This window comes from Mobula birostris, chromosome 7, assembly GCF_030028105.1.
Source record: "Mobula birostris isolate sMobBir1 chromosome 7, sMobBir1.hap1, whole genome shotgun sequence".
NCBI classification, from domain to species: Eukaryota; Metazoa; Chordata; class Chondrichthyes; order Myliobatiformes; family Myliobatidae; genus Mobula; species Mobula birostris.
This window is the reverse complement of record NC_092376.1, coordinates 7221077-7280691: the sequence shown is the minus strand read 5'-3', so window position 1 is coordinate 7280691 and position 59615 is coordinate 7221077. Positions and strand designations below refer to the sequence as shown.

At 45.0% G+C, this 59615-nt stretch overlaps 1 protein-coding gene across 1 annotated transcript; it reads right to left on the bottom strand.

Annotated features, from left to right (window-relative positions):
• Window positions 1–1403: 1403 nt before the first annotated feature.
• map6a (microtubule-associated protein 6a) lies at window positions 1404–49766 on the bottom strand. The gene is made up of 6 exons (XM_072264223.1): window positions 49557–49766; window positions 38680–38693; window positions 23119–23128; window positions 11188–11528; window positions 3039–3273; window positions 1404–1601 (listed from the first exon to the last, which is right to left on the bottom strand). Exons 1-6 carry the CDS (start codon window positions 49764–49766, stop codon window positions 1404–1406), a joined length of 1008 nt encoding a protein of 335 aa, XP_072120324.1.
• Window positions 49767–59615: the final 9849 nt, after the last annotated feature.

The following is a 59615-nucleotide window of genomic DNA, read 5'->3' as shown; positions in this document are numbered from 1 at the left end:
AAGGTAGGTGACCAGAACTGCACTCCATACTCCAAATTAGGCCTCACTGACATGTTATAGGACTCTCCTGTCCACTGTGTATTCGTCGTTATTGACTGTTCTTGTCCTCGGTGTTGATCAGTGCCAATTCCCCCCATGACACTGTTCAGTGTGTGGGCAGTCTGTTAATTCACTAATGCAGGATTCAGACATACTACTGGGCTGGAAGGGATGGGCGGGTTGAGGGAAGGAGGGCAGTTGAGCAGGGGAGAGCTGAGAGACTACCGTCCTAAAGGCTAACTCGCAGGCTGGGTTGGTGGCGAGGAAGGCAGATGCAATGTTAGTATTTATTTTGAGAGGACTAGAATATAAAAGCAAGGATGTAATGCTGAGGCTTTATAAGGCATTGGCCAGACCGAGTATTGTAAGCAGCTTTGGACCCCTATCTAAGAAAAGATATACTGGTGTCGGACAGAATCCAGAGGAGATTTATGAGAATGACCCTGGAAATGAAAGGGTTAATGTATGAGGAGCATTTGATAGCTCTGGTCCTCTGCTTGCTGCAGTTAAGAAGAATGGGGGGGGGATCTCATTGAAACTTATCGACTGTTGAAAAACCTAGATAAAGTGAATGCGCAGAGGAAGTTTCCCTAAGGGGGGGATTCTCGGACTACAGGGTACAGCCTCAGAATAGAGGAGCAATCATTTAGATCAGAGATGAGGAGGAATTTCTTTAGCTAGAGGGTGGGGAGTCTGTGGAATTTATTGCCACAGATGGCAATGGAGGCAAAGTCATTGAGTATATTTAAAGCAGAGGTTGATAGGTTCGTTATTAGTCAGGGCATCAAAGTTTACCGAGAGAAGGCAGGAGAATGGGTCTTAAAAGGATAATAAATCAGCTATGATTGAATGGCTGAACAGTTTTGATGGGCCAAAAGGCCTAATTCTGTTCCCATGTCTTCCAATCTTATCTTATACATAAAGAGAATTATAGTTTTGAATCAGGCTCTCCTGGTCTGTGTTTATCTAGGCTATATTTATTGACAATCTTACGGTCGGCCAGGGTGGAAATGATTGGGTAATTCCCTTGTCAATCAAGTTTGGCATCCACCCTGCTCTAAGTGTACAAGATTGACTTTATGGATATAACTTATATCTAACTATCTTCCATAGATTGCTTCCTTCTGGAGAAATTATCCAGCTGTTATTGGGAGAAGTTGCTGTAGTTTCCCCTATTCTTTAAGTAAACTCTGCTTTCAGAGTGTCATACACCGGGCCAACTCCCAAATCCTTGGCTGATGCATAGTCATCAATAAATACTCTGGCTGAACTATTGATCTGTGTGTGACAGAGGGCTGCCTTCGTCTGGCGGGAAAAGGTCTGATCATTCTCCAGTTGCCCCAGTCACAGACATGTTGGCGACATCACTCTTTCGCCTCGGCTAACTTGTTGTTGATCTCCTGGTTTTTCTCGCCCTCCTCCGGTTTGGTGGCTGGTGCGTTCTCGGCCGCCTTTTTCTTCACTGCCCGACTAGACGTGCCGTGTTTCTCTTTGGCTTTTCGGGGGGTTTTATGGCTGGACGGCTTTTTTGGTTTCGATGTCTGGGCGCTAGGCTTCTCCGGCTTGAAGGAAGAGGCAGAAGTGTGGGGTGGGGAAGGGGGGCGAAAAATAATTGTTAGAATCACAATATTATACAGCATACACTCAGTGGCCATTTTATTAGATACACTTGCTCATTAATGACAATATAAAATCAGCCAATCATGTGGCAGCATCACAATGTATAAAAGCACGCAGACACGGTCAAGAGGTTCAGCAAGCGTTTTAATGGAGAAGAAGTGTTATCTAAATGACTTTGACCCTGGAATGATTGTTGGTGCCAGTCGGTAGGAAAGGTAAAGGGCTGGTGAGGAAGGAGTCTGATAGGAGAGGAGAGTGGACTGTAGGAGAAAGGGAAGGAGGAGAGGTACCAGGGTGAGGTGATAGGCACCACTTGGCTTCACCTATCACCTTCTGGCTGTCCTCCTTCCCGTGCCCCCAACCTTTTTATTCTGGCATCTTCCCCCTTCCTTTCCAGTCCTGATGAAGGCTCTCGACCCAAAATGTCAACTGTTTATTCATTTCCATAGATGCTGCCTGACCTGCTGAGTTCCTCCAGCATTTTTTTTGCGTGTGTTGCTTTGGATTTCCAGCATCTGCAGACCCTCTTAATTTCATGAGATTCTGCAGATGCTGTAAATTTTGAGCAACACACACAAAAATGCTGGAGGAACTCAGCAGGTCAGGCAGAAACAATGGACGGGAATAAACAGTTATTGTTTCCACCAACCCTTCCACCCTGATTTCTTAGAAGTTTCTACAGATGTACCGTGGAGAGCATTCCGACTGGCTGTGGAGGGGCCACTACAGAGGATCAGTAAAAGCTTCTGCAAGTTGTAAACCCAGCCAGTTCTGTCATGGGCACCAGCCTCCCCAGCATCGAGCATATCTTCGAAAGACGGTGACTCAAAAAGCTGGCATCTGTCATTAAGGACCCTCATCAAGTAGGAGATGCCCTCTTCTTATTGCTACCATTAGGAAGGAGGTACAGAAACCAGAAGACTCACACTCACTACTTTCGGAACAACTTCGTCCCCTCTGCCATCAGATTTCTGAACAGTCCATGAGCACATGAACACTAGCTCACTATTCCTCTTTTTTTTGATGCATCATTTGCATCAAATCAAATTATCAAGTGTCGCCACGCTTCAGCGCCAACATAGCATGCCCACACAACTTACTAATCCTAATTCGTACGTCTTTGGAGTGTGGGAGGAAACTGGAGCACCTGGAGGAAACCCACGTGGTCACGGGGAGAACGTACAAACTCCCTACAAGCAGCAGCGGGAATCGAACCCTGGTCTTACAGCTGACATTGTAAAGTGTTGTGCTCACTGCAAAGCTATCGTGTTGCCATTTGCTGCACTGCAATAAACAAAAGATGCTCCCCAAAACTCCCTCCCCCATAAGTTACTGGTGACCAGGCTGAGAGAATGTGGGGCTGCAGCGTTTGCCTTTACCTTGGCTGGCTCTCTGTAGAACTCGCTGTAGAGGCTGCGTATCCTCCTGCGTTCCGGACCCTTTGTGTCCGCTGTCCCTGGCTTGATCATATCTGGCCGTTTACTGAACTGGCCCCTGAAGGTGGTGTTGTAACTGGTCTCATGGGCGACCTTCGCGTCTGGAGGGTGGTACGTTTGCTTGGGTTTAATGGCCTTCGTGGGTTTGACATCCACTGTCCAGGCCCTGAACTCGTTCCTGCAGGGAGGCACAGTTGGTAATTGCTTTGTTACTACCACGTGAACCGAGACACAATGAAAAACTATTGTTTGTGTGATATCCAGATAGATCATTCAATATGTAAGTACATCCGTTAGTCTTGCGAGACCATGGATCTGCACCTGGAAAGTCTTCACTCTCCAGGGCGCAGGCCTGGGCAAGGTTGTATGGAAGACCAGCAGTTGCCCATGCTGCAAGTCTCCCCTCTCCACGACACCGATGTTGTCCAAGGGAAGGGCATTAGGACCCATACAGCTTGGCACCAGTGTCATCGCAGAGCAATGTGTGATTAAGTGCCTTGCTCAAGGACACAACATGTTCCCTCGGCTGGGGCTCAAACTCACGACCTTCAGGTCGCTAGTCCAATGCCTTAACCACTTGGCCACATGCCCACACATCATGCTATTAAAAAAAGGAAATCAAAGTGCAGAATAGAGTGCTACAGTTACAGAGAAATTGCAGAGCAAGCAGATATTAAGTTGCAAGGTCCATGACAAGGTAGATCGCCAGGTCATGAGTTCATCTTTAGCAGAGTCATAAGCAGGCCCCTCAACCCATGTAATCCATGCTGACCTGTTTTTCTCTCCAGTCCCATTTACTCGCACCTGGACCATATCCCACCATGTCCCTCTCATCCATGTTCTTATCTAAACTTCTCTGAATTGTTGCAATTGAACCCTCACCCACCATGTCCACTGGCAGCTCGATCCCTACTCTCACTTCACTCTGTGTGAAGAAGTTCGCCACTCAGTGTTCCCATTAAATATTTCACCTTTCACCCTTAACCTATGACCTCTAGTTCCAGTCTCACCCAACTTGAGGGGAAAAGTCCTGCATCTACACCTCTCATAACTTTCTATACTTCTGTAAGATCTCCCTCCTTCTCCTGTGCTCCAAGGAATAAAGTTCCAGCCTGTTCAACTTTTTCATATACCGTAACTCAGGTCCTTGAGTCCTGGCGGCATCTATATAAAAGTCTGTCGAAGAATCAAATAACAGTGGGGTAGTAGCTGTTCATGAGTATAGTGGGATGAGCTCTGTAACTTTTATTTCTTCAGTCCAATGGGAGGGATGGGAGAAGAGAGACTATCCATAGTGGGAGGGGTCCTTGATTATGTTGGCTGCTTTCCTGAGGCAGCCGGAAGCGTAGACAGAGTTCATGGAGGGGAGGCTGGTTTGCATGATGGACTGTAATTTCGAGCAGTTGCCTGTGAAATAGACAGCTAGCAAGGGGCACACCTATTTATACATGAACGTTTGTTTATTTGCATGATGAGACCTCCGTCGGTCAGGGTCAACCATGGATATTGTGTCCTAGCTGTCTAGATAGATAAGCCAGGGCAGTACAATATGGAGAGCAAGCTGTTGCCTATGTAGCAAGATCCCCCTCTCCACATATCTGATAAACCCAAAGCAACGGCAGAGACCGATACAGTTTGGTACCAGCAGAGTCGCAGGAGTTGCCAGTCAGCATTGAACTCAACGTAGGTCTGCCTCAGGGACTCCAGCTCTGGATTTTTCCTCGGGTTTATTCCCAAAGTCTTCCCCATGAGTGGGTATAGCCGCAAGGCAGCTGATGTTCGAGATGAGAGTTCTCCTTCTCCTAGATGAGCTGCCAACCGCGGCTGACGAGCCCTACTTACACGTACACAGATTTACATTAGGTTCACTAGGATCATCACCATAATCATTGTGTGCTGTGTTGTATGATGTGAGTGATCATGGTCTTTGACCATAATTGTTTCTACAGAAGTGGTTTGCCATTGCCTTCTTCTGGACAGTGTCTTTACTAGATGGGTGACCCCAGCCATTATCAATACTCTTCAGAGATTGTCTGCCTGGCGACGTGGTCACATAACCAGGACTTGTGATCTGCACCGGCTGCTCATACAACCATCCACCATCTGCTCCCATGGTTTCACGCGACCCTGATCGGGGGGCTAAGCAGGTGCTACACCTTGCCCAAGGGTGATCTGCAGACTAGCGGAGGGAAAGAGCACCTTACACTTTCTTTAGTAGAGACATTGCTCCACCCCGCCAACCATTATAAGAATATTTACTTACTTTTCAAATTGAAGCGTGATCATCCTAGACCTGTTCCTATGCTGCACTCCTCTATTTTCTGTGTTCTATACAGCCCCATCAATGTGTGGCTAGGCACAGATAAAATGGCGTCTATAAATTTGCTGATGACACAACTATTGTTGGTAGAATTTCAGATGGTGACAAGGAGACATACAGGAGCAGGATAGACCAGCTGGTTGGGTGGAGTCACAGGAACAACCTTGCACTCAATGTCAGTGAGACCACGGAATTGACTGTGAACATCAGGAAGAGGAAGACGGAGAAGGCACACCAGGCCTCATTGAGGGATCGGCTGTGGAAAGGGTGAGCGGCTTCAAGTTCTTGGTGTCAACATTTCTGAGGATCTATCCCGAGCCCAACATATCAAGGTAGTTACAAAGAAAGCATGACAGAGCTATATCTCATTGGGAGTTTGAGGAGGTTTGGTACGTCACCAAAGACTCTCGCAAATTTCTGCAGATGTACACGGAGAGCATTCAAACTGGTTGCATCACCGTCTGGTATGGAGGGAATTCTGTGATTCTGCACAGAATCAGAAAATGCTGCAGAAAGTTGAAAGCTCGGCCAGCTCCATCATTGGCACAATCCTCCCCAGTGTCCAGGACACCTTCAAAAGGCGATGCCTCAAAAAAGTGGCATCCACCATTAAGAACCCTTGTCACCCAGGGCAGGTCTTCTCATTGCTACCATCAAGAAGGAGATACAGGAGCCTGAAGATGCACACTGAACATCTTAGGAACAATTTCTTCCCCTTCACCATCAGATTTCCAAATGGGCAATGAACCATGTACACTATTTCAATATGTTTCCCTTTTTTGCTCTCATTTGCACGACTTATTTAATTTAATTTTAAAATATACATTGTTTATTGTAATTTATAGTTTTTTATTATTATGTATTACAATGTACTACTGCCATAAGACAACAAATTTCATAACATATGCCAGTGATATTAAACCTGACTTTGATTTTGATGCTAGTATGCACTCCAGCCTGTGGTGCCTACTGGTCCCACAAGGCTCCCAGGGAGCTGTGTGCTCTCTCTTCAGGGACACAGAGGTACAGAAGCATCCTCACAGAGGGGCTAGCAGTCGGCTCAGGCAGAGTCCTCAATGGCCCACTTACTGTATGTTAGGCTGATTGAAAAAAGTTAAGGCCAGTGGGCTCCTGGGAGACTTGGTCAATTGGATTTAAAGCAATAGCTAGGGCTTTTCTCTTTGGAGCCAAGGAGGATCGAAATTAGAACACTACAGTATGCCAATGTGCCAACAGAGTCAACCTAACCCTTCCCTCCCGCATAGTCCTCCATTTTTCTTTCATCCATCTAAGACCTTCTTAAATGCTCCTAATGTATCTTCTACCACTATCTCCAGCAGGCCCTATACTGTGCTTTACTAATGTCCCTCCCAGCACTTATTCCTGCGAGCAGCCAAAGTGTTACACCTACCCACTCATCTCCTCTTGTGAGTAAAGGTTAAGCAAGCTAGGGATTTTCTTTTTGGAGCAATAGAGTGATGGAGGATATCTCTGCAGAGTCCTCCAAATTGCCGTGCAATTGGATAGAATAGTTAAGAAGGCGGACGGTATGTTGGCCTTTATTAGTTAGGGGATTGAGGTAATATTGCAGCTCTATAAAACTCCGGTTAGGCCACACTTGGAAAACTGTGCTCAGTTCTGGTCACTCATTATAGGAAGGATGTGGAAGCTTTGGAGAGGGTGCAGAGGAGATTTACCAGGATGCTGCCTGGATTTGAGAGCATGTCTGATGAGGACAGGTTGAGCAAGCTGGGCCTTTCTCTTAGTGCAAAGGAGAATGAGAGCTGACTTGATAGGGGTATACAGTACCAGATGATAAGAGGCATAGATTAACTGGACAGCCAGAGACTCTTTTCCAAGGTGGAAATGGCTAATATGTGGGGGCGCAGTTTTAAACTGATTGGAGGACAGTATGGGGGGGGTGGTGGCAGATGTCAGAGGTAGGTTTTCCACACAGACATTGGAGGGTGTGTGGAACGCCCTGCCAGAGGTGATGGTAGAGACAGATACATTAAGGACATTTAAGAGACTCTTAAATAGGCACGTGGATGAAAGAAAAATGGAGGGCTATGTAGAAGGAAAGGGCTTGATTGATCTTGGGGTAGGTTAAAAGGTAAGCATAACATCGTGGGCCAAAGGACCTGTACTGTGTGGAAATGTTCTATGTTCTATGCTTTCTGTTTTGTGTTTGACGTTATTTTCAGAGTGATGAACATTTAAGGCAATTTGGCTCATCATACCTGTTACGAAGTCCTGTAGTACAGAAACAGACCCTTCAGCCCACCTGGCTTGTGCAATCAATGTTCCCATCCAACTTAGTCCCATTTCCCCACGTTTGACTCATATCCCTCTAAACCTGGGGTTCCCCTACCATTAGCCATGAACCTCTACCATTAACCAAGGGGTCCAAGGACCCCAGGATTGGAAACCCCCACTCTAAACTTACCTGTCCAAGTACAGGTCCACAATCCCTTATCCGAAATTCTGAAAACCGAAAAGTTCCGAAAACCGAAGCTTTTCTCGTGGACTGTGGAACGTGTCGTAACAAGGCTTGTTTGGCGCGCCAACAGCTGACGTCACTCAATTCAGGTTAATTGCTGGCCTTGAACAATGTGCATTTATCAGGGAGCAAGAGGTTATGGCAGTTTACTCATTTAATGTATTTGCCTCAACCACTTCCTCTCATTCCATACACTGACCACCCTCAGGGTGATAAAGTTGCCACTCAGATTCTTATTAAATTTCTCCCCTCTCACCCTAAACCTTTGCTTTCAAGTTCTTGATTTCCCCAACCCTAGGAAAAAGAAGCACATGCATTCACTCTGTCTACGTCCCTCGTGGTGTTATACACCTCTGTAAGATCACCCCTCCTCTGCTCACACTCCGATGAAAAATGGCCCTGCCTGCTCGGACTTGCTCCATAACTCAGTCCCTTGAGTCCCAACAAAATCTTTGTCAGTCTCCTCTTTCCTGCTTAATCACACCTTTCCTATCACAGGGTGACCAAAATTGAACGCAATATTTCAAATGTGGCCTCGGCAATGTCTTGCGGAACTGCCACATAACTTCCCAACACGATAAAATGGTAACAGTCACTTTCAGCCCAACAAGCCAATTACACCCTTGGGACCGATTAAACTACTAACTCATACGAGCAGTGGGATTGAACCCGGAACGCTGTGCTGTATAGTGTCACTCTAACCACCATGTTCCTGTGCCGCCTAATAGAAATCCCCTATAAACGAAGAGACTATCTACCGTTCAGGATAACTGATAATCAGAACTTATCCATTTTAATTTTAATTCTCCTCCTCATTCCCTTACCGGCCTGTCTATCCTTGACCTCTTCCACTACCAGGGTGAGGCTCAATACAAACTAGAGGAACTGCGGTTCAGACTTCACCTGGGTGGCCTATAATCCGACAGCAGGCACGTTGAATTCTCCAAATCGTGATTCCTGCTCTCACTGTCTTGCGTCTCTACCCAGTTCCTCCTACATCCACCACAGACCCCATCACCCAACTTCTTTCTTCTCCTCCACCCTCTCCTTCTGCCCATTATCCACACACCCTTCCCACTGGTTCCCCTCCCTCACTTGGTTCCACACTCCACTTCCTATCAGATTCCCTCATCTGAAGCCCTCCACTGTTTCCACCATCATCTCCCAGACTCAGTCACTCTCTCCACTCTCCCCTCCTCCATCTGCCTATCATCCTTCCTCACTTGGATCTCAGCCCCATAAAACATGCTCCAACTGGATCCACCCATCACCTCCCAGCCTCGGTCACTATCTTCACTCTCCCCTCCTCCATCTGCCTATCAGCCCTCCTCATTTGGATCCACCCATCACCTCCCAGCCTCGATCACTCTCTCCACTCTCCCCTCCTCCATCTGCCTATCAGCCCTCCTCACCTGGATCCACCCATCACCTCCCAGCCTCGATCACTCTCTCCACTCTCCCCTCCTCCATCTGCCTATCAACCCTCCTCACCTGGATCCACCCATCACCTCCCAGCCTCGGTCACTATCTTCACTTTCCACTCCTCCATCTGCTTATCATCATTCCTCACCTGGATCCACCCATCATCTCCCAGCCTCGGTCACTCTCTCTACTCTCCCCTCCTCCATCCGCCTATCAGCCCTCCTCACCTGGATCCGCCCATCACCTCCCAGCCTCGATCACTCTCTCCACTCTCTCCTCCTCCATCTGCCTATCAACCCTCCTCACCTGGATCCACCCATCACCTCCCAGCCTCGGTCACTATCTTCACTTTCCACTCCTCCATCTGCTTATCATCATTCCTCACCTGGATCCACCCATCATCTCCCAGCCTCGGTCACTCTCTCTACTCTCCCCTCCTCCATCCGCCTATCAGCCCTCCTCACCTGGATCCGCCCATCACCTCCCAGCCTCGATCACTCTCTCCACTCTCTCCTCCTCCATCTGCCTATCAACCCTCCTCACCTGGATCCACCCATCACCTCCCAGCTCTTGTACCACTCCTCCCCCTCACCTCTTTACACTGACCATCTCACCTCTATTCTTCCAGTCTAGATATAGGTCTCGATCCGAGACATTGACTGCCCACTTCTCATGTTGCCTGGCCAACAGGGTCCCTCCAGCTTTTTGATTTTCTTTTGGTTCCAAGATCATATTGAGGACTGGGGCAGGTTTGAAGGGCTGAGTGGCCTCCTCCAGCTCCCATCTCCTTGTTTGTGCCTGCTCCTACCTTCCAAAGAATGAGACACTTTAGCTGAGGTCTGGCCAGAGATACAATGAACATTTGGCCATGAAGTCTTTGAATTTTAATGAAACAATTGAGTTCAACCCAGAGAAGTGTGAAGTTATTCTTGTCAGTGTGGAGAAACAGAGGGATCTTGGAGTTCACATCCATAGGTCCCTCAATGTTAGTACACAAGTTGATAGAGTGGTTAAGCATGTGTATGGTGCGTTGACCTTCATTATTCAGGGGGACTGAATTCAAGAGCCGTGAGGTAATGTTACAGCTCTATAAAACCCTGGTTAGACCACACTTGGAGTATTGTGTTCAGTTCCGGTCACCTCATTATAGGAAGGATTTGAAAGCTTTAGAGAGGGTGCAGAGGAGATTTACCAGGATGCTACATGGATTAGAGAGCATGTCTTATGAGGGAGCGAGGGATTTTCTCTTTGGAGCTAAAGAGAATAAAAGGTGACTTGATAGAGGGGTACAAGATGATAAGAGGCATCCAACAAGCGGACAGCCAGAGACTTTTTTCTGGGGTGGAAATGGCTAACACGAGACAACAAAATTTTAGGAAGTCATTCCTGCCTGTGGCCATCAAACTTCACAACTCCTCCCTTGGAGGGTCAGACACCCTGAGCCAATAGGCTGGTCCTGGACTTATTTCCTGGCATAATTTACATATTATTATTTAACTATTTGTGGTTTTATTACTATTTATTATTTATGGTGCAACTGTAACGAAAATCAATTTCCCCCGGGATCAATAAAGTATGAATATGACTATGACTATGAAAAGTACAGCGGGGAGATAGCCTTATTACGCAGAGAGTGAGGGTTAGATGGAACTCGCTGCCAGAGGTGCTGGCAGAGGCAGATACATTATGGACATTTAAGATGCTCATTGATGGATTACAGAAACATGGAGGGCTATGTAAGTGGGAAGGGTTAGATTAACCTAAGAGTAGGTTAAAAGCGTGACACTACACCGTGGGATGAAGGGCCTGTGCTGTTCTGTGTTCTATGTTGAATTCTGCTGGCATGTTACCTGTACGAAGTGGCCGTCCCTCTGTCCTCTTTAATCTGCCTGTTTAGAGCGTCCGCAGCTTTGCCCTTTGCTGGGTCCTGCACGGCCGCCATCCCGGCTGGCGTTGGCGCTGCTGAACCAGCTGGCTCCTCCCCACTGGGCACTGGGGTCTGGCTCCCTCTCTCCCCCTTGGGGATCCAGGGGTGCTGGTCGCTCCTCTTGGGGATGGGCCATGCCTTGAAATCCTTCTTGTACTGCGTCTCCTTCTCGAAGGGGGTGTCGGTCGGCGTGTACTCCTGCTTGGGCTTACAGCTGGGCTCGGGGCGGACCTTCCAGGGACGGTAGTCCTGCCTCATGACAGACTCCCGCCTCGAGGCCGGTCGGATGTTTCCTGGTGCCGACACAGCATCGGTCACCGCTTCAGATGCCTGATTGTGGCAGAACAGGGGAAAAAAAAGAGATCATAAAAAGATATGCAACCCACCCAGCAGCAACTACACCACACATTTAGGATCTAAATGTGATCAAGGAGGAAGGCTATCAAAGATGGCAGCAGGGACCTGGACGAGCTGGAGAAATAGTCTAGAAAGATGGCAGGTGGAATTTAATGCAGACGAGTGTCAGTCATTGCACTTTCTGGGGACAAACCAAGGTAGGACTGCCACAGTGCATGGTAGGACACTGAGGAGTGTGTTAGAACAAAGGAACCTGGGACAGAAGAGATTCTGGCCGATGCTGGAAATCCAGAATGACACACATACACAAATGTTGGAGAAACTCAGCAGGTTAGGCAGCATCTAAGGAGAGGAATAAACAGTTGACGTATCGGGCCAACCATAGAAAATATCCTCTTCACATCCACCCTATCCAGTCCTTTCAACATTCGGTAGGTTTTAATGAGTTCCCCCCCTGCATTCTTCTAAACTCCAGTGAGTACAGGCCCAAAGCTGCCAAACACTCCTCATATGTTAACCCTTTCATTCCCAGAATCATCCTCGTAATCCTCCTTTGGAATCTCTCCAATGACAACACATCCTGAGATGTGGGTGCCAAACGGTTGACAATACTCCAAGTGCAGCCTGTCTAGTATCTTATAAAGCTTCAGCAATATCTCCTTGTGTTTATATTCTATTCTCCTTCAGTATATTGAATACACTCCTAAGTCTCTCTGCACCTCTGCCATTTGAACCTCTCCCCAGTTAGATAAAAGACTGCCCTATTGTTCCTTTTACCAAAATACATTATCATACATTTCCCAACATTGTATTCCATCTGCCAATTTTTTGCCCATTCTTCCAATTTGTCTAAGTCCTGCTGCAATCACATTGCTTGCTCAATACTATCTACCCTTCCACCTATCTTCATTTCATTTGTAAACTTTGTCACAAAAAGCCATAAATTCCATCATCTAAATCACTGACAAACAAGGTGAAAAGTAGCAGTCCCAATACTGACCACCACTAGTCACCAGTAGCCAACTAGAAAAGTCCCCCTTTATTCCCACTTGCTGCCTCCTGCCTGTCAGCCAAGTACTCCAAGTGGGGTCTATCTAAGGTCTTATCTAGCTGTAACATTACCTCACAGCTCTTGAACTCAATCCCATGGTTGATGAAGGCCAACACACCATACGCCTTCTTAGCAACACTGTCAACCTGCACGGCAGCTTTGAGTGTCCTTTGGACATGAACCAAAGATCTCTCCGATCCTCCACACTGCCAAGAGTTTTATCATTAATACTATTTTCTGTCTTTAAATCTGACTTGCCAAAATGAACCATTTCACACTTATCTGGGTTGAACTCCAACTGCCACATCTCAGCCCAGTTCTACATCTTATCGATGTCCTGCTGTAACATCTGACAACCCTCCAGACTATCCACAACACCCCAACCTTTGTGTCATCAGCAAACTTGCTAATCCATCTTTCTACTTCTTCATCCAGGTCATTGATAAAAATCACGAAGAGGAGGGGACCCAGAACAGATCCCTGTGGAACACCGCTGGTCACCGATCTCCATGCAGAATATGAACCATTTACAACCACCCTTTGCCTTCTGTAGGTAAGCCAATTCTGGATCCACAAAGCATGATCTCCTTGGATCCCATCCCTCCTTTCTTTCTGAATGAGCCTTGCATGAGGAATCTTATCAAATGCCTTAATGAAATTCATATACACTACATCCACTGCTCTACCTTCATCAATGTGTTTTGTTACATCCTCAAAGAATTCAATCAGGCTTGTAAGGCACAACCTTCCCTTAACTTTCCTTTTCAGCCACAGTTGCCTACCTCTGACATTTGAGTACTTCTTCTTCTATGGAACCTATCTCTCCTGCACCTTGTGAGCTATTCCCAGAAACTTCAGCCACCTCTGCTCTGTCGTCATCCCCAGCAGTATCCTCTTCCATTTCAGTTGAGCAAGCTCCTCTCTCATGCATCAATAATTCCTTTTATCCATTGCGATACTGATGCTTCTCCCTCTCAAGTTGCAGTATGAATTCAATCATATTATGGTCATCATCTCCTCAGGATTCCTTTACATTAATCTCCCTAATAAGATCTAGGTTATTACACATACCCAGTCTAAGATAGCCTTTCCCCAAGCAGACTCAAGCACAAGCTGCTCTAAAAAGCCACCTCAGAGGCATTCAACTAATTCCCTCTCTTGCAATCCAACTCCAAACTGATTTTTCCAATCCCCTTGCATATTGAACTCCCCCATTACAATCATGACTTTACCTTTACTGCATACCTATTCCAGCTCCCTTTGCAATCTCAACCCCACATCTTGGCTACTATTTGGAGGCCTATATATGATTCTCAACTCCACCCACAAAGATTCAACATTCTTTGACAAAGAGAAATGAAAGCCAACATAAAAGCAAAAGAGATGGCAGATAATAGTGCAAAAATTAGTTGGAATTTAAAGGATTTAAAAACCAACAGAAGGCAACTAAAGAAGTCATTAAGAAGGAAAAGATGTAATACAAAAGTAAGCTAGTCAATAATATTAAAGAGGATACCAAAAGTTTATTCAGTGGATATTGGACCGCTGGAAAATGATGCTGCATTGGTAGTAATGGGGGACAAGATAATGACGTTGAAACTGAATAAGTAGTTTGCATCAGACTTCACTGTGGAAGACACTAGTAGCATGGTGGAAATTCGAGAGACTCAAGGGTCAGAAGAGTCTGAAGTTACAATTACTAGGGAGAAGGTTCTTGGGAAACTGAAAGGTCTGAAGGTAAGTTAGTCACCTGGACCAGATGGTGTACACCCCAAGGTACTGAAAGGGGTCACAGAAGAAATAAGGTCATAAGGTCAGAAGTGGGGGTGTTTGCAGATGATTGCACAATGTTCTGCACCATTCATGACTCCTCAGATAGTGAAGCAATTCATACCCAAATGCAGCAGGACCTGGACAATATCCAGGCATGGGCTGACAATTCAAAAATCTGAGTGCAAAGGGACTTGGGAGCCCTTGTCCAGAGTTCCCTAAAGGTTAATTTGCAGGTCGAGTTTGTGTTGAGGAAGGCAAATGCATTGTTAGCATTCATTATAAGAGGACTAGAATATAAAAGCAAGGATGTAATGTTGAGACTTTATAGAGTACTTGTGAGTCCTCACTTGGAGTACTGTGATCAGCATTGGGCCCCTTATCTTAGAAAGGATGTGCTGACATTGGAGTAGGTTCAAAGGAGGTTCACAAAAATGATTCCGGGTTTGAAAAGCTTGTAATACAAAGAGTGTTTATTGGCTTTGGCCTGTACTCACTGGAATTCAGAAACCTATTGAATGGTGAAAGGACTTGATAGAGTGGATGCGGAGAGGATATTTCCTGTGGTAGGAAAATCTAAGTACAGAGGACACAGCCTCAAAGCAGAGGGGTGTCATTTTAGAATGAAGATGAGGAGGAATTTCTTTAGCCAGAGAGTGGTAAATCTGTGGAATTTGTTGCCACAGACAGCTGTGGAGGCCAAGTCATTAGGTATAGTTAATGCAGTGGTTGATAAATTCTTGATTGGTCAGGGCATGAATAGATATTGGGAGAAGGCAGGACCTTGGGGGCTGAGAAAGAAAATGGATTAGCCATGATGAAATGGTGGAGAAGACTTGATGGGCCAAATGGCCTAATTCTGTTCCTATCTCTTATGGTCTGATGGTCTTATGGTTTGGATGGATGCACAGATGGGAAGGGAATGCAGGGTTATGATCCAGGTGCAGGTTGATGGGACTAGGCAGAATAACAGTTTGAGATGGACTAGATGGGCTGAAAGGCCTGTTTCAGTTTTGTAGTGTTCTATAACTTTACGATTCTATCTTTTATCACTTACAAATATGGGAGGGAAGGGTTAGATTGATCAAGCGTATAGACCAGTTAGCCTGACCTCAGTGGTTGGGAAGATGTTAGAGTCAATTGTTAAGGATGAGGTGATGGAATGCTTGGTGACACAGGACAAGATAGTACAAAGTTAGCATTGTTTCCTTCAGGGAAAATCCTGTCTGACGAACCTGTTGGAATTCCTTGAGGAGATTACAAGTAGGATAGATAAAGGGGATGCAGTGGATGTTGTATATTTGTACTTTCAGAAGGCCTTTGACAAGGTGCCACACATGAGGCTGCTTACCAAGTTAAGAGCCCATGGTATTACAGGAAAGTTGCTAATATGGTTAGAGCATTGATGATTGGTAGGACGCAGCGAGTGGGAATAAAAGGATCCTTTTCTGGTTGGCTGCTAGTAACTAGTGATGTTCCGCAAGGGTTGGTGTTGAAACCAATTCTTTTTATGCTGTACGTACAGTAAATGATTTAGATGATGGATAGATGGCTTAGTTGCCAAGTTTGCAGATGATACAAAGGTTGGTGGAGGGGCAGGTAGTGTTGAGGAAACAGCTAGGATGCAGAACGACTTAGACAGATTAGAAGATTGGACAAAAAAGTGGCAAATGAAATACAGTGTTGGAAAATGCATGGTCATGCACTTTGGTAGTAGAAATAAATGTGTGGACTATTTTCTAAATGGGAAGAAAATCTAGGAATCTGAGATGCAGAGGGACTTGGGAGTCCTTGTGCAGAACACCCTAAGGGTTAACTTGCAGGTGAGTTGGTGATGAGGAAGGCAAATGCCATGTTAGCATTCATTTCAAGAGGTCTAGAATACAAGAGCAGGGATGGATGCTGAGGCTTTATAAGGCACTGGTGAGGCCTCACCTTGAGTATTGTGAACAGTTTTGGGCCCCTCATCTTGGAAAAGATGTGCTGGCATTGGAGCGGGTTCACAGGAGGTTCACAAGGATGATTCCAGGAATGAAAGGGTTATCATATGAGGAATGTTTGATGGCTCTGGGTCTGTACTCGCTGGAATTCAGAAGGATGAGGGGGGATCTCATTGAAACCTTTCGAATGTTGAAAGGCCTAGACAGAGTAGGTGTGGAAAGGGTGTTTCCCATGGTGGGAGAGTCTAGGACAAGAGGGCAGGGCCTTATGATAGAGGGGCGCCCTTTCAAAACAGAGATGTGGAGAAATTTCTTTAGCCAGAGGGTGGTGAATTTGTGGAATTTGTTGCCACTTGCAGCTGCGGAGGCCAGGTCGTTGGGTGTATTTAAGGCAGGTTGGGTTCTTGATTGGACGTGGCACCAAAGGTTACGGGGAGAAGGCTGGGAACTGGGGTTGAGAAGGAGATAGAAAAACAGGATCAGCCATGATTGAATGGCGGAGCAGACTTGATGGGCCAGATGGGCTAATTCTGCTCCTACGTCTTATGGTCTTATGGTATTATTAGGTTTCCAAGACAGTACTACCGATATAAGGTGAAGTTCTGCGAGGTGCTGATAATACTACTAACTTTTGAACCTTTGCATTTGAATCATTTGAACAATCTACAATTTTTGCGGTATTCTGAGGTGGCCACACTCTGCAGCCATCGGCACTTGCCTCAGCGCTGAACTGACCCCGTGCCTGTGCACCCAATTTCAGGGACTCTGCAGATCACGTTCTCTGTGTTATTTGTTTACTTTTTTATTCTTTGTACAATTTGTTCCTCTATTTTGCATGCTGGATGTTTGTTGTTGTTGGTTTGTGTGAATTTTTCGTGGATTCTATTGTGTTTCTTTGTTTTGTGGCTGCCTGCAAGAAGCTGAATCAAGGTTGTGTTTGGTATGCATACATTGATCATAAATGTACTTTGAACTTTGAATACTGACTAGGTCAATGGAAATTGGTTTATTAATGTCACATGTTCTGAGATCCAGTGAAAAGATTTAGTTTACATACCATCTGATTTCTGAACAGGCCATGAATCTGTGCACACTTCCTCACTTTTTGCTCACTTTTTGTACTACTTATCACACTTTGACAGGGTAGGTCTTACACAGTGAACGGTAGGGCACTGAGGAGTGTGGTAGAATAAAGGGATCTGGGAATACAGATCCATAATTCATTGAAGGTGGCGTCACAGGTAGACAGGTTCATAAAGAAAGCTTTTGGTATATTGGCTTCCATAAATCAAAGTACAGAGAATGTTATGTTGAAGTTGTGTAAGATGTTGGTGAGGCCAAATTTGGAGTATAGTGTGCTGTTCACCAACCTTCATGAAAGATGTAAGTAAGGTTGAAAGAGTACAAAGAAAATTTACGAGGATGTTGGCGGGTCTGGAAGACCTGAGTTAGATGGAAGGATTGAAAAGGTTAGGATTCTATTCCCTGGAACATAGAAGATTGAGGGGAGATTTGATAGAGATACACAAAATGATGAGAGGTATAGATAGGGTAAATGCAAGCAGGCTTTTTCTACTGAGATTGGGTGGGACTACAACCAGAGGTCATGGGTTAAGGGTGAAAGGTTTAAGGGGAACATGAAGGGAAATTTCTTTACTCAGAGGGATGTGAGAGTGTGTCACGAGTTGCCAGCACAAGTGGTGCATGTGCCCAATTTCATTGTTTAAGAGAAGTTTGGATGGTAGAGATATGGAAGGCTATGGTCCCAGTGCAAGGCAATGGGAGCAAGCAGGTTAAATGGTTCAGCATGGACTAGATGGGCCAAAGGGCCTCTGACTTTTTATCTTCTTATTGTAATTTAATTTTTTAATGAACTGCACTCTACAAGACAACAAATTTCATGACATATGTCAATAATACTAAACATAATTCTGATTCAGACAGATCATTCCATGCCTCAGTGATAAAGGAGAATGCAGAATATAGTGTTACAGCTACAGAGAAATTGCAGTGTAGACGCAGACAAATAAAGTGCAAAGGCTACACCTACGTGGATCGGAAGATCAACAATTCATTTTTATCGTATGGCATCCATTCAAGAGTCTTTTAGCATGATCGCTGGAGTTGAGCATGATGTTCTCCTGAGGGCTTGTCTAATGGTGGGTCCTCAGGAGGCTGTGGGATCCGCACATTCTGGTGCACTGTGGGCACAAGTAACTGGAGGCTGTCGTGTGTGGTTGTTCAGTTTTCCTTTCGCTGCTCGGCACAATGGAGTTCACTCTCATGTAACGCATCTCCCTCTTGAACAGATTTATTCCAAGTGTATTGAGTGAACTGTCTTCCTAATTTTTAGGTGTTATGTTGAATTTCTTCAGACTGATTTTGAAGCTTTCTTTGAACGTTTCCTTTGCCCACCAGAGACTCACTGACCTTCCTTCAACTGGGACTAAAGGATCTGTCTGGGGAGACGCGAGTTCGATATCCGGATGACATGACCTATCCATCGGAGTTGGCGTTGTTTGATCGTGGTGGAGATGCTGTTCATGTTGGCCTCCTCCAGTACACTGGTGTTACTGCATCTACCATTTCAGCTGATCCTCAAAATCTCCCTGAAGGTTCATGTTCGAGTTTAACTATCACAGAACCATGTACGAATACATGCAAATGAAACAGCATTCCTCTGGGGCCAGGGTGTGAAACAGACACTATACAACACACACACAGCACATGCAAGGCATCAAGCAAACATGCAACACACATCAAAGTTGCTGGTGAACGCAGCAGGCCAGGCAGCATCTGTAGGAAGAGGTGCAGTCGACGTTTCAGGCCGAGACCCTTCGTCAGGACTAACTGAAGGAAGAGTGAGTAAGGGATTTGAAAGTGGGAGGGGGAGGGAGAGATCCAAAATGATCGGAGAAGACAGGAGGAGGAGGGAAGGAGCCAAGAGATGGACAGGTGATAGGCAAAAGGGATACGAGAGGATAATGGGACAGGAGGTCCGGGAAGAAAGACGGGGGGGGGGGACCCAGAGGATGGGCAAGGGGTATAGTCAGAGGGACAGAGGGAGAAAAAGGAGAGAGAGAGAAAGAATGTGTGTATAAAAATAAATAACAGTTGGAGTACGAGGGGGGAGGTGGGGCATTAACAGAAGTTAGAGAAGTCAATGTTCATGCCATCAGGTTGGAGGCTACCCAGACAGAATATAAGGTGTTGTTCCTCCAACCTGAGTGTGGCTTCATCTTTACGGTAGAGGAGGCCGTGGATAGGCATGTCAGAATGGGAATGGGATGTGGAATTAAAATGTGTGGCCACTGGGAGATCCTGCTTTCTCCGGTGGACAGAGCGTAGGTGTTCAGCAAAGCGGTCTCCCGGTCTGCATCGGGTTTTGCCAAACATGTAGTCACACTATATATATATATAGCCCAAGTTCCTGAGTGACATGTCCACAAATTGATGGTGCCCTTCACAGCAGCCTGCAGACAAACACACACACAGGCATGCACACACTCCAGCTTGTCATTCCACTGATCAAACATTAGAGGGCAGCACCACCAGGAAATGCCAGCTCGCAACTGGGCATGCACCTTCTGAGGCGACACTGCCTCCGGCTTCTCCGCTCCTGGACTGCAGCTGCAGGGAAACCGTGGGTTGAGGCTTAGTCCTCGCTGCAGCTGAGACCTCACAGCTCCCCTGCCATCCGTCGCGCCAACAAACAAGGGGAACGGGCCTGCGGCATCTTACGTTACCGACGTCCGACAGGGTCTTGCCACCGCAAGAGAAATGTGCAAGCCCATCACCTGCCATTGTACTTTATGCGTCTTCGTGCACCAACTCCGATGCCTTCCTGTAGCAGGCAGCAACAGGGTGCCCACCAAGTCCAGCTCCTCCGCCAATCAGCAGCTCGCTAATGGCGTCAACCCACAGTATCTGAAGCTCTTAAAAGCCCAGCATTGTCTTGCAATCATAAAAAAGATGTTTAAAAGAGACAAAAACACCTTTGTTTGGTCCCCTGAGAGCCTGTCATGTCCGAGCGCACTGCCACCTTATCTGAAGTGTTTGGTGGTATTGTTCTAGGGCTTTCGGGTGTCTGCTGTGGGTGATCCATGATTCAGCTCCATACAGTAATGTAGGAAGGACGATTGCTTTATAAATCAAAAGTTTTGTTTGGACCTTATACCCGTAGGACAGAACAATGCAGCACAGGAAGAGGCCCTGCCATCCAAGAGCGCTGCTCTGATCACAACGATAAATTAAACTAAATCCATTTTTCCTGTACAGGATCCATAACCCTCCATTCTCCATCTATTCATGTGACTATGTGGAAGGTTCTTAGATCCTATCGTACCTGCTTCCAGAACCTCCCCTCGCAGTCCATTCCAGGTACCCAGTACTCTCCACATAAAAATGCTTTCCCCTCAGAACTCCTTTAAACTTTCTTCCACTCAGCTTAAATGCATTTTCTCTAGTGTTGGGCCTTTCTGCCCTGGAAAAAGATTCTGACAGTGTAAGGAGCTCCTTCCCTCGGCTAGTCTACAGGGCACCCTTGGGAAAGGTGTAGCAGCTGCTTAGCTCCCCGATCAGGGTCACATTGGAGCCATGGGAGCAGGTGGTGGATGGTTGTTTGGGCAGCTGGTGCATATCACAAGCCCTGGTTATGTGACCACTGACACCAGGCAGACGACCTCTGAAGAGCATTGCTAATGACTGGGATCACCCGTCTTGTAAAGACACTGCCCAGAAGAAGACAACGGCAAACCAATTCTGTAGAAAAATTTGCCAAGAACAATCATGGTCATGTAGACCATGATCACCCAGAACATACGATATGGCACATAATGATGATGATGGAATGGTGGCGAAGACTTGATGGGTTGAATGTCCTAATTCTAATCCTATGTCATATGGTTTTGCAGTCTTATTGGTCAACACAACCTGTCCCTGTGCTGCACTGGTTTATCTTGTAATAAACCGATGTCAATCATTTAAAGCCAGACATCTTGTAAGTTTGCAAATTATTTCCGAAAAACCTGATGGTTAGTCATTTCACATCAGAATTGTCAGAACAGTGAGTGCTTGATAGTTATTATCTGAAATAGGATTATAAATGTATTGTACAGGAGGCGGAATTGCTGTGCTCAGTGAATTAGAGAGGATAATTTAACTTATCAATTATTTTCTTCTCTATGCCACATACACCAGGATACTTGAATCCATTAGTGCTGGAGGCAGGAATTCTTCAACACAGAAACAGGCTCTTCAGCCCATCTCATCCATGCTGAACTAATTCTGCCTAGTCCCATCTACCTGCACCAGGACCATAGACCTCCATATTGCTCCCACACATGTACTTATCCAAACTTCAAATAAATGTTTCAATTGAACCCACATCCACCACTTTGTTGACAGCTCGTTCCACCCCTTGAGTGAAGAAGTTAGCCTTCAGATTCCCCTTAAGCATTCCACCTTTTGTCCTAAACCCATGACATCTAGTCTCATCCAACCTGAGGGGATAAATCCTACTTATACCCTTCGTTATCTTGTACACCTCTTAAGATTTTGAAGATTCCAACTCTCAGTCACTCTCAGATTAAAGCGTCAAGCAAGATTGAAATTGGTGAGCTCGAGAGCGGAAGGTGAGTGGGTGTTCAGTGCCGCCTGCCTGCATTTGACCAGTCTCCCTCTCCCTCTCACTCGCTGCTGCTGGAAGAAGTGCGGGAGCCTTGGGTCTTGGGCAAGGTTTGATCGGTGCAGTTTGAGGATTGGACTTGTTTTTTTTAAGAGGATTCTGCAGTTCATGTTATACGTGCTTCCGGTCAAGATGGCGCCAGCGAACAACGATTCCTCTGGTGACGTCTTCCAGATAGTCAATCATCTCAGTTTTTTCTGCTTATTCTTTTGATCTTAATTTTGGCTTTGAAACTGTTGGAGCCTGTGACTTACAGTTTGTAGATTGGTCGAGTGGGCTAGCACTCTGCTGTCCCCGAGAAAACTCCAGGAAATAAATGCAAGCACGAGCTACCATGAGGAGAAGCTTAGAGATGAATGAGGGGCCGTGATCGACTACTTCGCTCGCCAACTAAAGGGTCGAGGAAGATTGAAACACCAAGGCAAAAGCAGAGGAGAGCAAGAGGTTATCGGAGGAGCCACTGGTTTGAGTCGTTGACCTAAGAAGGGCCACCAGTTGCATAAGACCATAGGACAAGGGAGCAGAATTAGGCCATTTGGCCCACTGAGTCCGTTCCCCCATTTCATCATGGCTGATCCATTTCCCCCTCACCCCCAATCTCCTGCCTTCTCCCCGTATCCCTTTGTGCCCTGACCAATCAATAATCTATCAACCTCTGCCTTAAATATACTCAATGACTTAGCCTCCATATCTGCCTGTGGCAATGTATTCCACAGATTCACCACACGCTGGCTAAGGAAATTCCTCCTTATCTCTGTTCTAGAAGGACACCCCTCTATTTTGAGGCTGTGTTCTCTGGTCTTAGACTTCCCCGTCATAGGAAACATCCTCTCCACATCCACTCTATCAAGTCCTTTCACCATTTGATAGGTTTCAATGATGTCACCCCTCATTCTTTTGAATTCCAGTGAATACAGGCCCAGAGCCATCAAACGCTCTTCATATGACAAGCTGTTCAAATCTGGAATCATTCTTGTAAACCTCCTTTGAAACTTCTCCAGTTTCAGCACATCCTTTCTAAGATAAGGGGCCCAGAACTGCTCACAATACTCCAAACGAAGTCTCACCAGTGCTTTATAAAGTCTCAACATTACATCTTTGCTTTTATTCTAGTCCTCTTGAAATGAATACTAACATTGCATTTGCTTTCCTAACTACAGACTCAACCTGCAAATTAACCTTTAGGGAATCCTACACAAGAAATCCCAAGTCCCTTTGTGCGTCAGCTTTTTTGTATTTTCTTCCATTTAGAAAATAGTTAAATATTTTATTTCTGCTACCAAAGTGCATGATTATTCAATTCCTGACACTATTCCATCTGTCACTTCTTTCGCATTCTCCTAATCTGTCTAGATCCTCCTGTAGCCTGTCTACTTCCTCAAACCTACCTGCCCCTCCACCTGCCTTTGTATGGTCTGCAAACTGTGCAACAAAGCCATCAATTCCATCATTAACATGTAATGCAAAAAGAATTGGTCCCAACACGTACCCCTGTGGAATACCACTAGTCACTGGCAGCCAACCAGAAAAGTCTCCCTTTATTCTCACTCTTTGCTTCCTGCTGGTCAGTCACTGTTTTATCCCTGCTAGAATCTTTCCTGTAATACCATGGGCTTGTAGCTTGCTAAGCAGACTCATATGTGGCACCTTGTCAAAGGCCTTCTGAAAATCCAAATACACAACATCAACTGATCCTCCTTTGTCTATCCTGCTTGTTATTTCTTCAAAGAATTCCAACAGATTTGTCTAGCAAGATTTTCCTTTGAGGAAGCCCAAGCTGACTATGGTCTATTTTATCATGTGCCTCCAAGTACCCCAAAACCACATCCTTAACAATTGACTCCAACAGCTTCCCAACCACTGAGATCAGACTAACTAGCCTATAAATTCCTTTCTTCTGTCTCACCCCCTTCTTGAAGAGTGGAGTGATGTGCAATTTTCCAGTCCTCTGGAACCATTCCAGAACCTAGCAATTCCTGGAAGATCATTACTAATCCTTCCACAATGTCGTCAGCCAGCTCTTTCAGAACACTGAGGTGTACACCATCTGGTCCAGGTGACTTATCTACCTTCAGACTTGTCGGTTTCCCAAGAACCTTCTCCTTAGTAATGGCAACTTCACAGATTTCATGACCCTTGACACCTGGAACTTCCACCATACTCCTCGTGTCTTCCACAGTGAAGACTGATGCAAAATACTTATTCAGTTTGTCTGGCATTTCCTTGTCCCCCATCACTACATCTCCAGCATTGTTTTCCAGCGGTCCGATATCCACTCTAGTCTCTCTTTTGCACTTTACGTATCTGAAGAAACTTTTGGTATCCTCTTCAATATTATTGGATAGCTTACTTTCTCATTTCATCTTTACCTTCTTAAGGACTTTTTAGTTGCTTTCTATTGGTATTTGAAAGCTTCCCAATCCTCTAACTTCCCACCAATGATTGCTTTACTATATGCCCTCTATACAGCTTTTAAGTTGGTTTTGACTTCTCTTGTTATCCACAGATGTGTGATCTTGCCTTTAGATTACTTCTTCCTCTGTGGGATGTATATATCCTGTGCCTTCCAAATTGCTTCCAGAAATTCCAGCCACTGCTGCTCTGCTGTCATCCCTGGCAGTGTTCTTTTCCAACCAATTCAGGCCAGCTCCTCTCTCATGTCTCTATAATTCCCTTTACTTCACTATTATAAAGAAACAACTGACTAGCTTTTCCTTCTCAAATTTCAGGGTAAAATCGATCATATTATGATCATTTCCCCAAGGGTTCTTTTACCTTAAGCTTTCTAATCAATTTTGGTTCATTGCGCAACACCCAATCTAGAATAGCTGATCCCCTAGTGGGCTCAGCCATGAGCTGCTCTAAAAAGCTATCTCATATGCATTCTAGAAATTTCCCTCTCTTAGAATCCAGCACCAACACCTGATTTTCCCAATCTACCTGCATATTGAAATCCCCCATGACTATTGTAACATTGCCCTTTTGGCGTGCATTTTCTATCTCCTGTTGTAATTTGTAGCTACATCCTTACTACCATTTGGGGGTCTGTATACAACTCTTATCAGGGTCTTTTTTACCCTTGTAGTTCCTTAGCTCTATCCACAATGGTTCAACTCCTTCCGACCCTTTGTCTCCTCTTTCTAATTATTTGATTTCATTTTTTACCAACAGAGCAACACCACCCCCTCCGCCTTCCTGCCTGTCCTTTCAATACAAAGTGTATCCCCTGACATTAAGCTCCCAGCTATAATCTTCTTTCAGCCACGATTCAGGGATGCCGACAACATCATACATGCCAATCTGCAGCTGTGCTACAAGTTCGTCTAACACACACAATAAGTGCTGGTGAACACAACAGGCCCGGCTGCATCAATAGGAAGAGGTACAGTCGATGTTTCAGGCCGAGACCCTTCGTCAGGACTAACTGAAAGAAGAGATAGTAAGAGACCTGAAAGTGGGAGGGGGAGGGAGAGATCCAAAATGATAGGAGAAGACAGGAGGGGGAGGGATGGAGCCAAGAGCTGGACAGGTGATTGGCAAAAGGGATACGAGGCTGGAGAAGGGAGAGGATCATGGGATGGGAGGCCTAGGGAGAAAGAAACGGGGAGGGAAGCCCAGAGGATGGGCAAGGAGTATAGTGAGAGGGACAGAGGGAGAAAAAAAGAGATAAATTTTTTAAAAATAATAATAATAAATAAATAAATAACGGATGGGGTACAAAGGGGAGGTGGGCATTAACGGAAGTTAGAGAAGTCAATGGGCTTCCCTCCCCTTTCTTTCTCCCTAGGCCTCCCGTCCCATGATCCTCTCCCTTCTCCAGCCTCGTATCCCTTTTGCCAATCACCTGTCCAGCTCTTGGCTCCAGCCCTCCCCTCCTGTCTTCTCCTATCATTTCAGATCTCCCCCTCCCCCTCCCACTTTCAAATCTCTTACTAGCTCTTCCTTCAGTTAGTCCTGACGAAGTGTCTCGGCCCAAAACGTCGACTGTACCTCTTCCTAGAGATGCTGCCTGGCCTGCTGCGTTCACCAGCACTTTTTGTGTGTGTTGCTTGAAATTTCCAGCATCTGCAGATTTCCCCGTGTGTACAAGTTCATCTGTTATTCCGTGTACTGCGCACGTTCAAATACAACAGCTTCAGTCCTGTATTCACCATTCTTGATCTTGTCTGCCTTTTACATTGCAACTCATCCTGTTGACTGCAATTTTGGCCTATCATCAGCCTCTCCTTGCTAGGAGTCTCACCACACATTGCCTCTGCTTGTAAACCTACTACCTCATCTTCAGCACTATCATTCTGTTTCCCATCCCCCTGCCAAATTAGTTGAATCCCACCTGAACAACTCTTGTCAACCTGCCCGCAAGGATATTGGGTTCAGGTGTAACCCATCTCTTTTGTGCAGGTTATACCTTCTGCAGAAAAGATTCCAATGATCCATAAATCTGAACCCTTGCTCCCTGCACCAGTTTCTCAGCCACATATTCACCTGCCACATCTTCCTATTCTTACCCTCACAGGCAGCAATCCAGAGATTACTACCCTGGACGTCTTGTTTCTCAGCTTTCTACCTCGCTCCTAAAATCTCTCTTCAGGATCTCTTCACCTTGTCTACCTATGTCATTGGTGCCAATATGCACCAAGACGTCTGGTTTCCCACCCTCGCCCTTGAGAATGCCATGGACCCGATCCAAGACATCCCTGATCCTGACACCATGGAGGCAGCATACCATCTGGGTGTCTTTATTGTCCTCACTGAATCTTGTCTCTGTTCCTCTGACAATGGGATCTCCTATCAGCACTGCAGTCCTCTTCACCTCTCTGCTCTTCTGAGCCCCAGCACCAGACCAATGCCAGAGACCCGGTCACTTTCGCTCCCCTGGTAGGTCATCCCCTTCAATAGTATCCGAAGTTGAATACTTAATATTGAGGGAATGGCCACCGGTGTACTCTGCACTGGCTGTGCGTTTCCCGTCCTTCTTCTGACAGTCACCCAGTTACCTGTCTCCTGCAAGCTCGGGGCGATTACCTCCCTGTAGATCCTGTCTTACACCTCCTCCTTCACCCGTATGAGCCAAGGGTCATCAAGCTGCGGCTCCAGTTCCTTAAGAGCTGCAACTCGGTAACCTGGCGCAGACATGTTTATCTGAGAGCTGTCCCACATCCCACACACAGTACAAACCACTGCCCCTGGAGCCATTCTCACTGATTTACTATGTCCAAACAGATGAGGAATGAACAGGTAAGGACAGAGAGAGAGAGTAATCTACAAGGCAATATATCTCACCCAAGCCTGATGAGCGAAAGCCACTCTAAAGACTGACACACTTAAAAACAATGGCTGCACTGCTTGAATTTGAATTACTCTTACCGGCCCTTCCCAATGGATCCCTCTTGCTGATTGGTTGCTCCTCAACTCAGGAAAAAACGCCGCGAAACTCTGCCTTCAAAATCTTGATTGCCCCCTAGATTAAAGGGTAGCTATTTTCGCGCATCCCTGGTGTGGATTGACCAACTCAGAAAACTGATTTGAACCTCAACTTTTTAAATCTTGGATGCGGACCTGACTGAAAGGAAGCTCTTTTTAAGCATTTCCGCTTGCTGACTGGTCACTCCTTGAATCAGAAAAACTGCCTCAGAACTCTGCCTTCAAAATCTTGGACACTGCCCTGATTAAAAAGTAGTTCCTTTAACACATCCCCAGTCTGGATTGTCAAACTCCAGTCGCTGGCCTTGGGGGGATTACTGGTTCGCTGCACTCAGAGGGGCTGCCAGTTTGTGAAGCTGCCCTCGGAGGGGCCGCTGATTCGAGTCACTGCCCTCTGTGGGGCCGCTGGGTCCCGTTGCTCTCAGAGGTGTGATCGAAATTCTGGGATTTATGGATTGGACTGTTGTTCAAACTGACTGTAGTTCATATTGGACTCTTTCAGTTCGATGATCTTTTGTGTTCTCGCCCACAAGGAGGAGGAGGAGCTTAAGAGGAGATAATGGTGCCCAACAGCGACTCCTTTGCTTGTATCTTCGGAAACAGCTCTGTTTCTATGTTTAATATCTCTATTTGTCTCTTTCAGGGTTCTTTTGAAGACCCTGACCTTTCACTTCCTTTATCCTTAAGTAAGATAACTGAAAATGTGGTAGTCAAACATACTTTGAGGATATGAATACAACTTAGAGAACATTTTGGTCTATTGAGATTCTCCCTTTCTAGTTCCATTTTTTTAAATTATTTTTTAAAGCCTTCTATGACTGATGTAGTTTTTAAACAATGGGAAGGATTGGGCATTACATGCTTCCGGGATCTGTTTGTTGGAGGAAGTCTTTCTTCGTTTGAACAATTGTCAACTAAATATAGTTTACCAAAAACCCATTTTTTTCGGTACTTACAAATTAGAGATTTTCTGCAATGCCAATTATATACATTTCCTAATAGTCCTGATAAGAACATATCAGATGAAAATCTTAACATGAAATCATTTTGTGATGGTTCAATATCCAATATTTATGATTTGTTGTTGGGAATGAGAAATGATTCTTTAGACAAAATCAAAAATCTTTGGGAACAAGATATACAGACTTCAGTTTCTGAAGAAACTTGGAATGAGATTTTTAAATTGGTTAATACTTCATTGTTATGTGCCTCCTACACATTCCCTCCTACAATTTAAAGCGGTTCATAGGGCTTATATGACCAAGGATAAGTTATCTCGTTTTTATAGGGATATGTCTCCCTACTGTGATAGGTGTAACAATGGAGAAGCTTCACTTATTCATATGTTTTGGACGTGCCCAAGTCTTGGAAAATATTGGAAGGAAGTATTCCGAACTTCTTCTGTGCTCTTTAAAGTAAATTTTAAGCCTAATCCTTTGACTTCCCTATTTGGTATTGTTGGAAGGAAAGATAACATTTTGAAGACATCTGATCTGCTCATTCGGGCTTTTATCTCTCTTATGGCTAGGAGGACACTTTTGTTTAAATGGGAGGATGTTGTTCCGCCTAGTCATGCTCAGTGGTTATGGGATGTTATGGCACGCCTGAATTTAGAAAAGATTCTTTGTTCAATTTCTGAATCTAACCAAGATTTTCAAAATTTGTGGGGGCTGTTTTTAAATTATTTTCATAATCTTTGACTTTTTCATAAAGTACAGAAGTTGGTTAATAGTATATTTTATTATCTGATAAGGTTTTTTCTTTCTTTTTTCCCAAACAGCTTTGACTTTGGTAGTGGGTATAGATCTTTTTTTTAATATAAAATTGTTCATATTCTAATAAGCAAATTAATCTAATCCATATGAATATAGAGTAAGGAGTTTGTTAATGTGATTCAATATACTGTATCCGGTATTATGTTTTTTCTTTTGTTTTATAATATGTATTCTCTTGGACTCTGTATTCTTCTATATAGAAATCAATAAAAAATATTGGAAAAGAAAGAAGACCGTGACAAGGAGTTACACACTGACTATGGTTCTTTGTGGGAACGGGACCCACTCCAGGGGTTTCATGACTAGCTGTTATTCAACATGCCAAGGATGCAGCCTAAGAGATTAGCATGCCTTCGGAGTCCCAGGATCTCGTGACTCTGGAGACAGGCAGACCAAAGGTTGGTGTCCCGGCAGGAAATCGGTGTGACATGGGAGATGGAAGATCTATGGCTGCGTGCCCAGAGACCTGAGATCTTTGGGCACGGAGCTCGGAAAAACTGACACAGCAGACTTTTAACATTGTAAATCAGTGAATTGTTTGTTATGTCTCCCCTCTCACTGTGAAATGGAGACAATTCTTTCTTGCTTATTAGGGAGAGAGAGAGAGCCTGTGGTATGTCGAATACTGGGTGAACGAGTGGTCTTTGGGGTACTTGAGTGCTTGGTAGTGGGTGCCAATGCTTTCAAGTGCTGGTGGGGAGGGGGAGACTTTGGGGTTCTAACACTTAACTGTCATTCATTCTTTGGGGGCACTCCTCTGTTTTCATGGATGTTTATGAAGAAAAAGAATTTCAGGATGTATATTGTATACATTCCTCTGACATTAAATGTACCTTTGAAATCTTTGAAACATTTTTTCTTGTTGCCGATTGGCAGGCTGGGGGGTTTGATATCCTTGTTGTTTCTACATGTGGATAATCCCTTGGTTTTTGTGCTAGGGAGGGGATGGGAAGGTTTGGGATTTTGCTTTTTGTGCAGGAGGGATTATAACTAGAGTGTGAACTAGAGCTTTTGATGTTTTCTTTGAACAAGTTCCACGCTGTTTCTTTGTTTTGTGGCTGGCTGCAGGAAGATGAATCGCAGGGTTGTGTACTGCATACATATTTTGATAATAAATGTACTTTGAATCTTTGAAGATTTTGTTAGGTTAATTGGCCACTATAAGTCACCATCAGTGTGTCAGTGAATGGGGAAGGGGATGGGGGAGTAGATTCATTTATTCGTTATGTGCCGTGTCGTATGACATGGGCGACTGCGGTCTTTCCATGATCATGATTGTTCTTGGCAATTCTTTTCTACAAAAGTGGTTTGCCATTGCCTTCTTCTGGGCAGTGTCTTTACACGACGGGTGACCCCAGCCATTATCAATACTCTTCAGAGATTGTCTGCCAGGCGTTAGCGGTCACATAACCAGAACTTGTGATATGCACCAGCCGCTCATACGACCATCCACCACCTGGTCATGTGGCTTCACGTGACCCTGATCGGGGGGCTATGCAGCTGCCGCACCTTGCCCAAGGGTGACCTGCAGGCTAGTTGGGGAAGGAACACCTTACTCCTCCTTTGGTAGAGATGTCCCACCTTGCCACTGGGAGTTGATTGAAGAGTATAATGTGATTAGTACAGCAATACCATTTACTGTAGTCTTTGTTGTGACCCACACACTTTATTTGCCTATCTGCACCGCACTTTCTCTGTAACCATACATTCTCAGCCGATCAAGCGTCTTGGCCTGAAACGTCGACTATTTATTCATTTCCATTGATGCTGCCTGACCTGCTGAGTTCCCCCAGCATCTTGTGGGTGTTACATTATATTCTGCACTCTGTTTTTTTTTAATGCAGCTCGTCTAAGAGGAGGAAAACTCCGCTCTCAAACCTCCACTGCCTTGAGGCTATACCCACTCATGGGGAAGACTTCGGGTGTAAAGCCCCAGGGAAATACCCAGAGCCGGAGTCCCGAAGGCAGTCCCACGTTGAGTTCTTTGCAGTGTCGTTGCTATTCATCTCTGCCGCTCCTTTGTGGAGAGGGGAAGCAGGGGCAACAATTTGCTCTCCTTATCACACTGGCTTGGCTTGTGTAATGACTGACTGTGCTTCACCAACAGCATAGACAGTGAGGACACAATATCCATGGTCAACCCCCACCAACAGAGAGCCTCATATTCTGCATTGTGTTAGCTATGTAACGATGTACGGCATAATCTGTTTGACATACAACAGTCTGCAATCTGGTTGCCATCTGCCTGGCTTAGAACGTAGAACAATACAGCACAGTACAGTCTGTTTGACGTGCTGCCATTTTAACCTACTCCAAGATCAATCTAACCCTTCCTTCCCACATAACCCTCTATTTATCTTGCATCCATGTGCCTGTCTAAGGGTCTCTTAAATGTCCCTAATGTATCTGTCTCTACTACCACCCTTAGCAGGGCGTTTCATGCAGCTACCACTCTCTGTAAAAATTCTACCCCTGACATCCCCCTATACTTTCCTGCAAGCATTTTAAAAATATGCCCTCTTGTACTTGCTACTTGCCCCTGGAAAGAAAGATATCTGGCTATTCAAGCAACACTCACAAAATGCTGAATGAGATGCCCCCTCCAATGAATTGAGGCCCAGAGCCATGCACCAGTCCTCATACGGTAAACCCTTCATTCCCAGAAACATTCTCGTGAACCTCCCCTGATCCCTCTCCTATGTCAGCACATCCTTCTTAGATAACTGCTTACAATACTCACCGGTACCTTATAAAACCTCAACTCTTTTGCATCCTAGTCAAAAAGAAAGCAAGGGTGTAATGTTTTAATAAAAAACCCAACTCCATCCAACCTCTCGTTATAGCACATGTCCTCTAATCCAGGCAGCATCTCGACGAGCAACGCACACAAAATGCTGGAGGAACTCAGCAGGCCAGGCAGTGTCTATGGCAAACAGCACAGTCGATGTTTCGGGCCGAAACCCTTTTGCAGGACTGGAGAAAAAAAGCTGAGGAGTAGATTTGAAAGGTGGCGGGAGGGGAGAGAGAAACACCAGGTGATAGGTGAAGCTTGGAGGAGGAGGGATGAAGTAAAGAGCCGGGAAGTTGATTGGTGAAAGCGACAGAAGGCCAGAAAGAAAAAAGGAGAGGTGGGGGGAAGAAGCGCCATGGGAGATGATGGGTGGGCAAGGAGATAACATGAGAGAGGGACAAGAGGAAGGGAAATGGTGAAGTGGGGGGCATTACTGGAAGCTTGAGAAATCGATATTCATGCCATCAGGTTGGAGGCTACCCAAACAGAATATAAGGCATGGTTCCTCCAACCTAAGTGTGGCCTTATACCGACAGTGGAGAAGGCCATGGATCCATGGATGGACATATCAGAATGGGAAGTGGAATTAAAATGGGTGGCCACTGGGAGATCCCACTTGTTCTGGCAGACGGAGCACAGATGCTCGGTGAAGCGGTCTCCCAATCTATGTTGGGTCTCACCAATATACAAGAGGCCACACCGGGAGCACTGAACACAGTACGAACCCAGCAGACTCGCAGGTGAAGTGTCGCTTCACCTGGAAGAACTGTTTGGGGCCCTGAATGGTGGTGAGGGAGGAGGTGTAGGGGCAGGTGAAGAACTTGTTCTGCTTACAAGGATAAGTGCCGGGAGGGAGATCAATGGGGAGGGACGAATGGACAAGGGAGCGATCCCTGTGGAAAGCAGAAGGCGGGGGGAGGGAAAGATGTGCTTGGTGGTGGGATCCCGTTGGAGATGGCGGAAGTTTCGGAGAATTATGTGCTGGACGCGAAGGCTGGTGTGGTGGTAGGTGAGGACAAGAGGAACCCTATCCTGGTATCGTGGCCGGAGGATGGGTTAAGAGCAGATGTGTGTGAAATGGAAGAGATGCGGTGGAGGGCAGAGTTGATGGTGGAGGAAGGGAAGTCACTTTCTTTGAAAAAGGAGGACATCTTCTTTGTTCTAGAATGAAAAGCCTCATCATGAGAGCAGATGTGGCAGAGACAGAGGGATTGAGAGAAGGGGATGGCACTTTTACAAATAGCAGGGTGGGACGAGGTATAGTGCAGGTAGCTGTGAGAGTCCGTAGGTTTATAACAGACATCGGTGGATGAGCTGTCTCTGGAGATAGAGACAGTGAGATCAAGAAAGGGGAGGGAGGTGTTGGAAATAAACCAGGCGAATTTGAGGGCCGGGTGGAAGTTGGAGGCAAAGTGGATGACATTGATGAGTGCAGCACGGGTGCAGGAAGCAGCACCAATGCAGTTGTCGAAGTAGCATAGGAAAAGTACGGGACTGTCACCAGTGTAGGCTTGCAACACAGGCTGTTCCATGTAGCCAATGAACAAGCAGGCATAGCTGGGACGCTTGCGAGTACCCATGGATACCCCTTTTGTTTGAAGGAAGTGGGAGGACCCAAAGGGGAAATTACTGAGAGTGAGGACCAGTTCCCCTAGGCGGAGGAGAGTGGTGCTGGACAGGACCTGTTGGGTCTGGTGTCGAGAAAGAAATGGAGAGCTCTGAGGCCTTCCCGGTGAGGGGTGGGGGGTGGAGGTGCATAGGGACTGGATATCCATAGTAAAATGGATGGGGGCCAGAGAACCTGAAATTCTTGAAAAGATCAAGAGCGTGTGAGGTACCACGGATGTAGGTGGGAAGGGACTGAGCAAGGGGGGATAAAACAAAGTCGGGGTATGCAGATATGAGTTCAGTGGGGCAAGAACAAGCTGAAACAATGGGTCTGACTGGACAAGCAGATTTCTGGATTTTGGGTAGGAGGTAGAAACGGGAGATGCAGTGTGTTGGAGCTATGAGGCTGCTTGCAGTGGGTGCGGGTTCCTCCAGCATTTTGTGTGTGTTGCCCAGATTTCCAGCATCTGCAGATTTTCTCTTGTTTGTTATCTGGCTATCCACTCTATTTCTGCTTCTTATCATCTTGTACACCTCTATCAAGTCACCTCGCTTCCTCCTTTGCTCGAAAGAGAAACACCCTAGCTCACTCAATCTCCCCTCACATGACATGCTCTCTAATTCAGGCAGCATCCTGTTAGATCTCCTCTGTACCTTCTCTAAAGCTTCCACAGGGTTTTATAGAGCTACAACATTATTTCATGGCTCTTGAACTGAATCCCCATATACCTTCTTAACCACTCTATCAACTTTCGTGACAGCTTTGAGGGATCTATAGATGTACACTGCAAGAACCATCTATTCCTCTATTTTAGAATGGATGTGGAGTCGTTGGAGAGAGTGCAGAAGGGGTTCACCAGTATGCTGTCTGGTTTAGTGGACGGACTATAAGGAGGGGTAGGATAAACTTGGGTTGTTGTCTCTGGAGCAGCAGCAAAGGCTGAGGGAGATCTGATAGAGGTTTACAAGGTTATCAGAAATTATAAATGGAGTAGACAGCTGGATTCATTTTCCTGGGATTGAAATGTCTAATACTAGAGAATTGTCTATCACTAGACATCCAAATGTCTAATACTAGAGAACATATCTACAATTAGACATCAAAATGTCTAATACTAGAAAACATGTCCACCACTAGACATCCAAATGTCTAATAGTAGAGAACATGTATACCACTAGATATCTAAAAGACTAATACTATAGAACATGTCTACCACTGGACATTTAAATGTCTAATACTAGAGGACACGTCTACCACTAGACGCCTATATGTCTAATACTAGAAGACATGAATTTAAGCTGAAGAGGGAAAGTATGGGGCAAGTTTTTTTTACACAGAGGGTGGTGGTGGCCTGGAATGCACTGCCAGGGTTGGTAGTGGAAGCAAGTACAATAGAACAGTTTAAGATGCTCTCAGCCAAGCATATGAATAAGCAGGGAACGGAGGGAGATGGAATACGTGCAGGCAAATAGCTTAGTTTAACTAAAACTCATCATTAATTAGCTCTCCACAGCATTGTGGACTGAAGAGTCTGTTACTGGGCTGCAGTGTATTATGCTCCGTCTAACTCAGTACATACAACACTGAACATCCTACTGATATCATCGATAACATTTTAGGTTTAAATCCTCTTCAGAAGGGATTAATAACATCTATCTATGATATAATTATGAAATTACAGCCAGGTATATCTGATAAAATTAAAAATGAATGGGAAAGGCAACTTCAACTTTGCCTACCTACAGAGAAATGGGAAAAATTTTTTCAATTAGTTAGTACTTCCTGTATATGTGCCAAACATACACTAATACAATTTAAGGTAGTGCATAGGGCCCACATGTCCAAAGATAAATTAGCCCATTTTTATTCCCATATAAATCCTATTTGTGACAGATGTCACTCTGAAGTGGCTTCTTTAACTCATATGTTTTGGTCCTGCCCTCTTTTGGAAAAATTTTGGAAAGATATTTTTGATATTATCGCAACAGTTCTGTGTTTCGATTTACAACCCCATCCTATTATGGCAATTTTTGGTTTGCCAATGATGGAACATACATTTTTATCCTCTTCAGCCTGTCAGATATTGCATTTGTTACTTTAATGGCCAGAAGATCCATTTTATTGACCTGGAAGGAGACCAACCCTCCTATTACATTTCAATGGTTTTCCCAAACTATATTATGTTTAAATTTGGAAAAAATTAGCAGTGACATTTTCGATCCTTCAGTTAAATTTGAAGAGACTTGGAAACCATTTATTCAACGTTTTCATATGATATAATTTGACTTTTCTGAATCCTTGTTATTAACTTAAAGTATATGAATAGAGGAGCAGAGTTGACGACATTACTGAACGTGTTCAATTGAAGATATTGGTCTAGCCTTGTTTTGTTCCGTTTGCTTTTTTGGGTTTAGTATTTAGTTCTTTTTGTTTTGTTTCTTTTTGGGGGTTTTCTTTGTATTTTTTTCCTTTTTTTTCTCTATGATTAATTACATCATGAGTTTGGAAGTCTATTATACTTGTATTATTTTAAATCTTTTTTGTATATGCTTATTAACAATAAGATTATTCCAATATCTCTGTATCAACATTGTTATTCTGTTTATAACTTTGGAAAATTAATAAGAAGATTTAAAAAGGAAGAAAGAACACTGAACAGTACAGGCAGTTCAGCCCACGATGCTGTAACAACCCTTTAACCCACTAACCCTTCCCTCCCACATAGCCTTCCATTTGTCTGTCATCCTGTAAGACTTAAATGCCCTAATGTATCAGCCTCTACCACCACCCTGGCAGCGCATTCCATGCACCCACCTCTCTGTGTGTAAAAAAAATACATTCCTTCTGCCACCTTTTGCTTATCCCCCTAATCCGTCAAAGTCCCTCTGCAACCTCTCTGCTTCCTCAACACTATCTGCCCCTCTGCCTATCTTCTCATAGACCTCGGCCTTCACCCTGCCTTGTGTAGCTGGATTCTAGACTTCCTGTCTGATCGCCAGCAGGTGGTAAGAGTGGGTTCCCTCACATCTGCCCCTCAGGGCTGTGTCCTAAGCCCCCTCCTTTACTCTCTGTATACCCACAGCTCCAATCTGCTAATTAAATCTGCACACTGATTGGCATAATCTCAATTAATAACGAGGTAGCCTACAGAGAGGTTACCACCCTGACACAGTGGTGTCAAGTCAAGAAAACAGCCTCTCCCTCAATGTCGCAAAAACAAAGGAGCTGGTTGTGGATTACAGGAGGAATGGAGACGGGCTGACCCCTATTGACATCAATGGGTCTGGGGTTGAGAGGGTGAACAGCTTTAAGTTCCTCGGCCTACACATTACTGAGGATCTCACATGGTCTGTACATACCTGCTGTGTGGTGAAAAAAGCACAACAGCACCTCTTTTACCTTAGACGGTTGAAGAAGTTTGGCCCCCAAATCTTAAGGACTTTCTACAGGGGCACAATTGAGAGCATCCTGACTGGCAGCATCACTGCCTGGTATGGGAACTGTACCTCCCTTAATCGCAGGACTCTGCAGAGAGTGGTGCGGACAGCCCAGTACATCTGTAGCTGTGAACTTCCCATGACTCAGAACATTTACAAAGACAGGTGTGTAAAAAGGGCCTGAAGGATCATTGGGGACCCGAGTCACCCCAACCACAAACTGTTCCAGCTGTTACCATCCCGGAAGCGGTACCGCAGCATAAAAGCCAGGACCAACAGGCTCCAGGACAGCTTCTTCCACCAGACCATCAGACTGATTAATTCATGCTGATACAATTGTATTTCTATGTTGTATTGACTGTCCTGTTGTACATACTATTTATCACAAATTACTATATATTGCACATTGCACATTTAAATGGAGACGTAAAAGAATTTTACTCTTCATCTATATGAAGGATGTAACTAATAAAGTCAACTCAACTCAATTCATATCATCAGTAAAACTTGCCACAAAGCCATCAATTTCATTATCCAAATCGCTGACATAGAACATAAAAAGAAGTCCCAACAGAGGCCCCTGTGGAACACCAGTAGTCACTGGCAGCCAATCACAAAAGCCTCCCTTTATTCCCACTCGCTGTTTCCTGCCATCAGTCAATGCTGTATCTATGCTAGTACCCCTCCTGTACTATTTTGGGTTCTTATCTTGTTAAGCAGCCTCATGTGTGGCATCTTATCAAACACCTTCTGAAAATTCAAGTACACATCATCCACTGATTCTCCTGTGACGATTCTGCTTGTTGCAGTATTTCTTCAAACATTTCCAACAGACTTGTCAGGCTAGCTCTTCCCTTAAGGAAACCATGCTATCTTTGGCCTATTTTATCATCTATCTCCAAGTACCTCGAAGCCACATCCTTAACAATTGACTCCAACATCTTCTCAACAACTGAGGTCAGACTAACTGACCTAGAACTGCTTTTCTTCTGCTTCTCTGCTTTCTTGAAGAGTAGAGTGACATTTGCAATTTTCCTGTCCTCTGGAACCATGCCAGACTCTATTGCTTCTTGAAAGGTCATTAGTAATACGTCTACAATCTCTTCAGCTACCTCCTTTAGAATCCTGGGGTGTAGGCCATTAGGTCTAGGGGACTTATCTACCTTCAGACCTTTCAATTTCCCAAGCACTATCTCCCTAGTAATAGCAACTGCTGCCCCTTAACACACCTGCCTTTAAAATACTTACTCTTCTTTGAGATGTATGTATCCTGCACCTGCGAAATTGCCCCAGAAACCCCAGCCATTCCTGCTCTGCCATTATCTCTGTGAGTGTTCCATTCCAATCAACCTTGGGTAGCTCCTTTCTACTGCCTCTGTAATTCCCTTTACTCCAATGTAATACTGATACATCTGGCTTTATCTCCTCCTTCTCAAACTGCAGGGTGAATTCCATCATATTTTGATCACTGTCTCCCAAGGGTTCCTTTACATTAATAGAAACAGGCCCTTTAGCCCACCTAGTCCATGCTGAACTGCTATTCTGCCTAGTGCTGTCAACCTGCATCTGGACCATTGCTCTCCATGCCCCTCCCATCCATGTACCTATGCAAACTTCTTTTCAAACTTCTTATCAAACTTGCAACCATTATTTCCACTGGCAGCTCGTTCCACACTCTCACCACCTTCTGAGTTAAGAAGTTCCTGCTCATCTTCCTTAAAATTTCACCTTTCACCCTTAACCCATGGCCTCTTCTTCTAGTATCACCCAACCTCAGTGGAAAAAGCCTGCTTGCATTTACCCTATCTATACCTCTCATAATTTTGTATGCCTTTATCAAATCTCCCCTCATTCTTCTTTGCTCCAGGGAATGAAGTTCTAACCTATTCAACGTTTCCCTATAACTCTGGTCCTCAAGTCCTGGCAACATCCTTGTAAATTTTCTCTGTACTCTTTCAATCTCTCCCGTTGTGAGTTGGTGTAAACAGCACACAATACTCTAAATTTCATTTTGCGTTCCTCTAGCAATTTGTGTGTTGTTATAGATTGTGAGGTACCTGGGGCTATTCTGACATCATGAAAGGCTCTCTACAGATGGGTGGCTCAAATTGGACTCACTGATACCACTGTGCAGCACCTTGGGATCTCAATCATTACGTAGAAGTGACTTATTAGTGTGATTGTCATTGCTGGGGTAAATCTACTTCCTTTACACAAGTTAAAGTTGGTATTTTCTAAGATTGGTTTTATCTGTCACATGTACACGGAAACAATACAGTGAAATGCATCATTTTACGTCAATGATCAATACAGTCCGAGTAATGCGCTGGCAGTAGCCCAGTCGTGTCTCCATGCACTGTATATTTTTGTATTGCGGGAAAAAGGTGCGCCCAGTGTAAATCAATGCAGTCACAGGGGAAATGCACAAACGGTGGCAGTAATCGAACCCAGATCAGCGATCGCTGTTGCTGTGAATCGATTGTGCTAACCACTAGGTTGCTCTGCTGTCCTACTCCTCTAGAAGAACATAGGTTACACAACATCCCCTTCGCCCCACTAAACACTCCCTCTACTACTGACACACAGTGGCCGCAGTGTGCACCATCTACAAAACACACTGTGTTACTCACCCGACCTACTCTGATAAACCCTCCCACCCAGAAAGGCAAGGGTTCCCCTCCTAGTCACACACCATCCCCACTTGGAAATATATCACTGTCGCTGGGTCTGAATCCTAGAACTCCCTCCCCCCCAACAGCACTGCGTGGAGGGTGGGGTCTTCCTTCACCAGAAGGATCACTAGGAGACTGTAGAGAGTCATTCAAAATATCGGAACCCAAGAACCTTCCAGTCTATAGCAACACACAGAAAATGCTGGAGGAACTTAGCAGGTCAGGCAATATCTATGGAGGGGAATAAAGAGTCAACATTTCGGGCCAAGACCCTTCTTCAGGACTGGAAAGGAAGAGAACAGGAGAGAGGAGGGGAGGAGGAGTAGAAACTGGCAGATGATAGGTGAGACAGTCTGAGGGTTGAGGTGGGTGGGGGAGTGAGAAGCTGGGGGGGATAAGTGGAAGAGGTAAAGAGCTGAAGAAGAGGGAATCTGCAAACAACAGGAATTCTGCAGATGCTGGAAATTCCAGCAACACACATCAAAGTTGCTGGTGAACGCAGCAGGCCAGGCAGCATCTCTAGGAAGAGGTACAGTCGACGTTTCAGGCCGAGACCCTTCGTCAGGACTAACTGAAGGAAGAGCTAGTAAGAGATTTGAAAGTGGGAAGGGGAGGGGGAGATCCAAAATGATAGGAGAAGACAGGAGGGGGAGGGATGGAGCCAAGAGCTGGACAGGTGATTGGCAAAAGGGATATGAGAGGATCATGGGACAGGAGGCCCAGGGAGAAGAAAAAGGGGGAGGGGGGTGGAAACCCAGAGGATGGGCAAGGGGTATAGTCAGAGGGACAGAGGGAGAAAAAGGAGAGTGAGAGAAAGAACGTGTGTACATAAATAAATAACGGATGGGGTACGAGGGGGAGGTGGGGCATTAACGGAAGTTAGAGAAGTCGATGTTCATGCCATCAGGTTGGAGGCTACCCAGACGGAATATAAGGTGTTATTCCTCCAACCTGAGTGTAGCTTCATTTTTACAGTAGAGGAGGCCGTGGATAGACATATCAGAATGGGAATGGGATGTGGAATTAAAATGTGTGGCCACTGGGAGATCCTGCTTTCTCTGGTGGACAGAGTGTAGGTGTTCAGCAAAACGGTCTCCCAGTCTGCGTCGGGTCTCGCCAATATATAGAAGGCCACATCGTGAGCACCGGACGCAGTATATCACCCCAGCCGACTCACAGATGAAGTGTCGCCTCACCTGGAAGGACTGTCTGGGGCCCTGAATGGTGGTAAGGGAGGAAGTGTAAGGGCGTGTGTAGCACTTGTTCCGCAACGGGAGAAGCGACAAGAGGCAGAGTCAATAAAATGTGAGCGGAACAAGTGCTCTGTGCTTTGTGGGGATGGAACTGGACTCTCTGACGGTGGTGTCTGAAAAGAGGATGCTGTCCAAGTTGCATGCCATCTTGGACAATGTCTCCCATCCACTACATAATGGACTGGGTGGGCACAGCAGTACATTCAGCCAGAGACTCATTCCACCGAGATGCAGCACTGAGCGTCATAGGAAGTCATTCCTGCCTGTGGCCATCAAACTTTACAACTCCTCCCTTGGAGGGTCAGACACCCTGAGCCAATAGGCTGGTCCTGGACTTATTTCCATCTGGCATAATTTACATATTATTATTTAATTATTTATGGTTTTATATTGCTATATTTATACTCTATTCTTGGTTGGTGCAACTGTAACGAAACCCAATTTCCCTCGGGATCAATGAAGTATGACTATGACTATGACTATGACCTCCTGACTCTTAAACCCTGTGTCCCCAATAATGCTGCCTTTACCATCCTATTGACTTATGTTGCCACTTTCATAGAGCTATGAACTTGGACCACAAGATCTCTCTAATGGGCAACTTTGAACAGTGCTGCATTTCCCCAGAGTATAGTTAGTTGCCACTGTCCCTTTAAGACAGACTGCCAATTGTCACGTTCCTTCTAGGCAAGTCTGTACTTAAAGGCCTGGTGTTGAGCTCAGTCATAGGAATTCCATTTCCTGGACAGCTATTTGTAATTTCACCTTTGGACTTTGTTTGTGTCATCTTGTTTATTTTGAGTCCAAGTCCAAGTCTGAGTTATTTCCAGACCTTACCCTGAAATTGGGTTCACCACCATCCACAGCTCTCTCATTACAGAAGCTTTCCCCCAGCATAGAAATATTGAAAACCAGAGGGTTTAGCCTGAAAGTGAGAGTGGGAAATTCTGAAGGAGGTGTGTGGAGCAAGGATTTTTTTTTAACACAGTGAATGGTAGGTGCCTGGAATTTTATGTATTATATTGCACCGTACTGCTGCCGCAAAAAAAATTATGACTTACGTGAGTGATAATAAACTTTATTCTGATCTGGGTCTCTATTGTGGACTGAGAGTGGGAAGGGGGCAGGGAGGGGGGAATCATGTTTTGGAAAAGGGAAAAGGAAAGGGGAGGGAGTGGGAAGCACCAGAGAGACATTCATTAGATCAATAAACCAATTGTTTGGAATCAAGTGACCTTGCCCAGTGTCTCAGGACTGGTGTGTGTCTGCACACACATCAACACCCATGCCCTTAGCTGCCATCGGCTCCACACCTCTCCCGCAGCACTCCACCCTTGCCATTCACAACATCCTTTGCTCCCGCCAGATTTACAAACTTGCTCAGTACGTCCACGTTGACAAATGCACTACTGTGCAAAAGTGTTAGGCTGTCTAGCTATGTAAGATTTTTACACAGTACTGGTCATTGCAGACATTGTGTGTTGAAGGGACTAGAAGATCATAAGACATAGGAACAGAATTAGGCCATTAGGCCCATCGTGTCTGCTCTGCTGCTCCATCATGACTGATTTCTTACTGCTCTCAACTCCTTTCTTCTGCCTTCTCCCCAACCTGTATTGTTCCAGGTAATCAATGCAGCATTGTGGGCTCTACTGGATTGTCAGCTGGAGTGCATTTTGAACACACAGCTGGCTAAATAATGGACCGGTGTGTCTCCCCAATGGAACACTGTTATGGAGAGGTAAGGAAAAAGATCTCTAGTTTTTCAAAGGCAGCTAAAAAGTCACAAAGAAGGAAAAGATGAATTGTGAAGGCAAGCTTGCCTATATTATTAAAGAGGACCCCAAAAGTTCATTTTGATATTTAAAGTGTAAACGGGAGGTGAGAGTAGATATCAGACCGCTGGAAAATTATGCTGGAGAGGTAGTGATGGGGGACAAGGAAATGGCGGATGAACTGAATAAGTATTTTGTATCAGTCTTCACTGTGGAAGATACTATCAGTATGCCAGAAGTTCAAAAGTGTCAGGGGACAGAAGTGTATGACGTTGCCTTTACTAGGGAGAAGGTGCTTGAGAAACCGAAGGGTTTGAAAGGACATCGGTCACCTGGACCTGATGGTGTATACTCCACGGTTCTGAAAAAAGTTACTGAGAAATTGTGGAGGCAATGATCTTTCAAGAATCATTTGATTCTTGCATGGTTCTTTTGAATGGAAAATTGCAAATGTCACTCCACTCTTCAAGAAGGGAGAGAGACAGAAGCAAGGAAAAGGTAGTCTTAGTTTGACTTAGTCTCACCTCAATGAGTAGGAAGGTGTTGGTGTCGATTGTTAAGGATGTGGTTTTGGGGTACTTGGAAGCACATGGTAAAGTAGGCCATAGTCAGCATGGTTTTCTTTAGGGAAAATCTTGCCTGACAAATCTGTTGGAATTCTTTGAAAAAATAACAAGCAGATAGACAAAAGAGGAATGGTGGATGACGTGCACTTGGATTTTCAGAAGGTCTTTGACAAGGGGCCACATATGCGGCTGCTTAACATGATAAGAGCCCTTGGTATTACGGGAAAGATACTAGCACGGAGAGAGAATTGGCTGACTGGTGGGAGTTAAAGAGTGGGAATAAAGGGAACATTTTTGGATTGGCTACCAGTGACTAGTGGTGTTCCACAAGGGTCTATGTTGGGACAACTTATTTTTACATTACATGTTAACGTTTTGGATGATGGAGCAGATGGCTTTGTGGCCAAGTTTGTGGATGATACAAAGATAGATAGATGAAGGGAGAGGTAGTTTTGAGGAAGTAGAGAGGCTACAGGAGGACTTAGATTAGGAGAATGGGCAAATAAATAGCAGATAGAATACAGTATCTGGAAGTATATAGTCATACATTTTCGTAGAAGAAATAAACGGGTAGACTATTATCTAAATGGAGAAAAAAAATTAAAAATCTGAGGTGCAAAGGACTTGGGAGCCCTCATGCAGGATTCACTAAAGGTTAATATGCACGTTGAGATGGCGTTGAGGAAGGCAAATGCAATGTTAGCATTCATTTCAAGACGACTAGAATATAAAAGCAAGGATGTAATGTTGAGGCTTTATAAAACACTGGTGAAGCCTCACTCAGAGTATTGTGAGCAGTTTTGGGCTCCTTATCTGAGAAAGGATGTGCTGACATTGGAGAGGGTTCAAAGGATGTTCACGAAAATGATTCTGGGATTGGAAGGCTTGTCATCTGAGGAACGTTTGATGGCTCTGGCCCTCTACTCACTGTTCAGAAGAATGAGGGGTGACCTCATTGAAACCTATCAAATATTGAAAGGCCTCGACAGAGTGGATGTGGACAAAGTGTTTGCTATGGTGGGGGGGAGTCTAAGACCAGAGGACTCAGCCTCAGAATAGAGGATTGGAATGGAGATGAGGAAGAATTTCTTTAGCCAGAGAGTAGTGTATCTGTGGAATTCGTTGCCACAGGTGGCTGTGGAGGCCAAGATACTGTATTAGGTATATTTAAGTCAGAGGTTGACAGATTCTTGATTAGTCAGGGCATGAAGGGATACGGGGAGAAGGCAGGAGGTTGGGGCCGAGGGGGGCAAACGGCCTAACTCTGCTCCGATATCTATGGTCTTTAGTCGGTTGTTTATCCCTGATGACAAGGGACAGAGAGTACTCACCACAAGAACGTGATGATTAGCATAACACTATTACAGTTTGGGATCCTGGAGTTGGGTGTTCAACTCCAGCATCCTCTGTAAGAAACTTTGTATGTTCTTCCTGTGAGTGCGGGGAATTAGTCCGGGTGCTCTGGTTTCCTCTCACAGTCCACTGGTCAGTAGGTTACTTGGTCATTGCAAATTGTCCTGTGCTAAACCGGTGGATTGCTGGGCAGTGCGGCTCGTTAGGTCAGGTTCCGCCCTGTATCGCTAAACAAATAAAAAAATAAATTGCACCTTTCTTGCAATGCCGAGACAGCTTTCTTCTATTAAATGCTGCAGTTTAACAGATGAATTCTGAGCTGTTTTGACTAACAGAGACACTGGAGTACAACAACAAATCACGGTTAACATCCAAATTAAATGACGTGGCTGATGCGAATCTGTCCAAGAGGATCCAAGTGTTCACTGAAACGCTGGTGGTGGCTCCCATGTAAAATGAGACAGCATCTATAGAGGGGAGCAAACAGTCGCTGTTTTGGGCCAAGACACTTTATCAGCACTGGAAAGGAGGGGGGTAGAAGCCAGAATAAGAACATGGGAATAAGAACATAAGAATATCCTCGGCTGCCCATGACCTATCCATGGTGCCCCTCCTCCTTCCATTTCGGCAAAAGAATAAATCAAGGAAGGTAGTGCACCCGTGGCTGACAAGAGAAATTAGAGATAGTATCAATTCCAAAGAAGAAGCATACAAATTAGCCAGAGAAAGTGGCTCACCTGAGGACTGGGAGAAATTCAGAGTTCAGCAGAGGAAGATAAAGGGCTTAATTAGGAAGGGGAAAAAAGATTATGAGAGAAAACTGGCAGGGAACATAAAAACTGACTGTAAAAGCTTTTATAGATATGTAAAAAGGAAAAGACTGGTAAAGACAAACGTAGGTCCCCTGCAGACAGAAACAGGTGAATTGATTATGGGGAGCAAGGACATGGCAGACCAATTGAATAATTACTTTGGTTCTGTTTTCACTAAGGAGGACATAAATAATCTTCCAGAAATAGTAGGGGACAGAGGGTCCAGTGAGATGGAGGAACTGAGCGAAATACATGTTAGTAGGGAAGTGGTGTTAGGTAAATTGAAGGGATTGAAGGCAGATAAATCCCCAGGGCCAGATGGTCTGCATCCTAGAGTGCTTAAGGAAGTAGCCCAAGAAATAGTGGATGCATTAGTGATAATTTTTCAAAACTTGTTAGATTCTGGACTAGTTCCTGAGGATTGGAGGGTGGCTAATGTAACTCCACTTTTTAAAAAAGGAGGGAGAGAGAAACCGGGGAATTATAGACCGGTTAGCCTAATGTCGGTGGTGGGGAAACTGCTGGAGTCAGTTATCAAGGATGTGATAACAGCACATTTGGAAAGCGGTGAAATCATCGGACAAAGCCAGCATGGATTTGTGAAAGGAAAATCATGTCTGACGAATCTCATAGAATTTTTTGAGGATGTAACTAGTAGAGTGGATAGGGGAGAACCAGTGGATGTGGTATATTTGGATTTTCAAAAGACTTTTGACAAGGTCCCACACAGGAGATTAGTGTGCAAACTTAAAGCACACAGTATTGGGGGTAAGTTATTGGTGTGGGTGGAGAATTGGTTAGCAGACAGGAAGCAAAGAGTGGGAATAAACGGGACCTTTTCAGAATGGCAGGCGGTGACTAGTGGGGTACCGCAAGGCTCAGTGCTGGGACCCCAGTTGTTTACAATATATATTAATGACTTGGATGAGGGAATTAAATGCAGCATCTCCAAGTTTGCGGATGACACGAAGCTGGGTGGCAGTGTTAGCTGTGAGGAGGATGCTAAGAGGATGCAGGGTGACTTGGATAGGTTGGGTGAGTGGGCAAATTCATGGCAGATGCAATTTAATGTGCATAAATGTGAAGTTATCCACTTTGGTGGCAAAAATAGGAAAACAGATTATTATCTAAATGGTGGCCGATTAGGAAAAGGGGAGGTGCAACGAGACCTGGGTGTCATTGTACACCAGTCATTGAAAGTGGGCATGCAGGTACAGCAGGCAGTGAAAAAGGTGAATGGTATGCTGGCATTTATAGCGAGAGGATTCGAGTACAGGAGCAGGGAGGTACTACTGCAGTTGTACAAGGCCTTGGTGAGACCACACCTGGAGTATTGTGTGCAGTTTTGGTCCCCTAATCTGAGGAAAGACATCCTTGCCATAGAGGGAGTACAAAGAAGGTTCACCAGATTGATTCCTGGGATGGCAGGACTTTCATATGAAGAAAGATTGGATGAACTGGGCTTGTACTCGTTGGAATTTAGAAGATTGAGGGGGGATCTGATTGAAACGTATAAGATCCTAAAGGGATTGGACAGGCTAGATGCAGGAAGATTGTTCCCGATGTTGGGGAAGTCCAGAATGAGGGGCCACAGTTTGAGGATAGAGGGGAAGCCTTTTAGGACCGAGATTAGGAAAAACTTCTTCACACAGAGAGTGGTGAATCTGTGGAATTCTCTGCCACAGGAAACAGTTGAGGCCAGTTCATTGGTTATATTTAAGAGGGAGTTAGATATGGCCCTTGTGGCTACGGAGGTCAGGGGGTATGGAGGGAAGGCTGGGGCGGGGTTCTGAGTTGGATGATCAGCCATGATCATAATAAATGGCGGTGCAGGCTTGAAGGGCCGAATGGCCTACTCCTGCACCTATTTTCTATGTTTCTATGTTTCTATATTTCTTCCGTGGTCCACTCTCCTCAAGATTCCCGCTTCTTCAGCCCTTTACCTCTTCCACCTATCACCTCCCAGCTTCTCACTTCATCACCACCACACCCTCACCCATGCATCTACATTCCCCATCACCTGGTCTCACATACCACCTGTCAACTTGTCCTCCTTCCCCTCCCTCACCTTCTTATTCTGGCTTCTGCCCCCTTCCTTTCCAGTCCTGAAGAAGAGTCTCGGCCTGAAACGTCGATTGTTTCTTCATTTCCATCGATGCTGCCCGGCCTGCTGAGTTCCTCCAGCATTTTGTGTGTGTTGCTTAAGATTTCCAGCATCTGCAGAACCTCCTGTGTTTACGTATAATGAGACTCTGTTTTAGTACTGCAAAGACGTGCTAGTGTGACGCAGGCTCAGTGTGACAGGTCTTGCTCAGAGGAGGGATGTGGGAGCTTTTAGCAGAATTAAAATAAGACATTCACGGCTGCAGTGTGTAAACTAATCCCAGAACAGCCCTCACCATGGATCTGAGAGACCCCCGAGGATACTGTGGAGGGAGGAAGGGTGTGGCTGGAGGTGGCAACATCACAGAGACAAGAACAGGATGTGTGCTGCTCCATCAGACCTGTGCAGCTTTGCTTCTGTGTGTGTGTGTGTGTGTGTGTGTGTGTGTGTGAGAGAGAGAGAGATTGTGAGTGTAAGTCTGTGTCTGCATGAGTATGTGTGTGTGTGTCAGTTTGTGAGTGTGTGTATGAGAGAGGTAGTGTGTATGTCTGTGTGTTGTGTATGTGTGTGTGAGAGACTGTGTGAGCGTGCGAGCATCTGCATGTGTGTGCGTGTGTGTCTGTGAGTGTGTGTGAGTATGAGTGAGGTGGTGTGTGTGTGTGTGTGAGAGCGTGTGAGTGTGAGTATCTGCATGACTGTGTGTGTGTCTGTGTGTGAGTGTATGTGACTATGAAAGTGTGTGTGTGTGTATGTGTGTAGTTGTGTCTGTGAGTGTGTGTGTGAGTACGTCTGTGTCTGTGTGATTGTCTTGTATGTGTGTTAAATTATTGAATAGTCGCTGAAAATTCACTGGATTCTTAAAATTTTTACAATAAAAATAGATTGCTGAACACATAAAACTGAAACCAGCCAGAATATGATTTGAACAGAAATATCATTAAATTTGTACATTAAAGTGTGATTTAAAACCTTTAAGCAAGTTATTTATGAATGGTTGAGTTAGTGACTTTTGTCTATTGATCTGCTCATCTGCCTGTCCATTCTATCTTCTGTGTCTATCTGAATGTCTATCCCTTTGTCTGTCTCTCTATCTGTGTGTACATAGCTATCTCTGTATTTGTGTCTGCCTACCTTTGTGTGTCTGTCTGCCATCTGTGTGTCTCTATATTTGTCTGTCTATCTAACTCTGTGTTTCTCCCTTTCTGTGTTTCTATCCATTGATCTATCAGTATCTTATTTTCAGTCTATCTATCTCTGTTCTCTCTATCCACCTGCCTCTGTATTTCTATATTTATTTATCTCCCCCTCTCTCTTTCTGTATTTCTCTATCTCTGTCCCTATCTATATATCTTTGCCTATCTCGATTCCTCTTTCTCTCTATCTCCCTCTATCTATTTGCATCTCTCTCTCTCTCACACACACACACACCCTTTATGTATCTATCTCCATCCGTCTGTGCTCTCTCTCGATCTACATTGCTAATGGCTGCGTGGACCCACTTTCACCGTGTGGCGTTTCTGCTCCGTTGACTGTAAGGTGTCCAGTTAATCATTTATGTAAGAGAGGCAGGGTGGGGGAGGGAAGAGGGGAGTCACTCCGGGTCGCACATCCAAAATGTACGACAACCCCCCTCCACCCGATCGAAATCCTTGAAAGGCTGTGACAACAGGGGTGGGGTGGCAACACCACAGTTAGTTACAGACCCCCATCTGTTGACTGGAGAGCATATGGCCGTGATGCAGGCAGGCGCCGGCAGATGAAGGTTGTCTCTGGCACCTTGCGCTGCACAGCTGAAGCACACACACACACACACACACACATCAAGGCAGCACTGCCCCCATGCAAAATCTGACACCTGAATCGCAAAAGACCAACCAGAATTATCTAAGGCAATAATGTATATTTTTTTACCAAAACTACCTCAGTGGTCTTTGCGACGGACTCCTGATCGCCTCCCACGGGCTGGGCTTCAATCCCCGGGGCTCGGAATTGGCTCGGATGGGGGGTTGATCCGTCGGTAACCTCGGAGTATTTCGTGAACACCAAGGGCACAGCAATATCGGCCTTGTCTAATTGGTTCCAGAAGCGAGCGATACAACACGCCCGGCTGATACACGGCCACGCCATCGCTGTCCAAGGTGCTGAAACTGTCTCTCGCACCCGAGTGGCTCCGATCAAGCAACCAAAATCACCTCAACCTCCTTCCAAACCTCCTGGATTTGATAGCGCAGAAAAAAATAACACTGATATAGTTCTTCAAAACTCAGCTCCGGCTGCCACCTGCAAAGTATAAACTATAGCCCGGAAAAAAAATAAATCACTGGGCTTGAGTTCCATCGCGGGCAGAAGCATAGTCAGACATTTCTATCCGCAAACACCACGCCCTTTCCAGTTCCAACATCCCTGCTTTCTGAACAATCCGGCGAACCGGAGTGAAAATTAAAAAAAAATTTTTTTTCCCCTCCAGTCAGCGCCCGCTGTGCGTCTGCAGAGATGGGAGGGAGGGGGAAGGGAAAACAGAGGGCCCAGCCCTTTTAACTGTTTGGGGTCTGGATCATAAGACCATAAAACCATGGCCATAGGAGCAGAATTAAGCCACTCAGTCCATCGAGTCTTCTATGCCATTCCATTATGGTTGATTTATTATCCCTCCCAGTCCCATTCTCCTGTCTTCTCCCTGTAACCTTTGATACCCTGACTAATCAAGAACCTATCAACCTCCACTTGAAATATATCCAAAAGACATGGCTTCCACAGCTGTCTGTGGCAATGAATTCCACAGATTTACCACCCTCTGGCTAAAGGAATTTTGCCTCATCTCTGCTCTAAACGGATGTCCATCTGTTCTGAGGCTGTGCCCTTTATTCCCGACTCCACAAATGCAAGAAACATCCTCTCCATGTCCAGTCTTTCTACGATCTTCAAGAGATGACTCGTGAACCACCCCTCATATGTTAACCTTTTCATTCCCGGAATCATTCTCATGAATATCATCTAAACCCTATCCAATGTCAGTGCTTTATTTCTTAGATAAGAGGCCAAAAACTGCTCACAAAACTCTAAGTGCAGTCTGACCAATACCTTACAAAACCTCAGTGATACATCCTTAGCATGATTTAGGCTTTTATCAGTGTATGTGGCTCTTTATGTTCTGGAAAAAAAAAGAAATTGATGTAATAGTTAAGGGCATTTTTTTTTTAGAATCATACAGGTGTTTGTGACAGGTGAGATCCTTCATATGTTGTCAAGACAACATCCTCTCCATCAATGCCAGCAAAACAAAAGAGCTGGTCATTGGAAGCTGGGTGGAGTATACACTCCTGTATGTATAAATGGTGTTGAAAGGAGATGGTGGAGACTTTCAACAATAGAGTTTATTGTCATCTGCACAAAACAGTTTACATACATAAACTTACTGGCCGACAGAACTTCAGTGATGACCCAAGTGCAGAGGAGAGACAGAGGTGTGAACTTCAAGGTTGTTTAATGTCATTTCCAGTACACAAGTGTAAAAGAGAATTATGTAATTTTTACTCCACCCTTACAACTCCGGACATTGGAGTTTGGAATTAAATTTCAACATCGTCTGTAAGGAGTCTGTACATCCTCCCCATGGAAAGGTGGGTTTTCCCTGTGTGCTCTGGTTTCCTCCCACAGTTCAAAGACATACCAGTTAGTAGATTAATTGGTCATTGTAAATTGCCCCACGATTAGGCTAGGGTTAAATGAGGAGTTGCTGGGTGGCGAGGCTTCAAAGGGCTGGAAGAGCCTATTCCCTAATGTATCTCAGTAAATTGGCTGGCGGGGTGGAGATACAACTCTACCAAAGGAGGCATAAGATGTTCCTTCCCCCCACTAGCTGGCAGGTCACCCTGGGCAAGCGTATCACCTGCTTAGCCCCCTGATCAGGGTCATATGAAGCCATGGGAGCAGGTGATGCATGAGCAGCTGGTGCATATCACGTGTCCTGGTTATACGACCACTCATGCCAGACAGACAGTCTCTGAAGAGTATTGATAATTGCGGGGTCAGTCATCTTGTAAAGACACTGCCCAGAAGAAGGCAGTGGCAAACCACTTCTGTAGAAAAATTTGCCAAGAATAATCATGGTCATGGAAACCATGATTGCCCACGTCATACAACACAGCACATAATGTTGATGATGATCTCTCTAAGTACAATAACATAAAAAATACAATAATGGTACAAATCACAATAAATATAAATATGTAAGATTGCTTATATACATAGATTTATTGTCTACAGGTGATGCTAGGCACAGGAGCATCTGTACATAAGGTTACTGATAGGAAATGATAAAATAGTGGTGCTGGGTTAGTGGGTGGAGGTATTGATCAGCCTTACTGCTTGGGGAAAGTAACAGTTTTTAACTCTGCTGGTCCTGGTGTACATTCTACATAGCTTCCTCCCTTTAAGGGTGAATGGACAGTTCATTCAGTTTTAATAAGAACTGTATAGAACTACAGAAAATAATAAACACTAACCAGGCTGCTAACTAAAAATTCTCAAGCAAACAAAAAACTAACACTGTCAAAGCAGTAAACCTGAATTAAATTTATACTACTCCTTTAACAGCATCTATCTAAATCACTAATCTTCTTTCCCAGTAAGTGGACAAAGGTAAGCAAGGGAGCATTATCATCATTGTATTTTGATCAAGACTTGATAAATTGAAGCAAAAAGAAGAGAGTTAAATACCATTACAAAGAAAACCCAATTGGCTGGAAGGTGTGCATTCTCGCGTGATTGCTGTTTTCTTTCAGCTACCTGTCTCTAAGGTTGCCCGCTCTCCAGGGCACTGTCTGCAGTTCTAACACAGGTATACAGCAAGTTCCTGGGTGTAAACATCACCAATCATTTATCCTGGTCCTCAGAAGGTAAGTAAATATAGCATGCTCCTGATGGCTCTCACAGATTTTTACAGATGCTGGGTATAGGTTTAGTAATATAGAAAACCATAGAAAAACTACAGCACAGAAACAAGCCTTTTGGCCCTTCTTGGCTGTGCCGAACCATTTTCTGCCTAGTCCCACTGACCTGCACACGAACCATATCACTCCATACACCTCCCATCCATGCATCTGTCCAATTTATTCTTAAATGTTAAAAAAGAACCTGCATTTACCACCTCGTCTGGCAGCTCATTCCATACTCCCACCACTCTCTGTGTGAAGAAGCCCCCCCAATGTTCCCTTTAAACTTTTCTCCCCTCACCCTTAACCCATGTCCTCTGGTTTTTTTCTCCCCTTGCCTCAGTGGAAAAAGCCTGCTTGCATTCACTCTATCTATACCCATCATAATTTTATATACCTCTATCAAATCTCCCCTCATTCTTCTACGCTCCAGGGAATAAAGTACTAACCTATTCAACCTTTCTCTGTAACTGAGTTTCTCAAGTCCTGGCAACATCCTTGTAAACCTTCTCGGCACTCTTTCAACCTTATTTATATCCTTCCTATAATTTGGTGACCAAAACTGAACACAATACTCCAGATTCGACCTCACCAATGCCTTATACAACCTCATCATAACATTCCAGCTCTTATACTCAATACTTTGATTAATAAAGGCCAATGTACCAAAAGCTCTCTTTACGACCCTATGACGGGTATAGATGGGATAAATGCAAGCAGGCTTCTTCTACTGGGGTGACGCTAGAACTAGAAGTCATGAGTCAAGAGTAAAAGGTGAAATGTTTATGGGGAGTACGAAGAGGGAACTTCTTCACTCAGAGGGTGGTGAGAGTGTGGAATGAGTTGCCAGTTGGAGTGGTGGATGCGTGTTTGATTGCAACATTTAAGAGAAATCTGGATAGGTACATGAATAGGAGGGGTATGGAGGGTTATGGTCTGGGTGCTGGTCGACGGGACTAGACAGATTAATGGTATGGCACAGACTAGCTGGGCTGAGGGGTCTGTTTCTGTGTGGTATTGTTCTATGACACTCTGACTGTATGACTCTATCCATTATAAAGAGGGTCCTGTTCAGATGCATCACCGCTAAGCCCAAGACCACAAGCAATTGCAGAGTTTTGTGAACACAGCCCAGTCCATCGCATAAAGCCTCCTCTCCACGTACTCCACTTATACTTCCCACAGCCTCCAAATGAAGCCAATATAGTCAAGGGCCACTTCCACCCTGCTCAGTCTTTTTCTCCCCTCTCTTGTCAGGCAGAAGATACAAAAATTTGAGAGAGATTGGTAGCGCCTTCCACAGGGAAAATGAATATAAAATACTTATTGAGTTCATCCACCTTTGTCTGCAATACTACCTCCGCAGTGTCATCTTCCAATGGTCCTATATATACTCTTGTCTCTTTTTAACTCTTTATACTGTATATCTGAAAAACTCTTTTGTATCCTCCTTTATATTATTGGCTAGCTTACATTCATATTTCGTCTTTTATTTTATTTATTTAGCGATACCAGGTACCAGCACGGTACCAGGCCCTTTCGACCCTACGAGACCACACTGCCCAATTACAGCATGTGACCAATTAACTTACTAACCTGTACACCTTTTCAGCATGGGAGGAAACCGGAACACCCGGAGGAAACTCACACGTGTGATGGGGAGAACGTTCAAACCCCTTTCGGACTGCGGTAGGAATTGAACCCCGGTCACTGGTGCTTTAAAGTGTTACGCTTGCCAGTAGGCCACCAAGCCACCCTCTCTCCTTATGGCTTTTTTAGTTGCCTCCTGTCAGTTTTTAAAAGCTTCCGAAACCTCTAGCTTACCATTAATTTTTGCTAATTATTTATCTGAACATGAGTTGTAGAGCCTTTGAGAGTGAGTCTATAGGTTGTGGAATCAGTTCAGTGTTGAGGTGAGTAAAGTTATCCATGCTGACTTGGGAGCCTGATAGCTGAAAGATGAACCTGGTAGTGTGGGACCTGTGTGGTAAGTTAATTGGTCATTGTAAATTGTTCTGTGATTAGGCTAGGGTTAAATCGGTGGGTTGCTGGGCGGTGTGGCTCGAAACAAACTGAACTCCAGTGTTTTGGTACTGGGATGTTATTGGCACAGAATCTGGCTGAGTTGTTAGGGCAGCACGGTAGTGTAGTGGTTAGCACAACTCTTTACAGTATAAGAGACCTGGGTTCAGTCCCCACTGTTGCCTGCAGGGAGATTGTGGGAGATAACCAGAGCACTCGGAGGAACAAGTTCAGTCCAGGATCCAACTCTTACAAGCCCTCCAACCATTCTACAAAGCCTACCCGTTGAGCTTCTTGCAGGACGTCACTAATGCTTTGTTGAGGTGAGGGAGGGTGGTGGCACCTGCCTTGACTGCCTCCAGATCCAACACGTAGCTCGCCTTCAGGTACTCGTGGGACATGGTGGTCATCCCATTGGCCGCGCTGTGTGGATAACGAGAAATGGGTGAGAAGGAGCAAGTACATGGGGAATTAAAAGTCATAATTCCAGACCTGCCCAGAACCGCACACGGAATTGGAATGCCATGGTAGCGTGATGCTATTACAGTTCGGTGCGTCCCAGAGTTCAGAGTTCAATTCCAGTGAGGAGTCTGTATATTCTCCCCATGAACAGTGACGTTTTCCTCTGGGTGCTCCTGTTTCCTCCCACAGTCCAAAGACGTACGGGTTAGTAGGTCATTGGTTAATGACCAGTAATTGGTCATTGTAAATTGTCCTGTGATTAGGCTAAGGTTAAATGGGTGGCTGCGAAGTGGTGCGGCTTGGAGGACCGGAAGGGCTGATTCCTCACTGTATCTCTAAATACAACTAAAATAACTCAAATTAAACTCCTTTCCCCGGAGCTGCTTTTGCAGTTAAATGTACATCTCCTGAAGCATTGGCTGTTTGTCAGCCTTTGTGTCTAGTTTTCATTAATTCTATTGTATTTGTTGGACTGTGAATGCCTGCAAGAAAATAGATCTCAAGATAGAACATGCTGGTGTACAATATATGTACTTTGATAATAAATTTTCTTTGACTTTTTATATCCATGCATCCATCCAGATGTCATAATCGTAGCCATCTGTACCACTTCTTCTGGCAGCCTGTTCCATATGCTGACCACCATCCGTGTGAAATAGTCACCCCTCTGGTCCCTGTTAAATCTCTCCCCTCCCAATGCCTGATTCTATTGTATTTCTTTGTACTTACTGTAAGTACATGCAAGAAAATGAAACTCAGGATTGTATATGGTGACAGGTAGGTACTTTCATAATAAATTTACTTTGAACTTTGGTTGCTTAGCCCCCCTGGCCACCCTCAGAGTTGCTTGGCTCGCTGTCGTCTAGGGAAACAGCCCTCGGCCCCGCCAAACTGGGTAATCAGTTTGTGTGGATGCTGTGTGATGTACCCCACCCCACCCAAATAACAGACAATACACCAGATACGATTGAATGATTTACAGTTTATAGATATTACTGGAACTATATAATTAAAAGAGAATAAAATATAAAAGGAAAATAAAAGGCACCACACTTATCAAAGTTCAATCTCTTCGTGCACAAACAGTTGGATCTCAGGACCTTTCGTCTTCACCCTGTGACCCCTCGGACCACCTCGACCGGCCGCCTGGGACAAACAACGGTGGTCGACCAGACGCTCCACACGAGCCCGTCTCCGTCTCCTCTCCTCGTCGAACGCCCTCCTCGGGGTCCAACCCCATTAGCGGACATCACAGCACCTCGTCCATCCTCTGTCTCGCTCTCCCGCCTTCTGCCCCAAAACCCCGCGCATACAGTATCTACAAATACACCAAAAACATAATAACTATCCCAATTGGTTCATTCATCCTCATATCAATAGATAATACAAAACAAACTGCTAGCGGGAAGGACTTTCTCAGCGTTTAACATAACAAAGAAGCATTCCTAAGTATAACATAACAAAGAAGCCAATTTAATTAGCCTCCGCAGTAACATAAAAGACGAGACCCCCTTACAGTTGGTTACTTGTCTTCCAGTTGCAGGAAACAACTTTCTATTTTGTTTCCCTTTTATTGAACCTCCTGGTGAACTTCTCTGTTCCAGGGAGGACTGTCTGATTCTTTAATCTCTCCATAGAACTGAAGTTTGTCATCTTCGAAATTCTTCAAGTGAAGTCAAGATTCAAGATTCCAGATTCAGGTTTATTTATGACATGGATGTTAAAACACGCAGTGGAATGCATCGTGGGTGTTAACAACCAACCAAACAAGGGTGCGCTAGGGCAGCCCACAAGTGTCACCACGCATTCTGGCGCCAACTTAACTTGCCCACTATGCTTGACAGAACAACAGAGAGTGCAAAAAGCAACAAAACAGCAAAATCAAAACAAACCCCATTCCTCACACATCAAAGTTGCTGGTGAACGCAGCAGGCCAGGCAGCATCCCTAGGAAGAGGTACAGTCAACGTTTTGGGCCGAGACCCTTCGTCAGGACTAACTGAAGGAAGAGATAGTAAGAGATTTGAAAGTAGGAGGGGGAGGGGGAGATCTGAAATGATAGGAGAAGACAGGAGGGGGAGGAATGGAGCCAAGAACTGGACAGTTGATTGGCAAAAGGGATATGAGAGGATAATGGGATGGGAGGCCTAGAGAGAAAGAAAGGGGGAGTGATGAAGCCCAGAGGATGGGCAAGGAGTATAGTGAGAGGGACAGAGGGAGAAAAAGGAGAGAGAGAAAAAGAATGTGTGTATATAAATAAATAACGGATGGGGTACCAGGGGGAGATGAGACATTAACAGAAGCTTGAGAGGTCAGTGTTCATGCTATCAGGTTGGAGGCTACCCAGACGGAATATAAGGTGTTGTTCCTCCAACCTGAGTGTGGCTTCATCTTTACAGTAGAGGAGGCCGTGGATAGACATATCAGAATGGGAATGGGATGTGGAATTAAAATGTGTGGCCACTGGGAGATCCTGCTTTCTCTGGCAGACAGAGCGTATGTGTTCAGCGAAACAGTCTCCCAGTCTGTGTCGGGTCTCGCCAATGTATAGAAGGCCACATTGGGAGAACCAGACGCAATATATCACCCCACCCGACTCACAGGTCAAGTGTCGCTTCACCTGGAAGGACTGTCTGGGGCCCTGAAGGGTAGTGAGGGAGGAAGCATAAGGGCAGGTGTAGCACTTGTAGCCCCATTCCTCCCTCCCTACCACTTCCCCACCCATGTGCCGTATGGATGCACTGTTCCAGGACAGGCCACCTTCAGCTTTCAGCAGACTCAGACTCCAGATGGAGTGGATATGGGGAGGATTTTTCCTGTAGTGGGGGAGTCTGGGACCAGAGGGCACAGCCTCAGAATAGAAGGATGTCCCTTTAGAACAGAGATGAGGAGGAATTTCTATAGCCAGAGGGTGGTGAATCTGTGGAATTCACTTCCACAGACAGCGATGGAGGCCAAGTCATTGGGTCTATGTAAAGCAGCGGTTGATAGTGTTGTGTATTTAATATTGCAGTAATATTTGAGTAATCTTGTGTATATATATATGTATACTGTGTACATAATTTCAATAAGCATTCTTGTTCATTTAAATAATTCATTGCACGTTAAATGTAAAAATTACGTAAGTCATCATGCTATCAGGTGATATGAGTGTGCCTTTACCTGAACAGACTCATATCCCCAAGTCTTCTGTTTTCCTTTGAATTGGTTTAGTGTTTTGGAGTTACAAAATATAACAGACAGATTCTTTATTACTCAGGGTGTCAAAGGTTATGGGGAGAAGGCAGGAGAAGAGGGATAGTAAGTCAGCCATGATGGCAGGGCGGAGGAGACTCGATGGGGCAAATGGTCTAATTTTGCTCTTATGTCTTATGGACTCGCAGACATTGGGCTTTGACTTCTCCAGCAAGTTCACACAGACTTGCAGGCTCGGAACTCCAGCCATCGGGATTCGACTTCCGAACTTTGATCCTCCATTTTATTGTCATGCGTACCAGTGCAGTGAGGTGCAGGTGCAATGAAAAACTTGCTTACAGCAGCATCACTGGCACGTAGGTACAGAGAACACACCAGATATAGATTGAACATAAATTGTACATGGTCAGTCAGTGAAATGAAAAAAGATTGTGAAAAAGCAAGACAGTGCAAAATCCATTCACAATCAGAGGTAAGTCCATGGTAGTGCAAGAGGAGCTGTGTTCCTAAGGGAGGTTGATTGTAGGAAAGTAGCTGTTCCTGAACCTGGTGCTGTGGGACTTCGGGCTTCTGTCCGATGGTAGCAGTGAGAAAATCTCCATACTCTCTCTGTGGCCTTGACATCTCCATGAAGCATGATCTCCGCATCAGCCTCCATTGACCTGAGTTCCAGGGAAAAGTTCAACAGATTAGGGCTTCATTCCCTGGAGAGTGGGAGATACGACAGAGGTGTACGAAATTACGAAGCGTATAGGTAGAGTAAGGCTTTTTCCCACCGAGGTCAGGTGAGATTAGAACTAGAGGACACGGGTTAAGGGTGAAAGATGAAATGTTTAAGGGGAACAGGAGGGGAAACTTCTTTACTCAGAGGATGGTGAAAGTGTGCAACAGAAATGGTGAATGCAGGTTCAGTTGCAATATTTGATAGAAGTTTGGATAGCTACATGGAAGGGAGGGGTATGGAGAGCTAAGGTCCAGCTGCAGGTAAATTGGACTAGGTATAGTAACAGTTCAGAACAGACTAGATGGACCAAAGGGCTTTTCTCTGTGCGATAATTCTTCATGCTTCTACTTCATGGACTAAGGAGAGAGTGATTCATCTTGCTCAGAGACTTTCTGTTGGATTTTAAAATGGAATTTATGGTGGTTAAATAACCAATTTCATCAGAGGATTCTCCAGAAATGCAAACTGGCCAGGAAGATATGCAAATTGCTAACATCAATCTTAGCCAATCGGATTGAAGGTTGCTTTCTGTGGCACACAAAAACCTGAGTGAGGAAGTTTAAACTGAAAGAGTTCATTCAATATTAAAGTAGATACAAGAAGCCAATTAAAGAGGGGGAAGGCAGAAAAGATAAAAATT

Coding starts and splice junctions, on each gene's coding strand:
- map6a (XM_072264223.1), bottom strand. CDS start 49,766: ATGGCGTGGCCGTGTATCAGCCGGGCGTGTTGTATCGCTCGCTTCTGG. Junction 3,274..11,187: donor GGGACGGCCACTTCGTACAG/GTAACATGCCAG, acceptor GCCTCCCTGCAG/GAACGAGTTCAGGGCCTGGA. Junction 1,602..3,038: donor TCTACAGAGAGCCAGCCAAG/GTAAAGGCAAAC, acceptor TCTTCCTTCAAG/CCGGAGAAGCCTAGCGCCCA.